We start from the raw sequence: 72,089 nt of genomic DNA on the forward strand, positions 1-72,089 counted from the left end.
ACTCACAACCCTGGGTTTAGCAGGCCAATGCTCAAACCACCGTCTTCGCCAGAAGCACTGCAGTGGCTTTATGTGTAGACAAGCCCTATGTTGGTGTAGCTGGTGAGTTACGTCAGCGAGAGCAAAATTTTAGTGTAGATACGTATGTAGTTAGGTCAATGTAAGCTGCCTTGCATCAACCTGAGTCTATAGTGTAGATCAGACCACTGGATTTATGGCTTATTACAACAATCTATAACCCACTAACAACCCCTCCCCTTCCTTAACACCCCTCTAGTCATAGGGAGGAAACAGGTCATTTCACCTCGAATGGTCCCTTGAAATATGTATTAACTACATCTGCCAAACAGTCTGTTCCATCTTGTGTTTAGCTGTGATACTCTGAGCCCTGGTCTACACTACAAAGTTATGTCAATATAACTGTCACTCGGGTGTGGAGCAATGTAGTTGTACTGACTTAACTCCGGTGTAGACAGTGCTAGGTCAACCCCAGGGCTTCTCCCCTAAACATAGCTACCGCCTCTGCAGGAGATGGAGTACTTACTACGCCAACGGAGAACCTCTCCCCTTTGCGTAGATAGCGTCTTCACTAAGCACTACAGCGGCAACGGTGAAGCTGCGTCGCTGCAGCACTCTAAGTATAGGCAACCCTTAGCAACTTTCCCAGACCAGAAGAGCTCTGTGGAGCTTGAAAGCTTGTCTGTCAGCAGCAGAAGTTGGTCCAATCAAAGATATTACCTCATACACCTTGTCTCTCTAGATCACTAAAACACAGAGTAACTCTTTAAAACTTTTAGTTGCAGACTTAGAGCTGCGAACTGCAGAGTGCCAAAAATTGGGTTTCTCTCCTCTTTTCCCTTTTTTGGTAAAGAAGGCCTGAAAGGTTGTGGGGCTTTGGTTTTCCCCCTCTCATTAGAAATTCAGTTTTTGTCTACCTGGGAAGACTTTATGAACCTGTCAAGATGAGGCCCTGGTCTACGCTACAAACATATGGAAAACTCACACCCCTGAGCAACGCAGTTTATATTGACCCAACTCCCAGTGTAGGTGGTCCTATGTTGACTGGAGGGCTTCTCCTGTCGACATAGCTACCGCCTCTCAGGGAAGTGGAGTACCTGTGTTGACAGGAGAAGCTGTCCCATCGGTGTACGTAGTGTCTTCACTAAGCGCTAGAGCAGTGCAGCACTGTAAGTGTAGACAAGCTCTAGGAAAAGAGGTGCTCTTTAAAAACAGATCAGGTAACTCAAGTGAGCTAACATAACTTGAAACCGTCTTTAACACCTAATGTAAATACTGTTTAGCATCTTTACCGCTATGTTGGTTGATGATATTTAGAGCCCTACCAAATTCACGGCCATGAAAAACACATTACAGGCCGTGAAATCAGGTCTTTTGTGTGCTTTTACTCTATACTATACAGATTTCACAGGGGAGACATTTCTCAAATTGAGGGTCCTGACCGAAAAGGGAGTTGCAGGAGGGTCACAAAGTTATTTTAGGAGGGTCACAGTATTGCCACCCTTGCTTCTGAGCTGCCTTCAGATCTGGGTGGCTGGAGAGCAGCGGCTGTTAGCCGGGCGCCCAGCTCTGAAGGCAGTGTCCTGCCAGCAGCAGCGCAGAAGTAAGGGTGACAGTACCATGCCATACTATCCTTCCTTTTGTGCTGCTGCTGGTGATGGCTCTGCCTTCAGAGCTGAGCTCCTGGCTAGCAGCCGCTGCTCTCCAGCTGCCCAACTCTGAAGGCAGTGCAGCCGCCAGCCGGAGCACAGAAGTAAGGGTAGCAGTACCACAACCTCCCCTACAATGACCTTGTGACCCCTCCCCCCCCCAAAAAACACCTCCTTTATGGGTCAGGACCCCTAAAATTACAACACCATGAAATAGCTGAAATAATGACATTTATGTTTTTAAAAATCCTATGATTGCGAAACTGACCAAAATGGACTTTGAACTAGTGAAACTGACATCAGCAAGAGGCAAGAGCTTTTGAGTCAAGCAATTGGGAAGGAAATGACTGTTACAAAAAAGAAAGTCTTAACACCCACTTAACGCCAAAGACTAATGAGCATTTGAGACAAAGGATATCTTTGTTAAAGTTTCAACATCCCTGCCATGTAAATTAAAACATGATCTCTCACAATAAACATCTGAAACCTCCAAGAAAGTGCTCCAGGAAAATTAGGGAAAGAGGCCAGATTTGACAATTCCAACATTTCAAAGGTTAAAAAATTGTTTTTTGGAATGGCAGGGCCTAAAACCTTTGAGGTCATCTCTATACATCATACAAAAAAATGCTTTGCAGGTTATCTTTATAAGCCCTTAAACCTCTTGAGGGCCTGATCCCAAGAGGTTGATCTCAATGGGAATTTTAGATGCTCTCAGGATCTCTGTTTATTGTGGTGTAAGTATGTTTCTTTGTAAATTTGTTAGAATATGTTAATTATGGAGACAATGACCATGACTTACTTGAAATGAACTATAGTAAAAGTATGCAGTACAAGAACTGCTTTTGTTTTTGGTCCAAACTTCAGTCACTTAGGCCTGGTCTACACACAGTTTTTGTACCAGTGTAACTATTTTGGTTAGGGATGTGATTGATTTTGGTAAACTGAAGTAACTATCCATAGAATTCCTAGTGTGGACACCGTTATACAAGTGCTGCTTGTTCCCCTTTCTGTATGGAAATTGATGTACCAGTGTAAAACAGCTTTGTACTGACTATACTGGTATAATTTTTGTGTGTAGACAGTCCCTTGGGCAAATGCTTAATTTTAACACGTAAGTAGTCCTAGAAACATGCTTAATTTTAGCTGGTTAGGGGAATAATTACTTGATGTCATTTAGGTCTGTAACCTAAATTATGTCAGAAAAATGATTTTTCAACATAAGAAAAACCCAGTTTTTGAGAAGAATAAATTGAGCCATAAATTGAGTTAAAGCCGTAAATTTTCACTATCAAGTCAATATTGTAATAGTAAATGTTATACTATGATAGACAAAGCTGCCTTATTTTAGAATTATTTTTAATAAAATATTTTCATAAGGTGACTGAATACACCATGATTAGTATTCATAGAATCATAGAATATCAGGGTTGGAAGGGACCTCAGGAGGTCATCTAGTCCAACCCCCTGCTCAAAGCAGGACCAATCCCCAACTAAATCATCCCAGTCAGGGCTTTGTCAAGTCTGACCTTAAAAACCTCTAAGGAAGGAGATTCCACTACCTCCCTAGGTAACCCATTCCAGTGCTTCACCACCCTCCTAGTGAAAAAGTTTTTCCTAATATCCAACCTAAACCTCCCCCACTGCAACTTGAGACCATTACTCCTTGTTCTGTCATCTGGCACCACTGAGAACAGTCTAGATCCATCCTCTTTGGAACCCCCTTTCAGGAAGTTGAAAGCAGCTATCAAATCCCCCCATATTCTTCTCTTCTGCAGACTAAACAATCCCAGTTCCCTCAGCCTCTCCTCATAAGTCATGTGCTCCAGCCCCCTAATAATTTTTGTTGCCCTCCACTGGACTCTTTCAAATTTTTCCACATCCTTCTTGTAGTGTGGGGCCCAAAACTGGACACAGTACTCCAGATGAGGCCTCACCAATGTCCAATAGAGGGGAATGATCATATCCCTTGATCTGCTGGCAATGCCCCTACTTATACAGCCCAAAATGCCGTTAGCTTTCTTGGCAACATGGGCACACTGTCGACTCATATCCAGCTTCTCGTCCACTGTAACCCCTAGGTCCTTTTCTGCAGAACTGCTGCCTAGCCACTCAATCCCTAGTCTGTAGCAGTGCATGGGATTCTTCCGTCCTAAGTGCAGGACTCTGCACTTGTCCTTGTTGAACCTCATCAGATTTCTTTTGGCCCAATCCTCTAATTTGTCTAGGTCCCTCTGTATCCTATCCTTACCCTCCAGCATATCTACCACTCCTCCCAGTTTAGTGTCATCTGCAAAGTTGCTGAGAGTGCAGTCCACGCCATCCTCCAGATCATTAATGAAGATATTGAACAAAACCGGCCCCAGGACTGACCCTTGGGACACTCCACTTGAAACCGGCTGCCAACTAGACATGGAACCATTGATCACTACCTATTGAGCTTGACGATCTAGCCAGCTTTCTATCCACCTTATAGTCCATCCATCCAGCCCATACTTCTTTAACTTGCTGGCAAGAATACTGTGGGAGACCGTATCAAAAGCTTTGCGAAAGTCAAGGAATAACACATCCACTGCTTTCCCCTCATCCACAGAGCCAGTTATCTCATCAAAGAAGGCAGTTAGGTTAGTCAGGCGTGACTTGCCCTTGGTGAATCCATGCTGACTGTTCCTGATCACTTTCCTCTCTAAGTGCTTCAGAACTGATTCCTTGAGGACCTACTCCATGATTTTTCCAGGGACAGAGGTGAGGCTGACTGGCCTGTAGTTAAACTCCAGAAATAGAACATAAAATGTTGTATATGAACTACCTTAGCAGTTGTAGCCAAAATGCTTAAATTTTCTTCTTTAAAAATCTTGTATAAATTGATTGGAAACCTGCAGTTCTTGTAATGCTTACTGTATTATCTGATTATTGTGGATTTTATTGCAATCTTTTAAGAAAAAGTAATTTAAAAATGTGTTTTCACAACACATGTAATGTAGGAGGACCTTTAATAAGGTCAGCAGCAGGATCTTATCATCCACCTCAGACATTCTAGATTTTATGATTTTTTTTTTTTTTTTTTTTTAGAACAAATAGTAAGTTACTTTAGGCCTGGAGTGTTGTCCTAATTATATTTAAAATTCTTTTGTCCGAGAGATTTATACTACTTTAAACTACCTTAACATTGAGCCTTGATGAGATACAAGATTGTTCAGTATAAAATTGGTCTCAAGACAGGTTTGTGAGCAGATGTAGCCTGTGTATTTATTTTTATTTGAAAGAATATTTATACACTGCATGTTCTTACCACTTGATGACTCAGTGGGAAGTGAGAGCACCAATTTGAACCACAATGCTAAGAAGAGGAAACTATATATGGTAAAATTATTTCTTATACACTGGATTCTTGCACGCACCAGGCAAACTTAGGCCTGGTCTACACTAGGCTTTTATGTCGACTTTAGCGCCGTTATATCGAATTAACCCTGCACCCGTCCACACCAGGAAGCCATTTAGTTCGACATAAAGCTCTCTTTAAATCGATTTCTGTAATCCTCCCCAACGAGAGGAGTAGCGCTAAATTCGACATGGCCATATCGAATTAGGCTAGGTATGGATGGAAATCGACGGTAATAGCTCCGGGAGCTATCCCACAGTGCACCACTCTGTTGACGCTCTGGACAGCAGTCCGAGCTCGGATGCTCTGACCAGCCACACCCCCGGGAAAATTTGAATTCATTTTCATTTTCCTGTCTGGGCAGTTTGAATCTCAGTTCCTCTTTGGACATCGAGGGGAGCTCAGCAGCAGTGGCAACTATGCAGAGCTCTCCAGCAGAGATGGCCGTGCAATCCAATAGAAAGAGGGCCCCAGCATGGACTGATCGGGAAGTCTTGGATCTCATCGCAGTGTGGGGCGATGAGTCCGTGCTTTCAGAGCTGCGCTCCAAAAGAAGGAATGCTAAGATCTACGAGAAGATCTCCAAAGCCATGGCAGAGAGAGGCTACAGCCGGGATGCAACGCAGTGCCGCGTGAAAATCAAGGAGCTGAGACAAGGCTACCAAAAAACCAAAGAGGCTAACGGACGCTCCGGATCCCAGCCCCACACATCCCGTTTCTACGAGGCACTGCATTCCATCCTGGGAGCGGCCGCCACCACTACCCCACCCCTGACCGTGGACTCCGAGGATGGGATCATGTCGGACATGACAGCGGACGGGGAAGATGAAGAAGGAGATGAGGAGGACGAGGCAGTCGACAGCGCTGGCACCGCTGATTTCCCCGACAGCCAGGAGCTCTTCATCACCCTTACCGAGATCCCCTACCAACCGTCCCCATCCCTTACCCCGGACACAGAATCAGGGGACGGATCAAGCAGTAAGTGCTGTAAACATGTAAACATTTATTTAAAACAGAACGGTAATATTTATACTATTAACAATGTATATTTATAAAAGTGCTGTAAACTAGTAAAAAAATAATCAGGTACAAAACAGGAATATTTACAAAGGTAACAAATGGGTTTTGCATGATTTCTCTGTCTTAGGCTCTTCTCAATTTAGTCCCAAGTATTTTAAAAAAATTTCACAATGTCCGTTACTACATGATTCCCAGGCCCAAGACGCTCCACTCCAAAGTCCCAGTGCACCTACGCGAAAATCCGGTCAATGTGGCCGGGGATCGACGAGAAATCCTCGTAGGAGAACTCCTCGTAGGTCTCGTGGAGGTAGAGCTCAAGCCTGTTGATCAGGTTCCGGGGTAGGGCGATCTTAGTGGGCCCTCCGTGGTAGCAGACATGTCCCCTCCATGCCACAATCAGGTACTCGGGGATCATGGCCCGACATAGCATGGCGGCATACGGCCCCGGTTTCTGCATGCTTTCCCGCAGCATGCGTTCTCTCTGGGTGTCCGGGATCCTCAGGAGGGTGATGTCGCTCATGACGCCCTGCTTTGAATTAGGGAGGGGACTGTTAGTATTGGGACTGCTTTACAGCCACGCGGTGGAGGGAGAGGGGCAGCATACAGGGATCTTTCCCTGGGACAGCCGCGAGGGGGTGGGACAGGGGCAGAGTTGATGCTGTCCTGATTGCTGGCAGCAGAGACTGGCATTGCTTTCAATGTGAAAGGAGGCCAGTGCTACTGCTGGAGTTTTAAGCAGCCACAAGTCTGCGGCTTACCATTATTGCCCGCTCCAGAAGTTCAGGTCTCCAGCCACAGTTCTCTGAACACTCCAAGACCTCCGCAAGTCCACAGGCACTGAAGGCGACGGCCGAAAATTCGACCTTGTCCTGAGTGCGCATGTGAGAGGTTCAGTGCATGGTCTTGTTCACAGAGAAAGACTAGGTTCTTTGTATACAATTTCATTTATCTGTCTCAGGAATTCACTCCCTTTTTAAAATTCACACAGACACATCTGCGACTGTCTCCCAACCCAGCCTGTCAGCACACTCCCAGAGGCTAGCGCAGATTAGGCGGAGGAAGAAGAAGACGCGTGAAGACATGTTCACAGAACTAATGGGCTGCTCCCGAGCCCAGGCAGCCCAGCAGACACAGTGGAGGGAGAACTTGTCACAAATGCACCGAGCAGTCATGGAACGGGAGGAGAGGTGGCGTCAGGAGGACCAACAGGCTACTGAAAAGCTGCTTGGACTAATGAGGGAGCAAACGGACACGCTCCGGCGCCTTGTGGATGTTCTGCAAGACCGGAGGCAGGAGGACAGAGCCCCGCTGCAGTCTATCTGTAACCGCCCTCACCCGCCACCAAGTCCCACACCACCCTCACCCAAAGTCCAAAGAAGGAGGGGCGGCAAGGGCCGTTAAAACTTTCAATCAACCCCTGCAGACTGCTCTAGCAGTAGAAGGCTGACATTCCCCAAAATTTCATAAGTCCTTTCCTACCCACCTCACACAAGCCCCCGTCCAAGTTTCACCCCCCACGTTTCATGTCTGGTTCGCAATAAAATGTTTGTTTCTGTTCATTACTGTTTCAGTCAGGTTCTTTTGAGGGAGAGTCTGTCTGGAGGGGGGGAAGGGGCTTGGTAATTGGACAGGACAGTGACCTTTAGCAGGGTACAGAGGCGGTGTCAGGTCCAGCATCAGGACACATACACAGTGCAGTCACTGGTTACCCTGGTCAGTCTGGGAGGTGTTTTTCATGTTCTCCATTGAAATAACCAGTCCACCAGTGCGGAGCCTGTCATTCCGGGAGTTTAGAAGCATCATTTGCATCAGAACACTGAACCCGCCCCCCGCCACAGTCTGCGTCCCCGGTTTAAAATATTCCCGCGAAAACAGCAACACAGACAACGGTGTTCATTAACAAAATCGAAATGATTTTATTTTTTGGGAAGGGGAAGGGGGTGAAGGGGGTATGTAACTGGAGAGGATAGTCAAAATGAACTGGGTAAAGAAACGGGGGCAGGTTCAGCTTTTCTGTCCACAAACTGAAAAGTCACTGGTTGCCCTGCTCACTCAGGAACCTAGCTTTCAAAGCCTCCCGGATGCACAGGGCGTCCCGCTGGGATCTTCTAATGGCCCGGCTGTCTGGCTGGACGTAATCAGCAGCCAGGCTATTTGCCTCTAGCTCCCACCCCGCCATAAAGGTCTCCCCCTTGCTCTCACACAGATTGTGGAGCACACAGCAAGCTGCAATAACGATGGGGATATTGGTTTCACTGAGATCACAGCGAGTGAGTAAGCTTCTCCATCTCCCTTTGAGACGGCCAAAGCACACTCCACCACCATTCTGCACTTGCTCAGCCGGTAGTTGAACAGTTCTTTTTCTGTGTCCAGGGCGCCAGTATAGGGCTTCATGAGCCAGGGCATTAGCGGGTAGGCTGGGTCCCCGAGGATGACTGTAGGCATCTCCACATCCCCAAGAGTTATTTTGTGGTCTGGGAAGTAAATACCTTCCTGCAGCCGTCTAAACAGACCAGAGTTCCTGAACACGCGAGCGTCATGAACCTTGCCCGGCCATCCGACGTAGATGTTTGTAAACCGTCCCCGATGGTCCACCAGTGCTTGCAGCACCATTGAAAAGTAGCCCTTTCTATTGATGTACTGGCTGGCCTGGTGGTCCGGTCCCAGGATAGGGATGTGAGTCCCATCTATAGCCCCACCGCAGTTTGGGAATCCCATCGCGGCAAAGCCATCTATGATGACCTGCGCGTTTCCCAGGGTCACTACCTTTGGGAGCAGTACCTTGACGATTGCCTTGGCTACTTGCATGACAACAACCCCCACGGTAGATTTGCCCACACCAAAGTGGTTCGCGACTGACCGGTAGCTGTCCGGCGTTGCAAGCTTCCAGAGGGCTATGGCCACTCGCTTCTGGACAGTGAGGGCTGCTCGCATGCGGGTGTCCTTGCGCTTCAGGGCAGGGGACAGCAACTCACAAAGTTCGAGGAAAGTCCCCTTCCGCATGCGAAAGTTTCGCAGCCACTGGGATTCATCCCAGACCTGAAGCACTATACGGTCCCACCAGTCCGTGCTTGTTTCCCGGGCCCAGAATCGCCGTTCAACAAAATCCACATGCCCCATTGCCAACGTCATGTCCTGGGCGCTGGGGCTCGTGGTTTCTGACAGCTCTGTGCCACTCTCCGACTTCAGGCTCTCACGGCGGTGCCGTAGCCTCCTCGCCCGATTTCTCTGCATCTGCCTCAGGGAAAGGTGTATGATAAGCTGCGAGGTGTTGAGAACGGCCACAAGTGCAGCGATGGTCGCAGCGTGATCCATGATCGCAGTGCTGTGGCGTCCGCGCTGTCACTGACCAGAAAAGTGCGCGAACTGATTTCCCGCCGGCGCTTTCATGGAGGGAGGGAGGGCGTTAGTGACGGACGGATGACGACAAATTTTTTTTACCCAGAAGGCATTGGCGGCTCGACCCAGAATTCCGATGGGCAGCGGGGACTGCGGGAACTGTGGGATAGCTGCCCACAGTGCACCGCTTCCAATATCGACGCTCGCCCCGTTAGTGTGGACTCACAAAGTCGAATTACTGTCCTTAGTGTGTCCTTAGTGTGGACACACACGTTCGACTTTGCAATATCGATTCCACATATTCGATTTAAGTAAAATCGAATTACCCTCGTAGTGTAGACATACCCTAAGTAACTATTCTTAAAACACCCTTGTAAATATATGTACAATAGACATTTGTTCTGTGTATTATAATATACAACATGTACTTCTTGCAAAGATGTTTTTCTATGAATAGTTCTTCACTATTTTGTAAGATGTGATGTTGCATTTAAATGTTGCTGCTGTTAAACATTTACAGTATGCTTAGTTGTGCTGAACTTGGAATTCGATAACTGCCCCAAGGAACATACACTTCAATTTTGGTTGCATTAGGGAGTTTGCCAGTGGAAAGAATGGCGAATATCTGGCGTCTTTGAGTTTTTTAGTAAAATGAAAAATGGATTATCCTTGACTAATTACAGATTTTTGAGTGTATTGGTTGTATAGTTTGAAGTTCTGGAAAGTTTGTAATAAGCTGCTGAAAAATCGGTGTGGTTGGGATTTTATTTTATTTTTTGCTGGCGAGTGTCTCACTTTTTGTTTTTACTCCTTTAGCAAGAAATCAAAAACACTCTGGGCCCTTGTCTTTGGCGCGACATTGTTACTCCTTGTGCTGACTCCTAGAATATCAGCTATTGTACATAAAGTGTTATAACTTTGTAGCCATAGTGTCAAATATGTTCAGTCGTCTGAAGCCGCTGAATTTTAATTTGATGATGAAAACTGTGCTGCGATATGAAACTCATCATTAACTTCTAGGAATCCTTTTAAAAAAAAAGGCTGACCTCCCTCATTCACCAGATCCTCCTGTAGCCTAGGGAAAGGTTCCCTGAGCTGGGAAAGAGGAGACCAGGAGTTCAGGTCTCATCTAGATGCTATTTAAATTCCTATGAGACTTGCTAAACTTATTATTAACCAAGGGGGCCTTGAACCCCAATCCAGAAGATGGGGGGACAAGCTGTTGAAAATTCCCTTCCCCCTGTTTTTAAATAGGTTAGCAGAAGGCTTGTGCAAAGGCACTGTGAACCCAGGTTTCTAATGTGACATTCCCTGCTCTTATCCACTGTACTACACTGCCTTTCAGAGTGACTAAACCAGTTTAGCTGTACTATTTCCACCCACTATAAACCCCACTCTTCTTCCGGAGCCAGGGATAGACCCCAGGATTCCTGATCACCAGGATTCTGCTGCTGACTAGTAAATAGTTGTGTAACCCTCTAGGATAGTGTACGTTAAGTCCTTCTCCAGGCTGATCTAGAAAGGGACTGGCAGTTACTCCTGTAGTTCAAATAGTAAGGACCTAAGCTGGAGCTCTCAAGGTGTAGCAGTTCAAACCTTGCTGCTGATCTATGTGGAGGTACGGTTGTGTGTGATTTGCTCTGTGAAAAGACCACTTTAAAACAGTATTGTAGAACTTAAACTATGATAATTTGTAGATTGTAAATGTGTGAATCACCAAAACACACATTTCACCTTTCACTCATTTATTGCACATTTAACTTCTGTCACGCTCCTGGCAGGTGTATCTGGGCTGTATATCATCCTCTGCCCAGTCTGCAGAGAATGAGTGTTTGTGACAGCTTGAGAATTTGGCCCTGTACCCCGCACAAGCTGTAAAGACTCATGCTTTCGATTTTGGAGATCATTGTTTCAATACATAGGCTTGGCCAACGTGGCATCCATCACGCTTGCAGGTCTCTCGTGTTGGTGGGTGTGAAGGTTGAGAGGTATGCTTAATACTGGCATGTGGGGCGGGGGGAAAGCAATAGGCAGATTTACTGGTATAGTGCTGCTGCAGCCGCTTGTGGCTGTGTGTAGTTTCTGGAGTCCATGAGAGCCTCTGATGGAGTGTTTTGGGAAGTGAGTATTTACATAGACTCCTTCATAGAAGTTCCCTACAGCTGACCACTGCAAAATCTGGAGGATTGCGAATAAGGTGTTGCAGGCACACAGTTTACTAAGGCATATCAGCCTTGAAGCTGCTTCTGAAGACTATGCACCTGTATAAAAAAACTAAGACATTAGTGAACAAAAATTACATTTAGTGGCATTTAACACTGCAGCAGGGCACACTCCAGCCATCCAAAACTTTAGAAGCATGGAAATAAGTTATGGGGAAAGCACTTCTTTCTACCTGCATGTTGCAGACAGCACTTCACTTCATTGCTCCATAAGGTTTCCATCTCCCAACAGATTCCCACAGTAATATATACCCCTACTTGATCAAGCTTGAGTGACCTCAGCTGTGTTAAGGCAAATTAACTTCCCCGATGCTTTAAATGTGACAGTTGTACTCCTCTGTTCATGTAATTGATATAAAAGCATATGAGGTCACATGCACTTTTGTATTAAAGTGCATGTTTGATCAAATTGGGGTAATAGGCTTGTGAGGCTCTATTCCCCCATTAATTAGACTGGCTTCATAGCTTTTCAGACTCTCTGATACTCGTGTGTGGAAATAAGTGCATTGGCAAAAAGATTTTGGGCTCCAACCTGTTCAGCCTGTTCAGAATACGGTTGGCCATTCATTGCTGTGATAAATAGGAGCAGCACTCTTGCATGTGTAGACAAGCTCTGTGTAAGTCCTAGATATTGATAGCCTCAGAATAAGCAGAAGGGTTGCCGAGCCCTTGCCTTGCCATTTCATACCATATTGCTGAAGGAGACCTTTCACCTTTGGAAAGGAGTCAGGACTTGTGGAGAGGAGTTGATAAGTTCAAGAACACTTTTCCTAACCCTCAAACATGTAAAGTTGGCTCCACCGGCAGAGAGAACACGTGGCCCTCATCATGTTTTTCCATTGATGCTGAATGCAAATTGATTTTGCTAATTAAAAGTGTAGCAGCTACTAGGTAAGGAGCCCTATTAAATGAATTGTAATTCTTGCCATTGTATTTAAGGTTCTTAACTTATATCCACATTTCCCAAACTTATGAAAGTTGAGCCTCCCTTTGTGGGGGAAAAAACCCCCAAACGTACCTCCTGCCCCAACCCCCCCGAGGATGTTAAAGGCCTACTGTTCCTTTTAATATATAGATCTTCATGCACCACCACTTCTCCTCTTCCCGCAGGGAAGTACTGGTGTATATCTTGACAATACATTTCCCCTCCTTTCTTGCATGCTTTGAGCAATGTTGATATTTAAAGTATTCGAACTGGTATTTGAGTTAATATCAGTTGAAATGAATAGGACAGTTCACACTTTAGAATTCAGGCAGAAATTACTGCATCAGTTAGCCTTCAAAAAGTGATCCAAGTGTTTCTCCACAACCGTAACAGCTAGAGACTTCTTGTTTTTATAGACACAGCAGAAATGCTAGAGAAAATTTGAAATCTGTCTGCGAACCACTCCCCCCACCCCAAAATAAAACAAAAAACACCCTTTCCCAGGGTAGCATGTCTCACATCTTAGAAAATGTAGACTTACATTAAGTTCTTTCAAGTGTTACATGGCTTTTTAAGTATAATTTTAATAGTGCCTTATTACTCTTAGGGCCTGTCTGCACTGCCCTGCAGTTCGGACTAAGGAGATGTGAATAGCAATGCACACTAAAGTGGTGTGTTATTGCTCCCTTATGTGGACACTGGGCGCAAACTGAAGAGTCCCGAGTTTGCAGCAGAACTTTTCAGTTTGTGCCTGCAGTATCCACACCTGGGAGTTACAGCACAGCATTTGTGCACTGCTATTCACACCCCATTAGCCCAAACTATGGGGCAGTACAGACAGGCTGCTTGAGAAGTAAGCTGCTTGCTGCCAGAGGACCACCCTGAAAGGTGATGGATGTAGAGTTGCAGAATGGTGGGGGAGGTGAGCCAAATACAGTATAGTTAAGGTCAGAAGTCTCGCGCATATCTCTATCAAATGAAACAGGAGGTATTAGTATCTCTTCAAAATTTCAGATATGTGCTTAAAAAAAGTTTCTAAAACTATCTAAAATGAGTATTGAAGATCTAGGCAGAGGCTTGTAAATGTACATTTGGGCCTACAAATTTACCCTAATTGTGAGCTCAATTGTAAAAAGTGAGTGTATGTTCATTAGATGTCACAATAACCTATGACAACAAATATTGGTGGGAAAAGGTGCAAAAGTGGGACAGACTGAATTACACCTCTACCTCGATATAACGCGACCCGATATAACACGAATTCGGATATAACACGGTAAAGCAGTGCTCTGGGGGGGCGGGGCTGCGCACTCCGGTGGATCAAAGCAAGTTCAATATAACACCGTTTCACCTATAAAGCGGTAAGATTTTTTTGGCTCCCAAGGACAGCGTTATATAGGGGTAGAGGTGTAGTTCAAGCAAAAAGGTCTACTGATATTACTCAAGGACTACGTTAAGATCATTCTTGGTAAACAAGAAAAGTGTGGAAGCAGAAATCAGTAAACCAAAATTGGTGTATTGGAAACTAGGCCTAATTGTTGGAGAAAATAATGAGGGGATGGTCCATTCCAGCCATCACTGCCTTTTGGTCCTTAAAGAAAGAGACTTTGGGGAGAACAATTGGCCACTGGAGTGAGCTTCACCATCATGGCTACCATCCCCACTGTCTCCTCAAAGCTCAGATCTTCTTTATCCTACTCCTGAAAGATGTCTTGACCAAACCGTGCCAGATGACATTACTACCTCCACCAGTCTCGCATCCCAAACACCATCTAGGATGTGAGATTCTTTTCTCCCACCTCCCCCAATATGTCTTTTTCCTTCCTTACCTTATTTCTTCTCTTTCATATCTCTCACTCCTTTTTCCTTCTGTCTAAGAAGAGTCTGGCTTAGCTGGCCAAGACTGCATGTTTTGCAGCATTGCTATGAACCTGTGACCAGAAAGAGGTAGCTAAAAGCAATGCCCTAAATAGGCCTCTGCTCGTATAAGTTTGCCAGGTCTCGGAGTGAGTAATAAGTCTGTGTGCTGTGTCTCTTTTTTCAGCAGTGAGGATGCATGTGAGAGTCAACACCAGAGACAGAAGCTGCATTTTCTCTCTTTGCTATTCTTTTCTTTCCCCCCTTGTGTGTGTTTTTTGTTTTGTCATCTTCAGAAATGGGATTGGGCTTTAACAACAACAGCAATAATAACTCCAGCCCATCTCAACTAATTTCTTCGTTTTTCCCCAAAAGGACAGTAGTTACCTTCTTTACCACCGAAGAGGCTTCTTTTCCCCCCCCCCCCTTCTAAAAACTCTCAAGCTATAGGGAAAGGGAACAAGCGACGTTGTTAAAATGAGAGCCCTATTTAATATTTTACATTTCAAATGCTTTTACTGTTTTTCCTTCTTCTCTGTATCTTTAATAAAAGGATTTTTAATGATCTGTTTGCCATGGAAAACAGCTGAGGTCACTGTATTCCAAACCTCAAACCTTGTTTAAAACTGTTTTAATGTTGGACAGTCAGGATCACGTTAACACCTTGAACTCTTTTGGCCCCTTTATTACATCTAAATTAATACAATATGACTTATTTTCTTAAATTCCTTACCTGCATTTGAAAATTTCCCCCTAAAGACTAAAATGTTTTTAATAGTAATAAACAAATGTGATGCATATATTAACTAATCAAATTATTCCACTTTTTTCTTTTCAGTTTGTGAAATGTGGGTATGCAGGCTCAAATTTTCCGGAACACATCTTTCCAGCTTTGGTTGGAAGACCAATTATAAGATCAACTGCCAAAGTGGGAAACATTGAAATCAAGGTAATGTTTTTTCCTATAACAGATTAAAGCATTCAGAGTAGTCTTTCAATTGTATACAGTAGAACCTCAGAGTTAAAAACACCAGAGTTACAAACTGATCAGTCAACCACACACCTCATTTGGAACTGGAAGTATGCAATCAGGCCGCAGAGACAAAGCAAACATTCTGCACCAGCGGTTCTCAAACTGTGGGTCAGGACCCCAAAGTAGGTTGCAACCCCATTTTAATGGGGTCGCTGGGGCTGGCTTAGATTTGCTGGGGCCCGAGGCAGAAGCCCGAGCCCGACCTCCTAGGGCCAAAGCCAAAGCCTGAGGACTTCAGCCCTGGGCAGCAGCTTTGGTCCTCCAACCCGGGGCAGTGGGGTTCGGGCTTTGGCCCACCCAGGGTAGCAGGGCTCAGGTGGGTTCAGGCTTTGCTCCCCTCTCCTGGGGTCATGTAGTAATTTTTATTGTCAGAAGGGGCTCACGGTGCAATGAAGTTTGAGAGCCCCTGCAAATGTAAACTACTTAAAAAAAAAAAAAAAAAAGGGTAAGGAAACAGTTTCTGTGCTTGTTTCGTTTAAATTAAGATGGGTAAAAGCAGCATTTTTCTCCTGCATATTAAAGTTTCAAAGCTGTATTAAGTCAATGTTCAGTTGTCAATTTTTGAAAGAACAACTGTAACGTTTTGTTCAGAGTTTCGAACATTTCAGAGTTATGAACAACCTCCATTAACAAGGTGCTTGTAACTCTGAGGTTCTACTGTAATACATAAAAGTACTTTCTCCTTCTTTTATCATGCCCCCTCTAGCAGTCTTTCCTGTGATTCACTGCTCAAGTAATGAGCTTTAGCAGCTGCACCCCTTCGGGGCATGTGGTGAGCAGAAGGGTAGTTGAATGTTACTGGAAGCTGACTGTCAGGGAGCCAGTGTGCATAGGGGGCTGGGGCTCTTAGATCTTGAAAAGGGATTTGGGGAAATGAGGCAGCAGCTGATCAGATGACTGATACTTGCTGTCCAGTCTTAGTGCAAGATCCTGAGACAATGATGAGTTAATGGCTATAGCCTATAATTTTTACTGTTCAGTATACAATTAGTTGTAAGCAAAACCATCTGTGAACTTGTATGAGATGCCTAACTTTGCTTGTATTTATTTTTCATTATGTTTTAAGTACTGATGGTAGACGTAGAGCTTTCCACAGAATAGAGAAACAATCCCTGCTCTGAGGAGCTTACAGTCTAAAAATATTGTAATATTCCAGGTTTGAAAAAAATCTAATCACTAGCATTAAGTTGAAAACCTTCCTTGAGGCATGTGGGGGCCTATGTTTCTAACCCTTCTGACTGCAAAGATACTATTTCAGATTTAAGTAGATGCAGGGCTGACTTCCTGAGTGTGCAGATAAAGTTTGTGTCTTTGCTGCTGCTGCCTCACAAAGCAGAGTGAAATCAACAGAACTCTGGTCAGTTTCACTCTTGATATGTGGAATCCTATAGGCAGCACTGAAACAGTTTCCTGCTGGTGCTTAGGGGAAAGTATGAGCATTAGTAGAAGGTGGCATTAGAATTATTCGAAGGGAAGAATGACAAAAAATGCAAAGTAAAAGTCTAGACCGGAAAGGTGTAAAGTAGCAGAGATCTTTCATTTCTTCCCCTACATCCCTCAGCAGCCAGGAGGTTGGGTAGTAGAGGACTTTTCACCTTCACAGTAGCTGGGAGGACATAGAGGGAGAAAGAGAGCGCTTCTCATTTCTAGAAGCTTGAAGGAGGCAATTGAAGGTTCACATTTTTCAGACATCTACTTGCCAGAAGCTGAAGTGAAAGCTAGATTCCCCAAGCAGAGTCCAAGTACAATCCTGGCAGAAATCCCCTCACCCTACACAGTGGTTAGAAATGTCTCACCAAGGAATTTCCCCTGGAGATTGCTGATATGGACCCATCTTCTTTCTCCTTTATTTCTACCTTAAGCTAGAAGCTTTAGTGTTATGAGTAATGGGTCTGATACATTTTTCAAGCCCTGACTTGGTCAGTGCTGCTAGCCCAGTTTAGGATGGCCTTTGATCATCTGAGTATTTGGTTTCGTATGAGTTGAGGCTCTGGAATGGGGTGGAGAGGAGTGTCATATCTGATGTATTGATGCTTTTTGCATCTAACCCCTTGTATCATGTCTCCCATTCTAAAGATGGAATCACTCAAGGATATTTTAATGAAGAATGGGACTTGGACTCCTGATTTATTTTGTAACTACTTTACAGCACCTGTCTACTTTATTGTAGTTGCTGTAAAACAAGGCCAAAAAAACCAAAAACAGGTCGGGAGAAGCAAACAACCATCCTACAGATCTGTCTTGGATCTTCTTTCCTGGTGCATATGTAGGATAAATTAGTAAGACAGCACAGTGAAACTGTCTGAAGACCATTTTTTTGCCTCTGGATATCATGACATTTTTGCTGCTTTCCTAAAAAGATATTTTTGGCAGATAAATTATACTAAAATGTGAATGGATCAATTCCAGCTACACATTAAAGAGCATTGTGGCTCATTCAGAAGACTCTTGAGCAAAGGAAATTGACAAGAACATCATCAGTTTAGCTCTTTAAAAATATTCAGAAAAACTAGCCAAATTCAGGAACTGAGTGAAATGAGCCCTAAAACAGGGTTTTATAAAAGCAGCCCTTGCCCATTATTCCTGTCAGGAGAGCAAATGAGGACATAAGGAGACACAGCCACATCACAGGTGTATGCATGCAAAGGTGTGGTTTTCACTGGAACAGTTTTCCCCCAAAATTCCAACCAGTTTTAAAACCGGTTGAGCTAAACTGATTTTAAAACTGCTTGAAGCTGTAGTGCAAACCAGGCTCCTGGCAGCTTGAACCAGTTTTACTGAACCAGCTTCTAAACTACCTTCAGCAGTTTTTGAAACTGGTTTGGTAATAATGGTTGGTTTAAGGAGCCTAAACTACGCTGCACTTCCAACTGGTTTTAAAAGAGATTTTGATGGATTCATTTGAAAACTAATTAGAATCTTTAGGGATACTTCCTTGGAGTAGAACAGGCTCAACTATGCACTTTACCCCATTTTTATTCCTAGTCCATGCCCCACAATTTTCTTCCTCAGTTTCTATCTCAGAAATCCATAGAGTGGGGTGTCTGTAGGTTTTGAGTGGGTGGAGAATATAGGCCTGGTCTGCATTGGGGTGGGGAATCGATCTAAGTTACGCAACTTCAGCTACGTGAATAACGTAGCTGAAGTCGACATACTTAGATCGACTTACCGTGGTGTCTTCACTGCGGTGAGTTGACTGCTGCCACTCCCCCATCAACTCTGCCTGCGCCTCTCGCGGCGGTGGAGTACAGGAGTCGACAGGAGAGCACTTGAGGGTCGATTATCACGTCTAGACTAGATGCGATAAATCGATCCCCACTGGATCGATTGCTGCCCGCTGATCCAGCAGGTAGTGTAGACATACCCATAGTCAGCATTCACCCTGTGTTCCTCCTGCTACTGGATGTGGATTTTCTGGCAGCTGCCTGTGCAGAGTACTTGCCCTGATGTTATTGTCATGTGTAAATAGAGCAAGTAAACACACCTTTCTGAAGCTGATATTTTTCTTATTAATATGCTATTGGAAGAGTTGGTGACTGAGGAGACCTGGGTTTTGATCTTGGATTGGGTCACAAGTGAAAATGGCATCCTAGTCCCTGCTTGTCCACAAAAGTACGTATCTTGCAGTGTAGCACAATGGCTGTTAATTCTCCTAGCCCCACTCCAGCACAGCAGGGTACTGCATGGCAGAACTGAGATGCTGAGCTGTGTAGGGAAGTGTGCACAAATCTGCCTGCACTGTACCCTTTTAAGGTCACTGCTATTGCTGTATCACTTCATGAGCACTTAATTCAGTTAGAATGAATAAATAAACAAACAACATTTCAGTTTATGCACTTTATCGATTTGATTCCATTTAGTTATGTAGCTATTCCATAATTCGGAACTACAAAGGAACTCACAAGTTTGTATTTTAGCTTAATATTTTTATAACTGTTATAAAAATTCAACTCTAAGGGTTCGAAGGATGAATATTTTATGGGAAAAAAGAGGTGGAGGAAAACCGGGATCGAGGTAGCAATATGCTGGCATTAGTTACTTCCAAATCCGCCACACAATTGGTCTACTCCAGATCTACCACTCGCATTGGATAAAATTCCATTTTAATGGGATATCAGCATATAAAAGATCTTGCTTCTCAGAAAAGATGCAAAGACACTAGTATATCAATAGCATATTGTGAATAAAAATGAGATGTCCACCACTAAACTAATGGAAACAAGTTAATCGAGACAGAAATGGCTTCTGAGAAGAACAGCAATGTCGTTGACAGTGTTAGCTTGGCCCTAACTACACTAATTCAGAACACTAGCAGCAATACATATAAAGCAGAAAAGAGATGCATGTATTGTGTACTTAAAATAATTTGAATGAGGATTTCCTTTAGGCCTTTTCTGACTCTCTTGCTTCTACCTTCTTTCTTCACCTTTCTTGACCTGTTGAAGTAGAATAACAAAAAGATGGTAAGTGAGGTGCCCCTGTACTGTTTGTTTTCCATTTTTTTGCTTTATGGGACGTAGTAGCTGTTGCATTATTTTGATGCTTTTTAATGTTTTGTCTTGTCCCACATTTTACATTTGATTACTTATTTTCAACTTTGTTCATTGCTTTGATTTAGTAGCAACTAATTCCATAAGAATCTTGTATATTGCTTCTGATTGTGACATGACCTGTAGTTATGTGCAGATGCAAGAATAATTCATTTTTCTATAAGATCAACATGAATTTAATGTTAACATTAGAAAATGCTTTATCTAACATAATAAAATAATGAAAATAGGAAAAGATCATGGCTTTTCCTTGACCTTGTCCTGTTCTGAGGTATACACCATCCACAGAACAGATTTCAGATGTTTCTTCTTTAACTAGCGATTTGTTAAATAAAATCAGAATTTTATGAATTTGTTGTGATAGTACTGATGTTGTCACATGGTTACTTAGTGGTATTTTTGTTGGAGTGAGTTTAGCAAATTATGATCTTCCTAAAGTTTAGGGATTTAGGTTTATAATTTTTACATAAATAGTCCATTCTATGAAAACTGTTTTATAAAACTAAGAAAACTGATTAGGGGACTCAAATTAAAAATCATGTAATAAAATTATTTCTTTACCAGTTACTAGTAACTTCTTAGATTATGAAAACTAAAAATAATTTAAAAGTTCCAGTTTGCTTTTCATTATGTCTTTTTCTTGTTTCTTAGCTTAAACAGAGAATCTGAGTCACCTTCACCTCTCAGTGGCACAGTGATTGGGTTGTAAACTCTGCAGTAGACTATTTGGTCAAAAGCAACCATTTCATTGTACTTAAATATTATAATAATGGAAACACTTATTATTTTGCTAGATTGTAGAAATCCAATCTTTAAAAAGAGGATATATTTTAATTCATTTATTTAAATATGGTGGTAAATCAGGCATTAAGGCTCCTCTGGAAGAAGATGGGCTGTAGTGGGAAGCAAAGGTAACATTTTATTGTACCCACTTGCCTCAGGAAATACCCGTGGAAAAGGAAAGGGTTTTCTTATATAACCAATTTAGAAATGGACTATATGAATCACAACTGGGTAATATGTGTATTTTGTATAAAATATCATACTGGGGTAGGTTTTTTTGTTTTGTTTTTTGATGCAGAATAAATGGGATTTATATCCGTTATCTGTCTACCCTCTTAAAACTTTACTGGCATAGGTTTAGTTAAACCACTTTTTATTTTAATGTTTAGTGTGGTACTTCCAGTCCCTTATTTTCTTTTGCTACTTGTTCTGTATGCTTATGCAGCTCTCATTTTCCTGTTTTGGGAATGTGCACAGAAACTTGCAGCATGCATGGAAAATTTTTCTGCCAACCCCACCTACTATCTTTTATGTGCTTTTTCACATCTCAACCTATTCAAGTGAGTATTTGATGAAGTAATTTTGGAGATTTCAATGAATAAAAGTTTATACATACACCTCTACCCCGATATAACACGACCCGATATAACACGAATTCGGATATAACGCGGTAATGCAGTGCTCCAGGGGGGGCGGATCAAAGCAAGTTCAATATAACGCAGTTTCACCTATAACGCGGTAAGATTTTTTGGCTCCCGAGGACAGCGTTATATCGGGGTAGAGGTGTACTAAGGTTTCTTTACTGTTCCACCGTGACAAAGTGCAGGGTAGCTTCTTACTAAGGTAAGTTTGGTTTAAGGTTATGAAGTCTTCCAAATATGGATTGTCTTAAAAGATCTAGTATGGGTCTCAGCCAGATTAAATATTTTGTGCAGTAAAGCCTACTTTTTATATATAAAAACTAATTTCAGGGCATGGGCCATTAAGTACATATAATCAGATGCAAGTTGGAATATCTTTTATTCTTAACATCAAAAACTGCTAAAGAATAATGAAAATTCTTGCAAACTGACATACAAACTTCATTACTGTAACTTTATAGGATCTTATGGTTGGTGATGAAGCAAGTGAATTACGCTCAATGCTGGAAGTTAACTACCCAATGGAGAATGGCATAGTCCGGAACTGGGATGATATGAAGCACCTCTGGGACTACACATTTGGACCAGAAAAACTTAACATCGACACGAAAAACTGTAAAATACTACTCACAGAGCCTCCCATGAATCCAACAAAAAACAGGGAGAAGATTGTAGAGGTATGTTTCTTGACTTGAATAAGGAAAACCTATTTGTGGGGAGCAGGAATTGATGATGGCAGGCACTAAATTTTGTCTAAGAGGTCACTGCTTTTTTAAAATGTAAGATAACCCCTCAAGGCAACATTCTTCCTCGCAGAGAATTGTTCACAGCCTAGAATAGTCACCTTCCTAGTTTATTCAAGGGCAAACAAGCCTACTTAGTCCTAAAGTCTAAACAGACTAGCAGTCCCATGCAAGCTTCTGTACCGGGAAACCACTGATTCAGGCACTGAAGTTCAAGTATTCCTGCATATCCCATCCCCATTGACACAATAAGATGAACTGATGGCCAATACATAGGAAAGGTCTTCCAAAACCCAATTAATCTTCCTTCACCTCCCTTTCTCAATGACTTAATCCTGCAGTATTCTGAGTAGACCAAATCAAGCAAAGCACTAAAGTTCATGCTTCTCTTTAAGCATGTGAACAGTCCCATTGACTACTGGATAGTGGATTAGAGCCAGCGTTCTCGGCACTTCTCAGGATCAAGCCCTAAATGAATTTGACTCCAACTGGGAGATTAGCAGAGTTTACAAGGGAAATTAAGTTGGTGGCTTGGAAGCAAGGAGTGGTTTACCAATCAGAGTGCATAGTGTTGCTGTAGGCATCTGGGACATACTAAGAAAGAGTTGATTTTTGCCAGCAAATCCCCCCTGCCCTCCAAATCTGTGATAGGTTCTGGGGACTATTTAGTGACAGCCTTTCTAGGATGGAGGTCCTGCAACTAGCTGTTGGGTGCTTACAGTGGGTGAGGTCTTAGAGGGTATGTCTGCACTGCAATTAAACACCATAGTTGGTCTGTACCAGCTGACTTGGGCTTGAGGTGTGCGGCCATTTAATTGTGGTATAGATGGTGTAGACGATCCAGCTCTCGCTGCAGCCTGAGGTCTGGGACCTCCCACCTCGCAGGATCCTAGAGCCTGGCCTCCAGCCTGAAGCCAGATGTCTACACAGTTTTGAAAAGGTAGTAATGTGAGAACAACATAAAATGTGTTGACTTTCTGTCACTTTATTACTCCAGCATCATAGACCTCTGTTAATTTAAATATTCAGTATAGTTTCAAATGTGGCAGAGAATACCTCGGTAATAACCTCTTCTTTCAGAGACTTTGCTGCAGGAATAAATTGATTATTAAAAAGGTGATATTTTAACTGAAAACTTTCAAAGACTCTGTAGAACATTAGTGTTAACGGATATGAAACTAGAGGTTTCGGTGGGGAGTGAGCTCATTAGCATTAGATGATGTCATCTCATAATGCTATGTAAAGCAACGTTAGCTAATAATGTCTGCCTTATCAGGTACATTCATGACTGACTGACTAATATGGTACAATAGACAGACTGAACAGTTCTAACAAATATATGGCTGCCTTCGTGGCATGAATGATTGAATTTCCCCATCAGGTTTCTCGGCCATTCAGAAATCTATCAAGGTGTGGTTGTTTTTTGTTTTTCTAACTTATCCAAAGACTCTCTTGTGATTATTCTAGTACAAAATTATCTTGTTCAAGCTCACCATAACTTCTGAAGTGTGTTTTCTATAGTCTATTGTTTCATAGAATTCATTGGAGGGGAAATTCCAGTACTTTATTACGCCAATTCAGAGAATGTAAACCTTAAATATGAGCAAGGGAATTAAGATTTTTTTTTTTTTTTATGATTCATTCCATCTTTTTTATATAAAAACCTTTATAGTTTTTTGAGTGAAGTAAAAACGTTAGTTCTTTTAATGCCTCCGCTTTTGTACTGGATCACAGTATGATAAAATTAAAACTTTCTAGTTTTAAAAGATAATGTTATAGAAAAGAATCAAAACTTTATCCAATTTTTTTCTATTTTTGAAGCTAGAATGAGAGGTCAATCCAAGATCAGATGAAAGACTTGAGTTAAGAGTTTCATAATATGTAACGAAGCTGTAATAATTCTGGTATATTTATCATGAAATCCTTGGTGCAATGCAACAAATTGCTTCTTAAAGAAATGATTAATTGAAATTAGTTTTTATGAAAAGTCATTTTGACCTTGTGTACTTAATTTATCCTGATAAATCCTAACAGTTATTTTAGTCTGCCTGGCTTTTGTTAGGGCTAGTCTACACTGGCAACGCTAAAGCGCTGCTGCGGTTTGTTTCAGAACATACCTAAAGAGAGACAATTTCAGCTTCGCTCTTCAGTGTAACTAGTTTTATAAGTGTCTTGGTGTAACTTTTGTCTCAACCTCTGCGTATCCATTAAATTCTCACACCTGTAACATCCCCCCTCAGGAACAGCCCAATTGTCTACCTTTCTGTGGTGGTCGTAGAAGCATTCTCTGGCATTGTCACCCCATACAACTCCATTGTTTAGTATTCTGGATCATTCTCTTTTTCTAGCTTCCAATGCTTTATTGTTGGGCTCCTGCCATTCTTGGAGAAAGACATTGGACTGGCAACAAAACAATAACTTTAATAGAAGCAAAGATTTATTTTGAGAAGAATATTCTTGTCGCTATTTGGCCATCAGATTTGTCAAATGTGGTGTGTGCCATTCATGTGGCGAGACTGCAATTATAGATGTCAAACAAAATAAGTTTAAAATGTCTGAAATAAGCATAGCTAAAAACAGAAACCTTATGTGTTTAATGCAAAAAGTATATCTTTCCAGTAATATCAGGAATATAGTGGAACGTGCGAACGCAGTAACTAATCCTGTATGCATATTCTGGTTATGGGCAGATAGAAGTTGTTACATACCTTTCTTGCATTACAATTTTGGTTCATTTTATGAGCAATAGAATTCATACAGATTGGGAACAGCAGTAATTCTATGTCAGTTGAGGTCTAGAAGCTCAGATAGTTTCTTGTTTTGCTTGCTGTTCTTTCCCACGCTCCCTTTTGAGGTAGAACACTATTTCTGCCTTGTAACTTACTAAACTGCTGTGTTTGTGCACATTAGATCATGGCAACTACAGAACCTTACCCCTAATTTGTAGTATCTTGCACATACCTGAATGTGCAAGGTGAGTAGGTATTCTACCAAACTGTCTTCCATGTCACTTAGTCAGTTTTTTTAAGAACCCTACAGCAAGGTGCTCCACAGCCTGATCTTTGTACATTTCGTACTCGTTGACTTCTGTCTTCCTATCTATCACGCTCACGCAAGTGTTTTGGAAAAATGTATGCTGGTCTTTCCAGTATTTTTTGCAGTGTGCTTGGGTTAGCAGGCTTTGGATAGTCAATTTTTAATCTGTCAAGATCTCTGCAGCCATTCCTAAATATGCTGGTATTAATTTATTTTTAAAATCCAACTAAGTGTCACAGCGTTATCACATTGCAGAATTAGCCTAGTTACTGTAAAAAAAAAAAAAAAAATGAGGCCAGTAAAAGTAAATTTTCCTCAGTTCCTTTCTTTGTAGTGTTGACCCTGTGAGGGATGTGTGTTGAGTTGTTCTGGGGGGTTTTTGAGTGGTTTTTTGTTGTTGTTGTTAAATGGGGTCTGTAACTCATGGAATCTTTTACTCTCATATACAATAGAACAGCAGTAGTATGGTCTGGGGGGAGATTTTCAAAAGCACAAATGGCAGTTAAGCACCTAGCTGCCATTTATGCCTTTTGAAAATTGAGAAAGTAAAATCTGGGAAGAGAGGTCAAATGGGAGTTCAGTAGAGTCTGTAGAGGGGTTGTTAATGTTAGAGACTTAATAGAAGGAGGAGAAAACATGGTACAGTACTTTATACAGGAGAAATCTGAAGGCTTATAGAGTAGAACCTCAGAGTTACGAACACCTCGAGAATGGAGGTTGTTCGTAACTCTGAACAAAACATTACGGTTGTTCTTTCAAAAGTTTACAACTGAACATTGACTTAATACAGCTTTGAAACATTCCACTATGCAGAAGAAAAATGCTGCTTTTTATTTTTTTAGTAGTTTACGTTTAATACAGTACTGTACTGTGTCTGCTTCCTCCGCCCTCCCCCCTTGTCTCTGCTGCTTCCTGATTGTGTGCTTCTGGTTCCACTTGAGGTGTGCGGTTCATTGGCCAGTTCGTAACTCTGGTATTCATAACTCTGAGGTTCTACTGTATGCCAGAGAGTGGTGGGGGCAGGGGAAAGAAAATACACTTTCAAAAAGAAGGCCCCCTTAATTTCAAACTTGTTTTAAAACATTTAGACATATTTTGCAGATCACTAAAAGTATGCCCAATTCTTCAGCAAAAAAGCTGTGAAATATGATTGTAGGTCTTAACCTGCCAAGGAACAAATTTGTGAAACTGGCCAGTGTTTTAAATCGAGCAATGTTAACAGCAGACTTTTTGAAACAGTGCCAAGGAGAAGTTGGAAAAAGTCAGTGCTTGATTCATTTAGATATTTTAAGAGAAGTGAAATGTCATCTTTTCTTGGAGCTGTTTGTTTTAAATAGTCAGCTGTCAGAGCATTTCTGGTTTAACCAGTCTGTAATGCTAAAAGCTACTGAATTCTTATCAGTTTTTTCTGCTCTGGTAAAAGCATATTGAGACAAGGGGAAGTGGTCAATCACTTGTGACTCATGGCTGTAATAAACTGCGTGTTTTGTTCACTCAGCCTTTCTTGCCTTCGCTGTAAACTTGTCAAAGAACTACTCTGTGAAGCACTGTCCTACAGTCTGTGGAGTCTGTTTCTTTAAATAGTCAAATTGTATTTAAAATTATAAGCTAAAGGCAAATTAGCAATAAACTATGTAATTGTATTTTAATGGTTAAGGAGAGCTAGAGCACAGGATAAGAACTCTTTCTGATATTTAACTTGTGTAAGTTTTGATGAGTGCTGTTTCTTAGAACGATACACGTTTGCAAGGTATAATTAAATATTGTGGTTATTTAGCCGTACCATTTCAACTGTGGCTGACTTTAACAAATTGCTTTTTTAAATCCAGGAAGTCTGTGTCATTTATACTTGCCTATAGCAGCCGGATGTTAATGTGTTTTGAAAGAAAAGTTACCTTTACTTTGTATTATATGCAGTATACATTTTTCTTAAAATGTTATAATTTAAGAATTCTTAGCAAGGCCTCAGAAATTTACATTATTATTTTTAAATAGTAATTTTGGGGTTCTTTTTATTTGCTATCTGGTTTCTCAGGCTTTAGGATACATTTGCTTACATTTTCAAAATTTTCTTCACAACCATACACTTTTTTTTTTTTTTTTTTTTTTTTTTTTTTTTTTTTTTTATAATGAAACTTGAGAATCTTATGCAATCTCTTCATTCCAGCAGCTGGTGCTTTAAGAAAAACACCAAATATTGAGAGACTGATGATAAAATCATGAGTTGGGCACACTGTAGTCCATTCTATCTTCACCAAGAACAGGGAACAGGAAGGCAGAGCTGTATAAAATAGCTTGTGATACTGACTCCGATGCCCACAATTGGTGCTGTGTATAGATTTATTGTAAGGGGCTGGCCCTATTCCTTACATTTCAGCCCTATGTTTTATTTCTGTGTATTGCACAATAGAACAGTTGAAGGAATGAGTCAAATAGACCTTGGCAACAGAAAAAAAGTTAGTCGAGCTTCAGAAAGTGACAGGAATGTACACCTTTAACAAACAGTACGTTCCATGCCCTGAAGAAGAGTTCCATGTAAGCTCAAAAGCTTATCTTTTACCAACAGAAGTTGGTCTAATTAAAGATATTACCTCACCCACCTTGTCTCTCTAACTTCATTCTAAAGTCAAATTGCAGTTATGAAGTACATCTCTAGCCTGATATAACGTGACCTGATATAACACGAATTCGGATATAACGCGGTAAAGCAGTGCTCCGGGGGGGGCTGCACACTCCAGTGGATCAAAGCAAGTTTGATATAATGCGGTTTCACCTATAATACGGTAAGATTTTTTTGGCTCCCGAGGACAGCGTTATATCAGGGTAGAGGTGTACATGGCTGCCTCCCACTCCTCAATTAGGTGTAGTTGTTTTTTGTTTGTTTTGAAAAACAGTGCAGTTTACGGAAAAAGTGGTGTGTGGGTTTTATTTACAAGCATTAAACCCTCCTCTTTCTCCCTCCCCTCCCCCACCCCATTAAATTAATGTGGAATGTCTTTATTAACTTAGGGCATGGCTACACTTGCGAGTTAGAGCGCACTGGGCTGCTTTAATGCGCTCTAACTCACGACCGTCCACACTGGCAAGGCACGTAGAGCGCTCTGACTCCGCGGCTAGAGCGCTCCTGGTACTCCACCTCGGCGAGTGGAATAACGTTTGATGCTCCCCCGCTGGAGCGCCGCGGTGCCAGTGTGGACACCCTGGTTTGTTAATGCACTCTGATCGGCCTCCAGAAGTGTCCCACAATGCCTGTTCTAGCCACTCTGTCATCAGTTTGAACTCTACTGCCCTGCCCTCAGGTGAGTGCTTGCTCATGTCCATTCCACGTTGGGTGCTCCCAGTCCCTCTGACCCCATTAGGTCAGCCACCAGCTTCGTCGTCCTCTAGCAAAAGAGAGCATGGTGCTCCAAACTCCTTCCTTGCACTAGGCCCTCCGGCTCCTTCTAGAGGCAAACCCACTCTTCTGTCCTCTGTGAGGTCATCCTCAGCCCACCACCAGTCACCGGATCCTCAGTACCGATTGGAGGCAGCGAGAGGTACCGTTTCCCATGGACGCCTAGAGAGGATTCTTAATCTGAGTCCGATGCGGAGCCCTGTGTTCAACCTAAGGGCCCCCCGTTGTACATGCTGCCAGACCTCGGTATGGGCCTCCTCCCCCCGCTGGTATCTGCGAGAACAGTGGCCATTCTGGAATCCTTGGTGTTTTCCCCCAGTACCAGGTCCACCTTCCCACCGTTTCTACTCAGTTACTTCTGAGAGGCGGACTCCCACTCCTCCACAACCAGCACCAGACCACAATTCCAGTACCAACCCCAGTACTGATTTACAGCACGTGGCTCTTATGGAGGTTATTCAGGCTGAAGAATAGGAAGAAATCTCTCCTCCAGTACAGGCCTCTTCCTTTTCCTCCCCAGATGAGGCCATCTCCGGGCCGAGCAGCTCACTTCCCCAAGATGACTTTAAGCTTCATCAGGAGCTTCTGAAGCGGATAGCAGCTAACTTGGGGCTTGAGATTGAGGAGCTCAAAGAATCACCTCACAGCCTTATTGACATTCTGGCTGCCGCAGCTTCATCTAAAGTGACCTTACCCATTAATGAGGCAGTGATGGGTCCAGTCAGAGTCTTGTGGCAGACTTCATCTTCTCTGCCCCCCCCCCCACTCCCCCACTTTGAAGAGGGCAGAGAACAAATATTATGTGCCAGCCATGGGTATGAGTATCTGTACTCTGACCCCACTCTGGGCCACTTGTTATATTGATGGCTAACGAAAGGGACAGATGGCAGTTGAGTGCTACCCTGAAACAGAAGGACACACAGAAACTTGATCTGTTTGGGAGGAAAGTTTAGTCGACAGGTGGTCTACAACTACATATCTCAAACCAGCAAGCCTTACTACAATTTGTGGGACTCCCTGTCCAAATTTAAGGACTTCAGGCCCCAAGACTGAAGGCAGGAATTCTCAGCCCTCTTAGAAGAGAGAGAGAATGTTGCCAGAGCACCTCTCCAAGCGGCACTGGACACAGCAGATGAGGTGGCCAGGACAAAGGCCTCCTCTGTCACCATGAGATGATGCTCTTGGCTTCAGTCTTCGGGACTCCCTCAGGAGGTCCAGTCTATCCAATGGACCTCCATTTTGAAGGCTCCTCACTATTTTCAGAGCAGATGGACACAAGACTATGTAGCCTGAAGGATTCAAAGTCTACCCTCAGGATCCTAGGCCTCTATGCTTCATCTACTTCAAGAAAGCACTTAAAGCCTCAACAGCTGCCATGCTTCTTGGCTCCGCCTCCGAGACAGGATCCCTATAAGAGAAAAAGGAGAGGTTATAAGCACCGTCAGCTGCTTCCGTTCACCTCAACCTTCCTGTTGGGGTCTCATAGGTACTTTGGTGGGCCCAAGCAGGCCTTCTCATTAGCAACTCCTTGCCCAGGAGGTGCAGACCCTCCTACGGATGGGGGCCGTGGAGGAGGTACCTTGAAACTTGAGAGGGAGGGGGTTTTACTCCCATTATTTCCTAACCTCAAAGGGGGTCTTTGTCTGATCTTGGACCTGCGTCGTCTCAACAGATGTCTCAAGAAACTGAGGTTATGCATGGTCTCCCTGGCCTCCATCATTCTCTCTCTGGCTCCAGGGGACTGTACACCGCCCTCGACTTGAACACTTACTTTCACATTTCTGTCTTCCGTGGCCACAGAAGAATTCTCAGGTTTATTGTAAACCAGGCTCATTATCAATTCACCGCTCTTCCCTTGTGCCTGTTCACTGTCCCTTGGGTTTTCATGAAGTGCATGGCGGTGGTAGCTGCCTTCCTCAGACAGCAAAGCATTCAGATCTACCTGTACCGTGATGACTGAGTAATCCAGGGTCATACAGAGGCTCGAGTAAATAACAGCATCAGCCCCGTTCCAAGCCACCTTTCGAGTGCTGGGCCTAGTTGTAAATGAGCAAAAATTGACTCTTATTCCAGTTCAGAGAACAGAATTTGTTGGGGCAGTGCTCGACTCGACCCAAGCCAGAGCCTTTCTTCCGGAGGCCCGATTACAGACTATGTTGGACCTGATATGCAAGGTCATCGTCCACCCAATCAGGACAGCCTGGGTTTGCCACAAGCTACTGGGACACATGGCTGCGTGCAAATACATGGTCTGGCATGCAACATTACACTGCAGGCTCCTGCAGACATGGCTAGTTTTAGTTTATTCTCCGAACAGATACTACTTGGGCTACTCGGTGCTTACTGTTCAAACCCTGGTCCTCACCTCCCTCGACTGGTGGAAGGATCCAAGGTTTGTGACGATGGGAGTCCCCTTTGTTGCACCCCAACCATCAGTGTCCCTAGCCTTGGACATGCCAGACCTAGGTTGGGGAGCCCACCGTGACAGCCTCAGGACTCAAGGCCTGTGGTCCCAGGAAGAACTCTCCCTGCACATAAACATCAGGGAGCTCAGAGCGATCCACTTAGCTTGCCAAGTGTTCTTTTCCCAGATCACAGGCAAGGTCATGCAAGTTCTGATGGACAACACTGTGGCCATGTTCTACATCAACAAGTAGGGAGGAGCTCGTTCCTCCTCCCTGTGTCAGGAGGCCGTCCGTCTATGGGACTTCTGCATGAAGCACTCCATCCACCTTGAGGCTTCCCATCTTCCGGGACCCTGGAATGCACTGGTGGATCACCTCAGCAGATCCTTCTCCTCTCACCACGAGTGGTCCCTTCACCCAGAGGTCACCAGGTTTATCTTCCAAAGGTGGGTGTCTCCCCAGGTGGACCTCCTTTGCAACCAAGCAGAACAGGAAATGCCAGCAGTTTTGCTCACTGAGAGGGCACAGCCCAGGCTCCCTCTCAGATGTCATCCTGTTTCCTTGAACAGAACTTCTATTCTATGCATTCCCCCGGTTCATCTGGTTCACAAGATCCTTCTGAAAATCAAACTGGACAAGGCAAGAGTTATTCTTATATGCTCTGTGTGGCTAAACCGACACTGATTCGGCATGCTGCTAGATCTGTCAGTAGCAACCTCACTTCTGCTCCCACTCTGCCCGGACCTGATCTCTCAAGCCCACGAAAGTAAAATAAAAGTAAAGTAAGTTACTCCACCCGAACCTCAGCTCCCTTCACCTAATTGCATGAATGTTACGTGGCTGAACCTGGAGGAGCAGACCTGTTTGGAACAAGTTCGACAGGTCTTGCTGGGTAGTAGGAAGCCACCCACTAGGGTTACCTGCCTCGCCAAATGGAAGTGTTTCTCAATATGGGTGTCTCAACGAGACCTCTTTCTGACTCAGTCTTCCCTTCAGTCTATTCTGGATTATTTGTTCCATCTTAAGCAATAGGGTCTAGCCCTCGTGTCTATCAGGGTACATTTAGCAGCAATTTTGGCCTTCCCACCCAGAGGTGAACTGCAGATCAGTGTTCTCTCATGAAATGTCAGTCCACTTTCTTAAAGGGCTGTCATTTATTCTCAGGTCCGCAAGCTGATTCTCACCTCCTTGGATACTGCTTGTGAGTCATCTGACGTGGAATGGACATAAGCAAGCACTCGAAGAAGAAAAAACGTTTACTAACCTTTCCATAACTGTTGTTCTTCAAGATGTGTTGCTCATGTCCATTCCACAACACACACTCCTGTCCCACTGTTGGAGCTGGTTGGCAAGAAAGAACTGAGATGGTGCGGGGCCAGCAGCACCCTTATGCCAGAGCATAAGCACATGACACCAGAAGGTGCTAGAGCCGGCCTGACGGATACCACTGAGGGGGAAAATCTCCAGCAACAGTGCACGTGGTGCGCGCACACCTGTTGTAGAATGGACATGAGCAACACATCTCGAACAACAGTTATGGAAAAATTAGTAACCATTTTTTCAAGATCTGTGGGACCTACACATGCCTATCACTACATGTGGTATACCTCATCCAGTGCACTAAATGCCACAATAGCAACTATGTGGGTGAAACCAGACAATCATTATGCTTTTGAATGATCTCACACAGGAAAATGATAAAAGACAAAAATACCGTCACCTGTGAATGAATCACTTTTCACAAAGCGATCACTCTGTCTGACCCATCAGTCCTCCTCGTCAAAGGAAACCTGCACAACACTGTCAAAAGGCGAGCCTGGGAGCTTAGGGGTAACTTTGCTAGACACTAAAAATCATGGACTGAATAGAGATACTGGATTTCTGGCTTATTACAATCTGTAACCCACTAACAATGCCCTGCCCAGTCGCCTCTCTCCCCTTTCTTTCCCCCCTCTTACTGGAGGTGTGTTAACAGGCCATCTCACCTTGACTGGTCCTTTGAAATATGTTAACTACTTATGCTAAATAATCTCTTCCACCTTGTATTTAGCTGTGACAATTGAGTACGTTTCCCAGACCTGAAGAAGAGCTCTGTTTTAGCTCGAAAAATTGTGTTTCCCCAACAGAAGTTGGTCCAATAAAAGATATTACCTCCCCCACCTTTTCTCTCTAATGTCCTGGGACTGATGTGGCTACAGCAACTCTGCGTACTGATAGTTCCTCTCATTTGCATGAATGGGCAACTGCTTTGTAAGAATTTAAGTGTTGCTTATTGGAGTGAAATAAATCACTTTCTGAAGTGTATAAAAAAACGGAATGGTTGTGTAAAATCCAGTTATTACAAGAAGCTACTGATGGGTACAAAGAATCAAAGCATGTAGTTGTTGCCCCACCATGCAACATAATGCTGCTAAATATTTGTCCAATAAAGGTAGCAAAGATGTATTATTTCGATCACCTAATAATCACAGTAGATGTAAACTTTTCTTTTAAGCTGCTATAAATCTTTAAAGAATTTCCTCCTTATTTGGACACTAATTTTTGTTGTTTTCCCCCCCCCCCCAGGTAATGTTTGAGACATACCAGTTTTCTGGAGTATATGTAGCCATTCAAGCTGTTCTTACTTTGTATGCCCAAGGTAGGTAAAGGTTATAACTTAGCACATTTAATATCTAAATGCATTACTTTGCTAAAGTCTTAATATGGTATTAATAGGGCTGCCGATTAATTGCAGTTAACTCACGCGATTAACTCAAAAAATTGACAGCCCCAGCTATTAATAAAGAAAAGATCTTGGTCCCAATTCACCAGTAGCATAACTGAGCCAGCTGACTGGATCTTCATCAAGAGTTTTGGGTTGATGAGCATCGGCATGAGTAGTACTTCTGATGGTCCATAGCTTATTCCTCCTTTCCCCATAAAAATAACACTGTGGATTCTTCTTTGTAAATGCTAAAACCTGGTAATATAGAACGAGACTGTCCTTGTATCTCAGACGTTTAAAATGTTATTTTCAGAAAGTCTTTAGCTTGTTTTCAGTTTTCAAGAAAAGGTTCCAACAAGTCCTTTAAACTTTGATTTCATTTTATGGAAGCAAAATTACATTGCCTTAAGTCGATGCCTAAAAGTTGTGAAAGCATTAAGATGACTGTGCTTTATTTCTTGGGCAAGAGAAGGAAGTAGATTTCTCTGACAAGTTGGAATAAATCATAATTTGAGTTTGAGCGTTAAGAGACTGGAGGTGAAATCCTGGCCCTGTTGAAACCAATGAGTGTTTGCTATTGACTGCAGTGGGGCTTGGATTTCACCCTAGGACTTGAAAGAGAGTTAATTCCAAGCATATGTGTATGATAACATGACTCCTTACACCTTTTATTAGAAGCATGGTGAAATTACATTTAAATGGTAGAATGTGCATAGCCTTTTTGCAATAACATCTGTTATCACCACTTTTATGTCAAGAATGGTATAAATTTGCTCTGCCACACTACATGTTAAGCGCAAGATATTAACAATTGAACATGGTTATATTTACAAACCGAAGTGCTAGCTGAAAAACCGTTGAAACAATTTTATTCAGTACCAGCGGTGGGGGGTAGGGGGGTGGGTTCTTAGAAAAGGGAAAAACAAACCATCTGCAACAATTCAGAACTTATAGAAGATGACACTAAAATTTAGCTGACACATTTATGACACTTGAGTTAAGATATTGCCCAAACTTCTCTTAAATCCCCTCTTTTATTGGGTTCATAGCTGGACAATAAAAATTCTTTCCAGGCTGAAATTTGGCGTGCACATATTCTCACTGGGAGGGATTTTTCTTTTGGTAATTTATATTCCTTCTAGGCATGAGGGAAGTGTCATCATTCCCACTGCAGGGTAGGTGATAAGCCTCTCTATTCCCGATCAAGGGCCTGCATCCCAAATTGCTGTCCTAACTTCAGGCTCTTGGACAGGACTCCAGAGGGCAGGATGGGCTGCAGACTTCCTTCCCACTCTCAACTTCAAGGACTGCCTGAGAGTCTCTATTGGCACTGCCTAAAGTCACACTCCTATGTCATGGCCTGATTTCTTTCTCAGTGGTGCTGAGCATTTGCAATGCTCACTGATGTCAAAGAGTTTGGAAATTTAGCCTATAATTCTATATGTGCCTGCATTTCATGGCATGTGATTTTTGAGACAATTCCTATGTAAATAGTAAGTTAAAAAATAATTTTAACCTTTAGAACGCTTTGATGTATAGATTGTCAGCAAAATGAATGCTTAGGACAGGATGTGTGAGACTTCTAAGTATTTAATGTATCCAGTTTCCAAAGGGTTAATTCTGGGTGACACATACCCATGAACACTATTAGCAGAAGTGAAAATACTCGTATATCTTTAATATGTCATGTGTTCCTAGGAATTGCAGTGCACATGATATGCAACTTCAGTCATTGCTTTAGAGATCTTTGTAATACCCAATCAGACTGGATGTTTGCCTTCAAATTCAAAATGAATAAGTGTTATTGACCACATTATGTATGTAGCTACTGTTAAAACTATGTCCCCAGAAACTAGCTACTGCTTTTACCTGGTATTTTGCATATCTATTTACGCCTGAGGGAATTCTGCGCCAAAAAATTAAACATTCTGCGCATGATATTTTAAAATTCTGCAAATTTTATTTGTCAGTAAATAAATGTGGAGGCTCCAGCATGGCAGTGGGGAGCACAGGCCTCTGGCTGCACAGAGGTGGGTGATCACCCTGCTACCTCTTCTCCCCCTCCCCCCCAGGACATGGACTCAGCGGTGAGGCAGCACCCAACCCTGACACAGCGCAAGGGCTGGGCCTGCCCCAGAAACACCCCCGGGCCCTGCCCCTCTGCGCCAGGTGCACCAGGGGTGGCTGGGCAGGCTCAGCCCAGCAGGCTCCAAGTGTGGAGGGGCTTAGTGTGGGGTGAGAGGGTTCTCTGTGGGGCATTCTGGGCGTGGGCGGCTCAGTGAAGGGTCCAGGGGGATCTGGATGCACAGGGACTCATTGGGGGGTGCAAGGCTGCAGGGGGGTCCAGGTGGTTGGGACTCAGCATGTGGGTCTGGGTGTGGGGGAATGGGGCTCCGCGGGGGGAGAGGGGGTGTCTGGGTGTCGGAGGGGTTCAGCTGGGGGTGGGTCTAAGTGCTGGGGAGTGGGGCTTGGTGGGGTGGGGGTCCAGGTGCAGCCATTTCCCTCTGCCCCTGCCCCATCCCCTACTGTCTCCTCCTCCTCCTCCTCCTCCTCCTCCATCTCGTTCACCTCACTCCCACATACCCCTACCCCATTCCCCTATCCCCTTCTCTTCCCCCGCCCTATCCCATCACCCTTCCTTCTCCACCCTGTCTCCCCCTTGCCCTGCCCTACCATGGGCATTTACCGTTGTACGGAAAACAGGATGGTGACCATGCATAGCGTCCAGCACACATAGAAAGGGAAGATGACTGGCAGCGTCCGACTTCAGAGTCAGCGAGCCGGAGCAGCCACCCTCCCGCACCTGGCAGGAGAGAAGCTGCTCCATCCCACCTGCTTCACTCCCCACCCAGGCCTCGCTTGTGGGGAGAGGGGCTGAGCAAGCCGGAAACGTGCCAGGGGCGGGGAGGCACAGCATGGGAATGACTGAGACTCCCCTCCCCCTGGCAGTCCGAGCAGAACAAGCCCTGGGCAGCTCGGCACTCACAGAAATGGGGGGGGGAGGGTGTGAATGGCACATGACCCTGCATGCTCCCCCATGCCTTGCCTCTGAGGGGGTAATGTCTGCTCCACTTCTCCCACCTCCCCCCAACTACACGCATGGGCGTCCCTCCCTCCCAGTGATTTACCTTTCTGCCAGCTGCTCTGGGCACCGGAAATGATGAGCCTGCACTGCTGGGAAGGAGCACCTGACCGCTGTTGCAGCTTCCCTTTGCTTCCCCATCAGAGAGTCATTTTTTCTGAAGGGAAGCAAAGAAATAATCAGGGGACATGAATTCTGCGTGCACACAGTGGCACAGAATTCCTCCAGGAGTAATCTATTGTATTTTTTAAAGGATGATCCTTATCCATCAAAATTAAACATTCCACAACAGTCTTTTTACAGTTAGTCTCCTGTGATTGACTAGTTCTTTCCTTGCTGTGGTGATAACATTGTTCTGCCTTATATTACTCTGCAGGAATGTTCCATTTATAAACTAGTTGGCAGATACTCCAATTCACTAATATACATGAGGCTCTGTTATGACAATTGTATGTGTCCATAAGTAACCAAATCAGTATAATATCTTCAGCCTCATTCCTGATGAAGAATTCATAGTTTGAAAACTCACTATTTAAAGTGAATTATGAAATTCAACCTCTAGTCATAAATTCCAAAACCCAGAATCCCGTTTAAAACCTCATTAAAGGGGTATTGTCAGATTAAAAATCTTGTATTTATTTGCTTGTTGTAACACATCAGAAACGAAAGTTAAAGCTAAAGATTCTACTTAAGCTCTGTAGCGCAGACATAGCCTATGCTAGCATAGCCCCCTACTGTAGTTGCAGTCTACACCGACAGAGTTTTTCTGCCAGGTAGGAACACCATCTCCCCAAATGACATTAGCTGTGTTGACAGAAGCACTCCTCTGTTGAGTTAGCAGTGTCTACGCTGGAGAGTTTGTCGGCATAATATGTCAGTCAGGGTGTAGGTTTTTTCACATCCCTGACCTACTTAGCTATGTTGATATAGGTTTTAAGTATAGACCGAGCCTTACTTTTCATCGCAGGGGGAGGGATAGCTCAGGGGTTTGAGCATTGGCCTGCTAAACCTAGGGTTGTGAGTTCAATCCTTGAGGGGGTCACTTAGGGATCTGGGGCAAAAATCAGTACTTGGTCCTGCTAGTGAAGGCAGGGGGCTGGACTCGATGACCTTTCAAGGTCCCTTCCAGTTCTAGGAGATAGGATATCTCCATTTATTTATTTATTATTTATAACTCTAACTAGTTGCTTTCTGCATTTTGCTTACGTGACCAATTCAAGGCCGTTTCACTTTCTGGATATTATAAATTACCACAATAATGTGTTTCTCATAACTTGACTAAACCAAAAAAACCCCAACTTCTCACTGGAATTAGACTTCCTAAGGGTTTGGCAAACCCCTTTCAAAACCCAAATTAATCTCAGACTGTCCTGGGAAAAACAAACTTAGAATGGCCAGTTTGTCCGCTCTGCTGTAATTTTAACTGGCTTTTGTTTACGTCCTACAAAATATGAAATTACAGAAGCCTCAAGTCATGCACTCCAGCACCAACCAACCCAAAATTACACAATTCTGCTCAGTTATTCAAATAAAGTAAATTACGTGTGGCATGAATGAGATCTCCAGGTGTTCAGCATCTTTGAAAATGAGGCTAATCTGTTTGCACATTAATACAGAAAACAGGAGTTTATGCCCCAACCAGCATTTAACCAGTTTAAATATTCTCTATTTAATTGGAACATGATTTATTGGGATGTCAGGATATGAGAGAAAATTCCATATGATGGGGCTGCAGTCAGTTAAGAAGGGTTAGTAGCATTTTTTTTTTAAAAGATTAGGGTGGAGGAGTTCATCTCTGTTCATACAGAATTTTCCAAGTAAAGTTTAAAACAAATAGTTGAAATGAAGTGGAGCACTTAATTTTACTACAATATTTTATTTTAAAATGTGATCAGACTTTCCTCAGAAGGGGAAAGGTCTCTCTTAATTAGGACAGTTACTTCATCAAGGCAGTAGTCTGGCCACCCGGTTGGTCCAGTTAGGAGGACCCTAATGTACTGTGATATATCATTCTCTGTATCTGCCTTTAGATGTAATATTACTGTTCTTACTTAGGCTTATTGACTGGTGTTGTTGTGGACTCTGGAGATGGTGTAACTCACATTTGCCCAGTCTATGAAGGTTTCTCTCTTCCTCATCTTACCAGACGACTAGACATTGCTGGGAGGGATATTACCAGATACCTCATCAAGGTAAGCTGAAAAAAAATTTCTTGGCGCTACAGTCCCTATCCTAGTGATAGGCTGCTATGTGGCCTCTATCCAAGTTCAAATCAGTTGAAGCCTAGAAAGTGGAAAGCTTGCTAGTAGTGGAGAAATCTGTCCTCTTTCCTCTCAGTCTGGGGGGGAAATTGTTCTTGTATGCTTTCCCCCAGGATGCCTTAAAGCAGGGCCCTGTACGTGGTATGGAATTTGCTGTGGGATCCATTCCTTACTGCAGAATGGTGCTTCAGAATCCATTTTTAAAAATACATTTCTAGTCCTTATGGGTTGCAAGAAGAACCTTCCAACTAGAAACCGTGTACGTCAGTGCACTGATGGTACTAGTCTCTCCAAACAGCCTTAAACAGCTGCTCTGCGGTGTGTGAACTGGCCCATTTATCTCGGTGCCGTGATACCTGTGAAACCGAAGAGCAGTACTATTTAAATTGTCTGTCTATTGCACTGCTCATTATTTAGGCTGAGACGTCCCAGCTGAAGTGATTATTTCACAATTACAAACTGCCTCCCATATTCCAAAAGCCCCAGCCACCAGCCCACCCCTAAACACAAGCTCCTCTGATTATCCGGTGTATATTAAAAATGGCAAATGTGGGAATGAGTTGAATTTAATATCAAAACACACCACCAGGGCTACTGTATTCCTGCATAAACGTTCATATTTCATTTGTTAAATCCCCCTTTTTAAAATTTAAATTCAGCTGCTTGCAGCATGCATGGGAATTTCCCTTTAAAACCCAGGATTTCTGTGCTGAGGAGCCCAGAGCCTTGCCCAGTGGTGTTCTGGAAAGAGTGGATGGGGGGGGCCTCAGCAGTTCTAATATTTTGCATTCTTGGGGCTTGCTTTGCAGTGTGGATAGTGGGTGGTGCTTCCTGTCCTCTGATCCTTCCCTGCCTAACCAATGCCAATCAGAAACCAAAGATTTGGAGGACCCCTTTAGACAAGGCCCTCCTGGTCATTGCTTCCATTTCCAAAATGCTGGGCTTGGGATGTGCTGCCCCAAATTCTGCCTCATCTCCCTCTAAAAACATTCACACTAGACTGAGTTATACTGTAAGGGTATGTCTTCACTACCAGCTGGATCGGCGGGCAGCAATCGATCTATTGCGTCTAGTCTAGACGCGATAAATCGATCCCCGAGCGCTCTCCAGTCGACTCCTGTACTCCAGCTCAGGGAGAGGCGCAGGCAGAGTCGAAGGGGGAGCGTCAGAGTCTAAGGGGGAGCGACTCACTGTAGTGAAGACACCGCAGTAAGTAGATCTAAGTAACGGAGCTGAAGTTGCGTAACTTAGATCGATTTTCTCCCCCTCCTCCCCAAGTGTAGACCAGGTCTAAGAGTCAGACTTCAAAAGGGAGCTGTGAGTAAGTGTGACTTGCGTACCGATGAACCAGAAGGTATAAGTATATACCTGCACAGGAGTCTAAGTTGGTAAGTAACTTGCACTCCGTAATACGTTATTTCTGAATTTGGTCCCACCTGATGTGGGGGAAATCCATTTGGAGAGGTTCCCATAGTGAGTTTCAGTTAATGGCTACAGTGACTACATACCTGAAAGGATTTCACATACTATGTTTGGTAAAACTGTTAATCAATTTCACGACATCTTTGACTGGCATATCAAAAACTAACGTAGCCTGGGATTTAGCCACTCAAATTGATGAAGAATACATTCTGTGCATGTGAATCTTCAGAGCTAGATTTCAGAGTGATAGCCATGTTAGTCTGTATCAGCAAAAAAAACATATGCCCAAACAAATTTGTTAGTCTCTAAGTTGCCACAAGGACTCCTCGTTTTTTCAGAGCTAGAGTAATTCTTTTAAAGATTTTCAAGTATGTGGGAAAATCTTTCCCAATATTCATATGACAATGAGGACTGTATGTGTTTTCTACAGTAAGAGTGACTCTGTTCAGTCAATAAAGTGGTCAAATTAAAATCAATTGTATTGTTGCTACAACCTATAAAGACCTAAAAGAAATCAGCTGGATTGAGAAATCACAATGAAGCTCCAAATTTTGAAATGAAATCCCAAGAAAAAGAACAATTTGTTAGATCTTTCTTTCACTTTTTCCTTTGTAAAGATCATAGTGAAAACTGTAGTGCAGAACGTATCTTCCACTTTTCAGAGTTATAGTGTCATATTCACGCTGATAGAAATAAATGCAATTTGACCCCTCCCCTTATTTTCTTAAACTTGATTCTTGTCACATTTTTCATTCAATTTGTCTTTAGAGAAGTCTCCGTTTCTTCTGAGAAATACAAAAGAAGGGGAGAAATCAATTAAATGTGCATGCATATACACTTAATCACGGACAGTGAGAACTGAGCCACTCTTCAAATTTATTGCTAACCCAACATTCTTTTCCCATAGCTGCTCTTGCTGCGAGGATATGCCTTCAACCATTCTGCTGACTTTGAAACTGTTCGTATGATCAAGGAAAAGTTATGCTATGTGGGATACAACATTGAACAGGAGCAGAAACTGGCCTTAGAGACCACAGTACTAGTTGAGTCCTATACGGTGAGTGTATATGAGAGATGTACATCAGTTTTGAAGTTGAAAACTCATATGATGAAGACTCTCTTCCAGTATAAGTTAACACCATTCCAGTACAAGTTATAAAATGACTGCAAGACTTGGAACTTTCTTTCAACAATACTAAACAATGTTTTTTGTAATGGCTTGAAACTATAGTAAGTTTTTTGGACAAATATTTTTTTTTCTATTATGTACTGTTTCATAGTGAAAGATCCTGCTTTTTTGGTCTACTAAGTATTAGTATCTAAGTAATATCAGAATAAGCTTTAATTTGTGCTTTCTATTCTATAGCTCCCTGACGGCAGGATTATCAAAGTTGGTGGAGAGCGATTTGAGGCACCAGAAGCTCTGTTTCAGCCTCACTTAATCAATGTAGAGGGGGTTGGTGTTGCTGAACTGCTGTTTAATACAATCCAGGCTGCTGACATTGACACCAGGTAAGAGCAGGACATCCTAGAATGCTATGGATCTTCTTCTCTAAAACTTCTATCAGGGCACAAGTGTGAACAAGGAAAAATCAATTCATCCACAAAAATGGACCTTTCATAGCAATAGGCGAAAGACATTTTCTAAATACAGGTGTAATGATAAGTGTGAGTGAGGTGTTTCCTTGTCAGGTTAGTATTCACAAGTTAATGTAATCTTCTTTGAAATGGAGTTTTAGTGCTTAGAACTCAACAATAACAAACATACATTTAGGACATGCAGCGTTATTCTACTCCTAAAATCTCTGCTCTCCAAAGCATATTGCATGGAGAGTTTACATTGAGCAAGAGAATATGTATCTATTTCAGAGTTCATTGTAAAGGCATTGTGTCTGTTCAGTGACAGCTGTCTGCATTTCTTGGATTTTCACTTACCTGCTTACCTGTATATTGGGGTTTCTGTATTCGTTGTACAGAGGAGAAACTGTTGCCACTAGAAAAAATGGGTTTTTTTGTTTTTTCCCCCACCTCTATTAGGTCTGAATTCTATAAGCACATTGTATTGTCTGGAGGTTCCACTATGTACCCTGGGCTGCCTTCACGACTGGAACGTGAACTTAAACAGCTATACCTGGAACGGGTTCTGAAAGGAGATGTGGAAAAACTCTCTGTAAGTAGTGATTGATTAGTTGCTTCATTTGTAGATAGATCAGATATCCTGAACTACCACTAGAGGGAGCCAGATGGTCAGCAATAGGATGGAAAAAGCAATATGTGAAGTATTAACATCCCATCCTCTCTAACTGAAACATCAGTGTTTCAGAATGACCAATACAGACTTTGTATAGCCATCCTGGTGAAATGTTTAAATACACTTGAAACAAGGCCACAGTACTAGGTTACTTCAGAAGGTTAAGCAGAGTTTCAATGTAAATATATGCTGTTAAACTTTGGTGAGCAGTCCTGCTCTCAGACCTAACTTGGCACCTTAGGAAATCAGCTACTATTAGCAAGAAAATTAGTTGCCTTTTCTAAACAGTGGCAGTGCCTGCTCCGTGTGAGTTTTGAATTTCAGCTCTTAGAGCTTGGATGGCTTACCTGCCTCGTTCTCCTTGAATTTTTTATTTTTAATACCGCATTCCACAATTACTCTGTGTGGCTCAGTCTTTTCCTTCCCTTTAATTCATTGGTAATTGTAGTGGGCAGACGTACCACTCACGAGAATTGCAGAACTAAGATTGCATTGTATTGCTGTCTGCCTTGTAGAAGGAAGGTCTCTCTTTAGAGAGGAAATGCTTTTTGGAATGAAGGGGTTTGTTTTTCCCCTTCAGTCTTGAATTGCATCCAGATTTTTTTCAAAATGCCTTTTAACAAAATACATTTTAATAAAACATTTGCTCTCTAAATCCCCAAAGAGGACTTACTTAAAGAATGTTTTCTGGATCATAATTGGACTGAGCTCATCATATAGGTAGCCAGAATACTTAAACTATACTAATTAGTCACGAAAACACTTAACATTCTTTTATCGTTTTTAAATATTCCAAGTTTGGTGGCTTATATATTTAATAATCACATTTAAAATGCAAAATAGTGCAGTGTGTAGGATTCAATCAACTACTCTGTAAGGGAACATGGAATAGTTAAAGTAGAAACCCAGGTGTGGAATCCTTTCCATTCCCCCACCCACCTGAGACTTAGTATAACTCTGGTCATATAAACTGTACAATATTTTGTGAATTGATGAACTGGTAACTTCCCTGATAATCTTAGCTATCAAAGCTGAACAAATAATTTAGAATGTGATTCTAACCCCTGGACTTCTCTATAGGTACACTCAAGATGCAGTTTTGGAGAGCAAGTTAATTGTTTCTGATTTCCAATGCAAAGTAGCTATTTTATTGATTGTATTTTAGATTGCACAAGCAGAAAGCTCACGTGCAGCATGCCCTCTCCTAGCATTTCATTCACTTTCTTCCCACTAAACACAATTTCAGTTTCACTGTTACGGTGATTTTTTTTGGTCCCAGGAATCCAAACAATACCGTGTCCTTTTTCCTTCTTAGAAATTTAAGATCCGTATTGAAGATCCACCTCGTCGAAAGCACATGGTGTTTCTGGGTGGTGCAGTTCTAGCCGACATCATGAAAGACAAAGACAACTTCTGGATGACTCGACAAGAATACCAAGAAAAGGGAGTGCGTGTGCTGGAGAAGCTTGGTGTGACTGTTCGATAAACTCCCGACCTTGTTCCCGTCACATGTCTAAAGCTTTTATTCCTTCATTGCCAGTCTTTGAACTCATTCAGCTACATGACATGGAAAGGCCTGTCTGTGCCCTTTGACCCAAAGGTCAGGTTTTGTTCTGGCTTCTTGGGGTAGCTTTTGTTAAATGTTTGTTAATATGGCTAAATTTGACCACTTCCCTGCAAACAAAACAGAGCAAGAGCAGCCTGTCTACTGCATTGTTCCTTCTCAGGAAGGCAATTCTGGTAGGCTTTTTTCTTCTGGGTTTATTGCTGTAGTGCTGCTGGCGTTTGTCTCTAGCTCACTGGGGGTGGTGCCTTTCTTAGCATAAGAAAACCTGTCAGCAGCAGCTTTTACCCTCACGCTATTGTGGTGTTTACCTTTGCATCTTTGGCCTCCATCTCCATTGGCATTTTTTACCACAATTAGGAATTCTGATTAAAACCACAGTTAGAAACTGGTTTAACCAACCAAAATGGCTTTCCACACGGTTCCAACATAACTGGACTCCAAATGTACTGTCCACTTAAACTGTGTTAAAAGGCAGTTTATCTGCAGCTGTCTGACAGAATTCCTAAACAAAATGACAGTCAGTGGGGCTTTTCGTGGTGCGTTTCTTCAGAATGGCTGTCTAAGCAGTTATTGCCACAAACCAACAAATATCAGAAACCTCCAGTATTCTGACAAATTTAAATTCTTAGCCTTATAGTTTCTTGGTGTTGTATAGCTTCACTGCTAGGGGACACTGGGGGTCAACTTTATTTAGAAATACTCTTCTTTTTATAGTTAAATTTTGGTACCATGATGTGTCTATGTAATAGAGAGCAAGAGCTGTTATATTATCGATTCCATTTAATTGGGTTTGAGGCTTTGGCTAAGAAATTTTAGAGCAGTTGGGTCTGGAGTCTAAATCTTAATCTATTGAAAAATAACATTTTAAAAAAATGCTTGTAATAATTCTAATTCGATACAATAAAATACCCCAACAAACCGAGTTGTAAATGCTTGTTGTAAGCGCTTTTGTGTACCTCAGAAGCGCTTCTATTAAAAATTTGCAAGTACGTGAATCCAGTGCCAAGTAGTTATTGCAAATGAATCTTTCATCTTAACTGACCAATGTTTGTTTAAATAAAGCAAGTAGATATTTATAACAACCACTGGCAGTAGGTTATGAAGAATGACCTATATTTGTTGCAGTTAAAAATAACATTGACGTGAGACTTGTTGCTAGTTGGTAAATATCCACAATTCACTCTGTCTAGTCTTGATTTTTGATACTTATGGGGGGGAAGGAAGTAAAACCAGCGTTGAGAATGTTGTTTCCAAAAAACACATTAAAAGCTGAGATTCATTGAAAAATAGATATTACTGGTAATTATCAGACAGCTTTTTTTTTTAGTCTAGTTGCCAGCATGATTTTCTTGTTGACAGGAAATACAGGTACTATCCTCAGAATAAAATCTGCTGCCTTGCTGCAAAGTGTAGCAAAAATTGCTCACATACGCATTTCCATCGAACTATTCATTGTGTCACTTCCCCATTCATTGAAAATATCAAATTATATCATTTCTGACCTAATTTTTCTAAAACTTTACTACTGCATTTAACAACAGCAGAGCCAGGATCTGTTGTGGGAGGAGGGACAGACTTTCCAAGTTTGGTGTGCATGACGTTGCATTCATTCGTGTATATGCGAAGACCTGACAATTACACACATCTCTCTTTGAGCAGTTAGCCCTCACAGAACACTGCAATATGTAAATCTTGCTTCGATTCCAGAAACGTTTTTTTTTCATTCCTGAATTGATGGAGAGAGACCTTCCTTTTGGCTGAAAGCATAACAATGTCTACATGTCTTTAATACTAAAACAGTCACCGAAGCACTGTTAATAGTGACCATTTAATTACAGGAGAGTGTTTTTTGCAGCTGTGATTACCCTGAACTTGAACAATATGAATTTATAGGCATGCCGGTCATGCCTCAATGCATGCACTTACAATGGTTACTAGATTTTGGGGATATGGTTGTAAGGGGTACTCTGAACTCCTGTAGTTTTCTGTAAGTTTAAATACCTGATATGCTTTAGAAATGCCGTACAGCCGTCAGCAGTAGAAGACTTGCTTTTAGAACAAGTAGCAGTTGTAGCTTCTCACATGGTGCATGTCTCTTCGTTCTCAGTGTGTCCAAAAGCCATGGAAGTAAACCAAAGAATGACATTTTTAGAATAACAATCTGCCATTTGAACATTCGAATTTAGGGACTGACCTTGCACAACCCTTTGCTCAAGTTTATTTCTCATACTGGCCTCAGGTAGGTGTGTCCGGGAGTAAGGATCGCAAGATCAGACCCTTAGGTTTGAGTATTTCACAGCACCATGAGCAACAGATGTCGCTCAGTTTCGCAGTAACTGGAGTTTCTATGGAGACTCTGTATTTATATTAAACCTGAGCGTTTAAAATTATTGCTATCCTGGGTTTGAGAGAGCGCATTTAGACATAATCCAAATGGCATGTTTGTGTGTTGAATGGGTGTTCCTGTGCTCAGTGCGGTTCCCTCTCGTGTGTGATTTTCCCACTTCAGAACTTCTGTGTTGCTGGGAAAGCGATCTGGTTTGAACTTTTTAAAAACCAAATACCAAGTTAAATTTACAATTTAACTTTAACGGGAGTCTGAGCATAAATACAGGATGCCTCAGCAATTGTAAGAGTTCTTGTGAACAACCTATTTTTAAACGTACCTGCTTTGAAAACACAATGTGTTTTTAGGATGTTAATGTCTGTAGCTATTAACGTGAATGGCTTTTTTTATACTGTTCTGAGCAATGTTAAAACAGTGACGTTTGAGACTACGACTGGAAAGAGAAACATCCACTTAAATAAATTGACAGGTCTTTTCAATTTAAAAAATAAAATCGGATTTTTGGAAGTAGCTCGTGTGTGTTGTCTCCTTTGGGAAGTCACAATTCTGTCGTTTATTATATTTTCTCCTATAATCAGCCACTTACATTGGAAATGTTGTGAACGGTTAACTAGAGAATCTGAGACATCAACATAACAAGCTCCTTATTGATCACTAGCACGTTTAGAAATGCACCAGCACCCCTTGCTGGAGCTAGGATTAAGTACCTATGTAGAGGAGAAACACATCAATGAAAAAGAACCTTGTCAAGACTCTTAATCTCAGTTCAGAATTCAGGCTGGCAAGTGCTCGGTACTGTGACGGGCTCTCAGCTCCCATTGGCTTTAGAATACACAGGACAGTACTGGCCCAGGGACATAGAGTAAAGCCTTCAAAAGTAATGTTTTCATATTGAAAAAAATAACACTTGGCATTAAGTGGCAGGGTGCTAAATACTCTTTCTGACTTAATCGATAAAGTGAAGAATTGTGCTAGCTGTAAGGGGCTAGGTAGGTCTGTTTTAAAAGCTGCACTTAATTTGAAGCAGCTTTGTATAGCACAGTGTTCGTGTCTTTTTAGCACTGGGTCCTGTCTACCCCAGAGATTTCAATAGGTTTGGTAACTGGCTAGTGACATGGTTGGCTTTAACCATGGCTTGTGTCTATGCACGCTAAAGCTAATACTAGATAAACTGTGCCAGCTAATTGTTTCACACTGGCCATCAACATTGGGTGGCGCACACAGTTCTTTTTTACCCCTTTTGGCGTGTAGAATACTGCCCCCGATGGAACCAAGTTTGGCAAGTTTCGCTGGGCACTGCCATGTCTGTATGTCCTCCGGGCACTCTGTCCCCTGCTGAGCAACTTGGGGTAATTGCCCAGGTTTTCCTAGGATGAACTAATACACCATTCGGCACCATGTGGATGTAGATCTATGTGGTTGTGTTGTGAAAAATGCTGCCGTGGATACAACTGTCTTTGTAGTTGGGTCAGATGAGTTTTGTGCTGTGTGCAGATGATTGTAGCTAGGACCTAATGGAGGAAGGGGAAAAAATTCTAATGTCCCATCACCATACGGAACGCTCTACCTCTGCGCAGTAACCATTTTCAAGGCTTCTTTTCTTTAATGTGGCCATGTTTCTGCCCATGACGTTGGATTGTGACAAAAGCACGTCTTCCTTGTGTTTACAGCCCTTTCCATACTGCTCTGTTATGGCAATGTATGCCAAGCAGCTTGAACGCTACAAAGAGTTAACCTTACACTACGCTCATTTGCCTGCATTCTGGCAAACATGAAAACTGCAGAAAAATTTGTCAAATTGTCTTTGATGTTACTCTGTAGCCGCCGTTAAAAATGTACACTGAGTAATTGTTTTGTCCAAGGCCACCTCTTAGGAGTGAAATGGGTGACTAAGAATGTTTTCACTGGCAGCTCACCAGTGTTGGTTTCTGGAGCAAAGTCACCCTGTATTGGGGAAATTTCAGCATTCTAGGCCCAACAGGCCTGAGGAAAACAGATATGACTCCCAACTTGTGTTCTCCCTTATGGGGGGGAAAGGGATGGAAGGGGGGAGTGAATTTTGCTTGTCTTCAGAAGACCAGGCACAAGCAAAGAAGGTAGGACAAAGCTGTGATGCAGACAGTAGTACATAGCTCTGCATGTTCCGAGTTACATTTTCAACAAATTTCTAGCAAAATACCATCCACGGGAATAACCCACCTTCCAGATACCTGTATTTACATCTATTCCCCGAAGCAGGACTGCCAAGACTACTAATCATAGGCAAAGGCTACATTTTTAAAACATGTCTTTCACGGTTGTAGAAATGCTCCCTGAACTTAGCTGTCTCTATTCTGAGCCTATGAATAGGTTGGGCAGGAAGGGAATTTTAGGGAAAGAGGAAACTTTCGGCTCAGCCTGTCTATTTTTTCCTTCCTTCAGAGAAATTAGACACAAACATGAGAAGGTTAAGCCAGAATAGGAACTAAGCTTCCTTAGGAGGAGACAGAGCTAGGAACCTTTTAATGGAACTTGGCTCTGACTCATCTTGCCAACCCAACTGGTGCATCCCAGCTACAAAACTGGGAAGGGAAATGGAGCCCTGGCCTTTCCCGCAGGCTACCTATAACCCCAAATCCAGGAGTGTTTGTTGGAAACCTATCAATTGCCAACAGCAACCACAGTAGGAGAGGTGGAACCAACCCCTGTGAGAGGTGCATCCACCCCCCTGTAAAGCTGTCCCCAATTCACCTTTTCCCCAGCCGATCTCTTTATTTGCCCCTGAAGCTTAGATGTTTCAGGGATCTTTCTCCTGCACCAATTTTCTCCTATAATCTGCCCAACCTCGAGAGAAACAAAGCATTTTAAATCTCTTCAGGCATTTTTAAATTGGTACTTGCTAACATCAAAGCAGAGCTTACAGCACATGTTTTGCATGCGTCAGGCACGCGCTGACTTTCTAAAAGCAGTGACACTAGTGTGGGGGTGTCCAGTCCAAATCTGCACCTTTGCTGCACTTCCCTTTCCCATACCAATCCATCCCCCGCACCTCTGCCGCCACCTTTCTTGGCCCCCGTAGAAAAGTTGAGGTGGGAAGGTTCTAAAGACTTGAAAGGCAGGATCTGAGGGAAACTGTCCAGCCTCCTCTTGGTGTCTGTCACACCTACCTCCAGCCGCAAAATGCTAAAGGAAAGAGCTGTCCCCGCGGGCACTAGTCAGTGTCCCTTTGGAATAGCTTAGGGTTTTCTCCTGGTTTGGATAATTGATCCTCCTTTTACCATGCATCTTCAATAAGCAGCATGGCAACTTAAGTAAAAGCTGGATGGATTTGCTAATTCTCATAATGCTGTAGGTTTCTCCCAGTAGGAAAGAGTAGTTGTAAATAGGATGTTAGAACTTTAAATGTTAACATCGCTGTAACTAGAACCTCTAAAACAGGGGTGGGCAAACTTTTTGGGCCGAGGGCCACATCTGGGTGGGGAAATTGTATGCAGGGCTGGGGCAGGGGGTTGGGGTGCGGTGTGCAGGAAGGGGCTCAGGGCAAGGGATTGGGGCAGAGGAAGGGTGTGGGGTATATGAGGGAGCTCAGGGAAGGGGTTTGGGGTGCAGAGTACAGGAGGGGGCTCAGGGAGCTCATGGCAAGGGGTTGGGGTGTAGGCAAGGGGCTTAGGGCAGGGAGTTGGGGGGCAGGGTGCAGGAGGGGTTCAGGCTCTGGGGTGGCAGCGGCGCGCACTGGGGCCGGGGCAGGCTCCCTGTATGCCTGCCCTGTCCCCGGCCCTGTGCCGCTTCAGGAAGCGCTGCGGCCCCTGGGGGAGGGAGGGCGGAGGGCTCAGGGCTCTGCATGTGCTGTCCTTGCTGCGCCTCCAGCTACCTCCCCCGAAGCTCCCATTAGCTGTGGTTCCCCGTACTCACCCAATGGGAGCTGCGGGGGGCGGTGCCTGGAGGCAAGGGCAACGAACGGAGTCCTCTGCCCTCCCCCCCCCCCAACCGGAGAGCGGCGCGGGGCCCGCAGCGCCACGGAGGGCAAGCCCACAGGTTGGATCCAGCCCGCAGTTTGCCCAACCTTGCTCTAAAACATGGTCAGCCCTAGAGGCTAAATGGCACATGAATCCACGTAGCATGCGAGACCAAACTACCATGTAATTTAATAGATAATTACCCAAGTGCCTAAAATACTGGTGGGTGACCAAGTGAACCGAACAACTGACTAGATTATTTCTAAATACTCTAATTTCTTTTATATTTTAGCATATTCTATTCATACTTGCACTATTCATTCTTGGCCAAGATCCGGTGTAGCATCATTGAGGCATGCGTGGAAGGGATAATACTTGGTCATTGGCAGGATATTGTGCGGGCGACCCATCCGGTATTTTTCTCTGTCTCAGTACTGCGAACGCATTAGTTTTGATCATTCACATGATCATTAGCATGATTTGTAAAAGATGATTCCTGTTTGCTTACACTGGAATAAGGATGACCTAACCTGTGGGTCTCCCTTGTGACAAGATACAACGCAAACTGAAAACAACGACTAACCGCACAGAGGAAGTGCCCAGAGCGGGGCACCACGTGACCATGAGTTTGAGTCTCCTCTTCTGTTTGTGTTTGAAATGCAGCAATTAGAAAGAACAATCTGTGGTGACAGACGCAGGAATCGTTGGGGAAATCTATAGCCTCTGTTGTTGAGGAGGCCAGACAGCTGATCATAATGGTTCCGTTTACCTTAGAATCTGTTCACTAGACAGGTTAGATTGTCAAATGAGCGACTGGATTATCCCTCGCCCATTCATCTATTTACTCATACAGAAGGAATTTAATTTCGAAAGGAATAATTTTAGGGCGAGTGTTCCTCTGATACGACAATGCCGTAGGATATGAAAATGGAAGGTGTAAATACAGTGCCTTTCCCCACCAGTGTCAATTCTACACCCCTCCCCCGCTGTTCTGCCGGTGTCCCTAAGAACAATCGTACAAATGGAAAAAGCCAAAGGGCACCTTTGGATTTGAGAAAAGAGCCCTGAGGCACCTCCACCAATCTCCAGCAGAAACATTAGGAATAAAAAGTTGGACTCCTGAAAGATCCTGCTATGCGCTTCAGCGACGTCTCCTTTATGTTGTATCTAAATGGCTTTCCCATGTGCAGGTAGAGATTAGCTGCAAAATCTGCATTTTTTGAGAGGTGGGCTGCTCCCTTATATAACAGAATTCATTCTATTCTTGGAACTTTTTGTTAGGTGGAGAAGTCAGAAGGGAGTGACACCCCCCCCATTTTAGTACAGTTGTTGCTTGTCAAGAATATGCATGGTCTGTTTTCTTCAGCCTCTTGGCTTGTCTGATAAAATGATTAGCTGTTAGACAGGCAGAGGGAAAGGATCACATCTGCATCAGACAGGAAGACTGGGACAGTAGAAAGGGGGGAAAAAATCCCTACTTGAATCACAGCTGCCCCCCATGCATAGTAATAGAGCTTGCCAAGAATATTCACATTGATTTAGGGAGAAAAGCTGAGGAAAGCATTTAAACCCCAGCTAGCTTGGACCAGTGACAAACTCTCTCAAAGACTATTCCCACTTAGGCCAAAAGGTTTTCAAGCCATGTTTCTCTCTCTCTCTCTCTCTCTCTCACACACACACACTCTCTCTCACACACACACACACGACAAAAGTGCATTTGGAAAGCAGCTTTAAGAACTGAGCAATAGCTGAAGGTAGAAACACTTATTCTACCTTGATGACATTACCATTGTTACTTGATCTTGTGATTAAAAACAAGCTGGGCAAATAATTCTTGACTAATTTAAGGCAATGGAAGACTTGGCATGCACTTTGGATCACGTCATTTCACTAATTTTGTCTCTATTTGTGCATTGTCTACAATCAGAGCAGGGTTGTTGGGTTTTTTTCCAAATATGTTAATCCAAAACTATTTGCTAAATAATTTCTGAGAATAATTATTGGGCTGTAGATTGTTCCTGGGCAGTTAGAGTATTTTTTTTATTTGCAGCATTGTTGTAGCCATGTTAGATCCAGAATATGATAGAGACAAGGTGGGCGAGGCAATATCTTTTATTGGACCAGCTTCTGTTGGTGAAAAAGAAAAGCTTTTGAGCTTCACCGAGCTCTTCAAATCTAATTACTTTTCTCAGACCTGAAGAAGAGCTCTGTGGAGCTGGAAAGCTTGTCTCTCTCACCAGCAGAAGTTGGTCCAAGAAAAGATATTGCCTCACCCACCTTGCATCTCAGTATTTTTTTTATAAAAGTTTGAGCTGTAGTTAGCTGTTCCTGGAAACATACCGGTAAGTCACATGATACAATCCTGTTCCATAGCTGGATGAACACATCTTCTAGAGTCAGGTTTCCAATGGGGATATTCCCATTCCATCCTTAAAAATGTGCTTCTTGTGACTATCCTACATATTTACTTAAGATCTGCTGTTTCTGGGAATACCTTTGTGAGCAGCAGGAGATTCGAGTTCAATTCCCAGCTCAGTCACAAACTTCCAGAAAGATCTTGAGCTAGTCCTGTAATCTACCCTGTGCCTTAGTTCCCCACCTGTAAAATGGAGCTAAAACCCCTTCCATCCTGTTGAGATGATAAAATCCATGAATGATTGCGAGGCACTTGGATTCTCCAGTGATGGAGCCTGTAATGCGTAGACAGATGGATTATATATTAGCAGACATGTTTGTGATCTCTGTGGGAAAACTAACCAAAAAGGGGCATGCAAAGATATAAACAAATAAGCATCCCTTATGGTTGGGTGGGTGAGAGAGATCAGCCGTGCTCTACCCGAACCGCCTGAAATGACGCCCATAATGAGGGAAGGATCAAATAAGCCAGTCAGCCAAGTTGCAAGGTATCCAAGTCAGGCACCTAGTCCCGACTTGGATATTGAAGAGGGGAAGTCACCTCTCAGGGAAGGGCAGAGATACAAAGCCCCTGACTTACAATGGTTGAGAACATGGTATCATCCTGAGCTGAGACCATGGGATAAGACGTACACAGCTCACAACAGGAAAAAAAAGATGCTGCCACTGTGGTCTGATGATTAGAGCAGAGAACCAGGATTCAGGACGCTTGACTCCCACTGGCAGTTCCGCCAGTGACTCACTGTGTGACAGTGGCCATGTCGCTTAATGTATCTGCACTCAGTTTAAAAGGGGGATAGTGGTTCTTCTCTGCCACACCAAATAGTTGTGAGAATTAACTAATTGCTTGGGTCTGATCCAGCTCCTATTGAAATCAACAAGAGCTGGATTGGACCCTTAGGGCTGGTCTACACTGGGGGGGAGGGGTCGTTGTAAGATGCGCAATACGGGAATAGCATAGCTGAGGTCGACGTATCTTATTTCGACTTACCTCCCGTCTTCACAGCGCGGGATCGACAGCCGCGGCTCCCCCGTCGACTCCGCTACCGCCGCTCGCCCTGGTGGAGTTACGGAGTCGACGGGAACGCATTCGGGGATCAATATATCGCGTCTAGACGAGACGCGATATATCGATCCCCAATAGATCGATCGCTACCCGCTGATCCGGCGGCTAGTCTGGACGTACCCTTAGAGACGGTTGGGTGCATGGAGCTAGCAGTATAAAACTGTCAGCTTTTGGGGTTTTTTGTTGTTGGTGGGGTTTTTTTTAAACATACTTTATAGATAAATATCACCCAATAAGGCCAGCTTAATGCAATGAGCGTGGACACTATAGGATCTTCAGGGCAAATGCATAGATTCTGGGCATCCTTTAAGGCAATGTCTCCATACCGAGGGGTAAGTCCTCTCCCCTGTGCAAAGCCTGGATAAACGGTCTGTGTGGTCGGGAGGCTGCAGAGAGAGAATCTCTTCTCTCACATACACAGGGTGCTGCGCAGACACTAATGCAGCCTCAAGAGCCTCCATGCTTGCTGGTGAGGTTGGTCAGAGGATCTACAGCTCTGCCCCAAAGAGGTAACGTAGAACTACCAGCTATGCCCCAAAAAGCAACCTCCTTCTTAGAGATCCTGTTGACAAGGCTTCATCACAGGATGCTAAGTATTTGCAGGAGCTTGACTTACCTTCCCTATCCCAGTACACCCAATACTTTCTGCCAACGCTCAAAGTGGGAGGGGAACAGGGCTTCGTCCATGGCATTTATTACTTACTTTCAAAGTATGCACTTAAAACTGTGAGGATGGCACACTGAAGGGTGGGGGAGTATCCTGCCAGCAGTGAGTCCCACCAAAGCCAATGGAGACGCTCACATATGTTAACTGGTTGCAGGATCAGGCCCTAAAGCTGCTCACAGTTCCACTTTTAAGGGGCTAGAAGTGCTATTTTAACCTTAAAAAGTGTCGGCTCCTGCTGGAGCCTGCCTTCTGGAGCACTCCGGCATCTTTGCTCCATCTGAATAACTGAAAATCCCTGTCTTCTAATGCTTTTTCCAGAGTTGTTGGGTTATTTATTTGGGGGCGGGTGGTGGTAAATGAAGTACAAACGAAAATGTTTCTGTGTATGCATTCATGGCAACAGAGCCACACAGAGACATAACCTAATGGAAGGCCCATATGTTGAAAAAATATTGTATGTAATGAGAATTGCTGCATTTTTTGTAAAACGTAATGGGACAGATAGGCAGCAGCTGTGGGTTACTCGAGGAGCAGCTAATTCAGCAAGCTGAATTTAAAGATATTTCCCAGATCTCCAAAACAATGAATAGCAGTGTTGTTTAAGATTACCATTACGGCTTACATCCTCCTTGGACTGGAAGCGTTGGGAGGAAGCCTTTATCTATGCTTCTGGGGCAGAAGTACATGATTAGTGGCTAGCCTATCATAAGAAGCCCCAGGGGAGCAAAGAGGACTGGACGTGAAGGAAGGAAGGAAATTGTGTTGGATAAACAAAAAAGAGCCTCAGGAAAGCATTTGAGATGGGCAAGACTTGGTAAAAAGTCAAATGCTCAAGGGACCTATTTGAGTCCTAGCTAATATTTAAAGCTTTTAAAAAAGGAATAAAAGGCTTAAGCAGATGAGGCTTGAGCTAAAACTGAATTAATAACATAGCAGGTTCATGTTTCTGTATATTTAGTTACATTCTAATCCAACATATTAATAGTTTTAAATATAAATAGCAAGTTTGAGAGCACGTGTGTCCATTTGACTTTAATTTCCCAGGGCTGAATTTGAATGAAACAAACAAACAAAAGTGACAATACAAATCGCTTGCAATTCGAGTTGAAAGATTAATATTAATTATTTGGTTGATGGTGGCACTTAGAGGCTCCCACTGAGCTCTGGGCCCCGCTGTGGTAGGTACTGTACAGACATACACAGGAGCCAGTCCCGTCCTCTGAAAGGAACGGCTACACTTCAGGCTGGAGGTGTAAATTCCAGCCCAAGGAGACATAGCCGGGCTCGGTCGCATCGAGTCAGCGCACTAAAAACAGAGTGTCTCCACAGCAGCGTGAGGAGCTAGCCACCCCGAGTACATTCCCATCAGAGGCCCTAGGGGCGTACTCGGCCACTCTCATTGTTATTTTTAGCATGCTCACTCGATTGGAGCTGAGGCAAGTATGTCTGCTCGAGCTGGAATTTACAGCTCCAGTGTAGACATACCAACAGTCTACACCAGAGGTGGGGAAACTACTGCCCACAGGCCACATCCGTCTGTGGGACTGTCCTGCCCGGCCCCTGAGCTCCCGGACGGGGAGGCTAGCCCCCAGCCCCTCCCCTGCTGTCTCCCCTCCCCCGCAGCCTCAGTTCGCCGTGCCGCCAGCGCTCTGGCCCTCCACCCCTGCCGGGCAACGCGGCGGGGCTGTGAGCTCCTGCTGCTCTGAGTGGCATGGTAAGGAGGTGGGGGGGCGGTGGATAAGGGGCAGGGGGTCCTGGGGGGCAGTCAGGGGATAGGGGGCGGTTGGATGCGGCAGAGGTTCTGGGGGGGCAGTCAGGGGATGGGGAACAGGGGCGATTGGATAGGTGTGGGAGTCCCGGGGGGCTTGTCAGGGGGTGGGGGGGTGGATAGGGGTCAGGGGACAAGGAGCAGGGGGGTTGGATGGGGGTGGGGTCCTGGAGGGGAGGTTAGGGACGGGAGGTCCCAGGAGGGGGCGGTCAGGGGACAAGGAGCAGGTGGGGTTGGACGGGTTGGGGGTTCTGAGGGGGCAGTCAGGGGTGAGGGGGCGGATAGGGGGCAGGGGCCAGGCTATTTGGGGAGGCACAGCCTTCCCTACCCAGCCCTCCATACAGTTTCGCAACCCCAATGTGGCCCTCGGGCCAAAAAGTTTGCCCACCCCTGGTCTACACAGATGAGAAAGACAAAGAGCGGAGCGGAAATAGAGGTGACCTGACTTGTCCAAGGTCACACAGTGGCAGATCCAAAAGTATAACTCAGATCTACCGGCTGCCAGTGCAGTGGCCTAGCTACTAGACTGCACTGTGTCTAACTACAATTATAACTGGATTAAAAGGACCTACTAATGGAAAAGTGGGAATGGAAATCAGACGGACTCATTCTATAGCTATTCCTCTGTTTTTAGTTTACAGGGGGGACACAAATCAGAAGCTACTTACCCATGTACTGAAACAATTCACCATATGCTCCCCCTATCGCCAAGGAAAAGGTGCTAGTTCAAACGCAAATTCGCCCTCCAAAAACCCCAACATGTAATTTTCAATGGAGAAGGCATTTATAGGACAAATATTACAACATTATCAAGTTATCCCACCATCAAGTTTGCCAAGAGCTAATAATCAAAATGGCACGTTGCAGTTTTAAGTCGTCTTTATGCAGCTGTTCGTGTCAGGGGGATAGGGGACTGGCTAGTGTTGTGTCTAAATTTGTTGCAGGTTTCATACATGTAAACAAAAGAGGTTGGGCAGACAATCTGGGGCCTCGTTAAATTAGCTCTAGGGAGATCTGTCAAATGTAACTCAGTGTTAAAAAAAAAAAACAAATTAAAAGAAAGAGGCTATCCAAGCTACAAGTGTGTTCAATGATTTTCAGTTATTGGCAATTAAGCACAGATTTGAAAGCAACATTGTTGCACATGCTGAATTACAATTGTAAAAATGGATCACATTATTTTATTGTGTTGGATTCCCAGGCCATGATGTTACAGTTTTCTATTACTGTGCAGTTCTGATAACTGAAAGATTTAATTGCCCGTAAAACCACCCGATTGCCACACAGACAGGAGCATTTACATAAAAATAAACAAGGAAAATCCCTCCTTGGGGGCAAATTCTGTTCTCAGTGTCACCAGAGTACAGCAGAAATAACTGCACTGAAGTCAACAGAGTTACTATGGATTTACTGTGTACCAGGTGACAACTTGGTCCTTTTGCAAACATGAGCACCATGTTACAAACCTGGCTTTAGAAAGAAATGACAACTGCAGCCGTGTTTGTGGGGGTGGGAGAGAGATTTGCCCAGTCACATCTTATTTGCAAATTGACAGAAACTGCATGACCACGCACAGAGGGGGATTGATCATGCTCCCACTCAGATGAGTATTAAAACACCCATTGACTGACATGATGCAGGATCAGGCCCCGAGGGGCATAATGACAGAGCTCAACTCGAAACGGCAGAAAGGCTCTTACGTGACCAGAGACCTTGCTTTCTTCTCCATGTGTGTTCTGTAAAATATACACATCTGGGATGTGATTCTACTATAAAAGTCACAGCAAACGCTCTCCCACTTGGACCACTGTGGAGCTGCTGGAGCTGCTCAGTATTTGGGGAGAGGAGGCCGTGCAGTCCCAGCTGTGCTTGAGCCATAGGAATTTTGATACCTATGGGCAGATTTCTCGAGGCGTGTGTGAAAGGGCTATGATTGAGACACGCTGTGGTGCAGAGCAAAGCTAAAGGAGCTGAGGCAGGTGTACCATAAGGCGAGGGAGGCAAACCGTCACTCAGGTGCTTCACCTAAGACCTGCTGGTTCTATAAGGAGCTGGACGCTATCTTCCACTACCTCCACCACCAAAAGCCCCGTAGATACTTTGGCGGGCCTGGAGGCGATAGAAAGAGGACCTAACCCAGAGGACTTAGTCATTGACGAAGAGGTAGAGTTAGATGACCATGTGGAGCTCCTGGTGAGGTTGCCCGGTTGGGCAGGCAGCCAGGAACTGTTCACCACTCCGGAGGTGTCTAGCCAGTCTCAGCAGTTGCTCTCCGATGAGCAAGAAGCAGGAGAGGAGACACCTGGTAAGCAGTGGCGTTGCCAGGTTCTAAGTGCAGGGCCCCGCCTGCTGGCGCCATGGTAACCCCTAACTAAGGCGCCGCTTTTGGAAAATGTGCTGAGGGGAAGCTGCTGCTTCCCCTGCACCCCCCCCCAGCTATGCTACTGCTGGTAAGTGGCTGTGGTTTGTGTAGTGCGGAGGTGGGTTCAGGGTATAGAAATGTGGAAGGCTGGCTGTGTTTCTGTGAGCTGGACATTTCCCTGTGTAGCTAATCAGTACGAGGGAACAGGGTGTTGATGCACAGTGAGATCTCATGGGAATCCTCCAGAGAGATCTCCAGGAAAATTTCCTGGAGGTACTCAGCAATTCTCTGCTGAAGGTTCCTTGGCAGAGCTGCTTTGTTCCTTCCCCCATTGTAGGAAACTTTCCCGTGGCATTCGGCAATCACTTGTGCAGGGACCAAAGCGGCACACAGGCAGCAGCATAGGGACCAGGGCAGAAGCCACAAGCATGGAGTAGATGTACCCTCACTTCCCTGCTTACCCTCAGCAGTGAGATGTCTTCTACAATGACCCCCACCTGTGGAAAAGTGTGGGAGAATTCTAGAATTTTTTCCCTAGTCAGCTGCACCGCAACCGTTGCAGCGTGCTCTTTTCCCCATGTAGACTGCCCCGCCACCAGCCAACACTCACTATGCTTTGGGCGTTCGCAGAGATGTGTGCTTGCCAAGAGTCAGTGAGAAGGTGATTGTTATGTTGCACAAGGTGTATTTAACTGAAATGTTTCAATGCTGTGAGTGAATTTAACAATCATGCTTCTGTACATTGTTCCTTGTACTTTGGCAGATGTGGTCTTCAGGAACACCCCCCACACACACCAGCCAGATAAGAAAGCGCCCAAGATCCAGCAAAGAAGACATGTTCCAGCCGGTGCTGCACTGCTCCAGTGCAGAGAAAAGGGAACGTAAGGCATGGAGGGAAGCTGAAAGGCAGGACAGAAAAGAAAACCAGCAGTTTGTTAAGGATGCTACTGAGCAGATGATTAAAATAATGGCGGAGCAAATGCAGATGATGAAGTCCTTAATAATGCTGCAGACTGAGCAGATGTGTGCATGCGTGCCCACCCTCCCCTGCAGCACGTTCAGAACTCTTCTCCATGCCCCCACCCTTCCCAACTCCACCCGCACAGTCCTTTCCACTTTCCGGGACTTCTCAGCTTCCCCTTCACTCCACCTCCTCGGACAACTTTCAAAATGATAGCTGGACCTTCACACAGCTCTAAAAATCTGCCCTTCCCTGGTACCTCCTTTCCGTGTGTGTGTGGGGGGGGTGGGTTTCTTGTGCAATAAAAGCAAAGTTTTTGAATGGTAACATCTTTATTTGTTTACTACAAATTGAGATAGCAGGCACTACCAATACATACACAGGCAGTTTAATCAAGTGCTTGCTGGAATGTAAGGCCTCAAATGTCACCATTGCTTCCTAGGAAAACTACAAGTAATGTAACATTGCATCACCAATTTCAGTGATATACATTACTGGTTTTCATTTTCCAAGTGTTACCTCAAAGCCTCCCTGATTCGACTTGCCCCCCGCCCCTGGGCCTCTCTGATAGGCCTGGTATCTGGCTGCTCAAAATCAGCAGCCAAGCAGTCTGCCTCAACACTCCACCCATGAGCAAATATTTTACCCTTAGCTTCACAAAGATTATGCAATGTACAACACGCAGCTATGACCATGGGAATATTATCCTCATTGAGGTCTAACCTGCCATAAAGGCATCACCAGCGCATCTTTAATCTGCCAAAGGCACATTCCACTGTCATCCAGCACCTACTCAAACTGTTTTTGAACTGCTCCTTACTGCTGTCCAGGTTTCCCGTGTAAGGTTTCATGAGCCATGGCTGTAAGGGGTACGCCGGGTCTCCCAGGATCACTACGGGCATTTCAACATCCCCCTCTGTAATCTTCTGGTCTGGAAAGAAAATCCCCGCTCGTAGCTTTCTATACAGGCTGGTGTTCCTGAAGATACGTGCGTCATGTACCTTCCCGGACCATCCCATGTTGTCGTCAGTGAAACACCATGGTGATCCACAAGTGCCTTCAACACCATGGAGAAGTACCACTTCCTATTGATGTACTCCATTGCAAGGTGCTCTGGTGCCAAAATTGGAATATGTGCCATCTATCGCCCCTCCACAGTTAGGGAAACCCATTTCTGCAAAGCCATCCACTATTTCACGCACATTTCCCAGAATCATGGTCCTTCGTAACAGGATGCGATTAATTGCCCTGCACACTTGCATTAATGCAGCCCCAACGGTTGACTTCCCAACTATAAACTGATTTGTGACCGACTGGTAGCAGTCTGGAGTCACCAGCTTCCACACAGCGATTGCCACATGCTTCTCTACCGATAGGACAACTCTCATTCTGGTGTCCTTGCACTGCAGTGCTGGGGCGAGCTCCGCGCACAGTTCCAAGAAGGTGGCTTTCCACATCCGAAAGTTCTATAGCCACTGTTCGTCATCCCAGAACTACATGACGATATGATCCCACCACTCAGTGCTTGTTTCCCGAGCCCAAAAGCAATGGTCCACCCTCTGCAGCTATTCTCTGAATGCCAAAAGCAATATAAAGTTGCTCCTATCCATATCCCACAGCATGTCAGGCAACTGGGAGTCTTCTTCAGTTAGGAATTTTTCAATTAACTGCACTGTCATCTGTGATGTCTTCATGACAGTTATCAGAGCATAGGAGAGCAGTGCGGGATCCATCCCTTCGCACAAAGATGCCGTGCACAGCAAAGAAGGGCTGTTGAAAAATGCTGCGAAAGAAAGCCAGAAGCCCATGGAATGCTGGGACAGAAAGCAATGCATCACAGGACATTGAGCCCAGTCCCAAGATGCGCCATGATCCGCTCCGCCTTCCCACAAGACTTAGCAGCAGCAGGTGTCAAGCTGGACTGTGGGATAGCGACCCACAGTGCACAGCTCACACTGTCAATGCTAGTGCCCCAAGTGTGGATGTGCTCTGCTGATAGAGGGAGTGAGTGTGAACATGCAATACCGATTTTTATTATAGTGCTTTTTGAGTGTTGGCATAACTTTTGTCAACAAAACTCTGTAGTGTAGACAAGGCCGGTTACATAAACAATAAGGCCTTGGTACTTCTGGGCATGTGTGGGCCCTGTGCTTGTAGTCAATAGAGCTCTACGCAGCACAGTCTTCTTCCTATAAGTCTCAGCTTGTATAGCACAAGGCAAGAGGCAGGTGTGAAAACCTGGCCTTACTGGAGCTAATGGGAGTTTTGCCATTAACTTCTCTGGGGCCAGGATTCCTCCCCATCTTCCCTCCCCCCAGGTCTTTGTAAGGGGTGCAACACACTTAAACGCAAATGTGATAAGTAGAATAGGAACAAGACCTTAGGGGGAAATGCTGAGTTTTCCGTTAATAACATAAGACACTTCTTTTGCACTTGGCAGGGGGTTTATTTTCCCTGAGCAGTATATAATTTATCAAATTATGCCCAAACCATACAAGAAATACTCCAGATGGCACCACAGCATGTAGAAGAGGCCCAGAGTCCAACCAGTCTGGGGAATTTTTGTACAGAGAACTAGCAAAAGGTGCAAATTACTTCACAAATGGTCATCCCATTAAGTGTGTGCTGGGAATGACGACAGCTGCAAGAGTAGGAAAACAGAGTAGGAATGACTAGTCATTAGCAGGAAAATGGAAGGCAGGGCCGGTGGGTCTGCCTTTGACTGGGCATGTTGCTTCATTTATTTGTGTCTCAGTTTATCTAGCTGTAACCTAGTTATCATTGTTCAGAAATATTGTGAGGCTTTGCCAGAGCGCAGAGAGAAGGCAGAACAGAGTCAGCAGTGGCAAAATAATGAAATTAATAGGCAAAAGGTTTAAAACAAACACAAGAAAGTACATCTTCACACAACCTGTGGAACTCATTGCCAGGGGAGGTTGTGAAGGCCAAGAGTAAAACTGGGTTCAAAAATAATTAGATAAGCTCATGGAGAATAGGTCCATCAATGGCTATTAGCCAACAGGTCAGGGATGCAACCCCATGCTGTGTGTGTCTGTAAGCCTTGGACTGTCTGAAGTTGGGACTAGATGAGAGGGGATGGATCATTCAATAATTGCCCTGTTCTGTCCATTCCCTCTGAAGCATATGGCACCAATCCCTGTCGGAAGACAGGATACTGGGCTAGATGGACCATTGATCTGATCCAATATGGCCGTTCTTATGTAAAACGGCACATTTGAAATACGTGAAGGTCAGGCTTTAGTCCAACCTGGAGTGTCTAGTTAAGCTTGATAAAATTTCCCAAGGGGACAGGAGTAAAACTTCTCCTCTTTCCTTGCATGAAAGCTTGTTGAGTTTCAAATATCTAAACCACAAACACATCACTGCCCCTCCCCCTCCAAACACAGGCCACATGGGAAAGGGGTAGAAAGGCAGCTAAGGAGTGCAGCACTGAAGGAGAAAGAGGGCTGGGGAATACATGCATACAAAGCAGACCTGTAGAACTGCATGCAGAAGAGCAGATGATAGCATTACTTATTTTCACAGACAGCTACTTAACTGTCAACATAAGGAACAGCCATGAATAGAGAACGGCAGACAAGGCATAAATTACAAGGCCAACTAAAAAGAGAATATGGATCACGTACTACTTTAAAAGGGAGACCAGATGTCTTCAGATGCATTCAACTGTTCGCTCGGCAAGAAGAAATGCTTTCCAGATTGGCTAACTACGGTTACAGTACATGCTAGCTCTGTTCAGCTGAATGGAGCTCCTCCACTGTGAGGTGAGTCTTTCAGCAACCAGGGCTGTTTGCAGTTAAAAAAATATATTAAGGAGTGAGCGAATCCATCCAAGTACGTATTGGAACAAAGATGACAAAGAACTGTGGGTCTGTTTGCCTCCTTCTAACTTCAGGCTCAGTTTTTCAGAGATCTAAGAAAGCCTCTCTTGACTGCGCATGTCTGATTTGGCCTGTAAATTGCCAATTCTATATTTGGTCCCAAGTGCCTAGAGATATGTAGTATCCCCAGCTGGCCTGCACACACCTCTGGGCTAAGTCATCTGGGCACAGAGGTGCACCTATCTTGGGAAATTCAGGCCCCAGAGTTTACGTGGCCAGTCGTCCCCACACATCCCCTTTGCAGTCCAACTATCTGGCACGAACCCCAGTTCTCTGCATGTCAGCATGAGTCTAGTCAATCTGAACGAGGATTACTGCTTTTGCTGGATCACGTTCACCATTCCATTTAAGTGGATTAATGGAGGTTAGCTCCAATTTAGCCCCGCACAGCACTAGCCAAGGCACATTAAGTTCTCTACTACTGGCAGTATTTTTGCTTTTCCCTTGTCATGATGCATTCTTAATAGACTTGTGTGCAAAAGCAGCTTTGTAAAGTCTTAGGCTCCTGGTTTCCAACGTAGATTTGGCATGTCAAGAACGCTATGCATATTTAAATCTATAGTTTGCTTTAACTCACACAGAACTGACATTAACCCTTTCTGGACTCTGTTACCACCAGTCCTGGGAGAATGGCATAACTACACCATCCCTATATGGATACTCCCCTGCCCCCACAATAGGCCTGTCTGTACCCCACTAGCTAGATCAACACAAAACCACCATTATCTTTGGATTCTTTACGTTAACCTCAGGATTAGACTGCGTTGAGGAATTAAAAGCTGGTGAAGATGTGGTGTTTTCAACAGAGGACTTTAAACTTACTCCTCCTGCTCTATGTTATGAAATAGTTGTAATGCACTGAAATGAAGACACCTATTATTATTATTTATTATTATTTTTATTAGAATACTGCCTAAAGTCACCAATCGAGATCAGGGCCCCATTGTGCTAGGGGTTGTACATACACCGACTAAGAGACAATCTCTGCCCTGAAGAGTTTACAATCTAAATAACGGGCACCCGAGACACTGAGAGACTAAGGCCTGGGCTACACTGGTGGGGGTGGGGGTTCGAACTAAGATACGCAACTTCAGCTACGCTATTCACGTAGCTGAAGTCGAAGTATTTTAGTTTGACTTACCTGGCCAACCTCATGGCGGTAAGTCGACCGCTGCGGCTCCCCCATCGACTCCGCTTACTTCTCCTGCCGAGGTGGAGTACAGGCGTCGATTCGGGGATTGATTTATTGCATCTAGACGAGACGCGATAAATCGATCCCCGATACATCGAACACTACCCGCCGATCTGGCGGGTAGTATATACATACCCTCAGTGACTAGCCCAGGGTCACATGAGAAGTCTATAGCAGAGCTGGAAATTGAACCCAGCTCTCCTGAGTCCCAGTCCAGTGCCTTAACCACAGATTATCCTTCCTCATGAGAAATTTGCTCTTTAAAACAGCTAGTTATATTTTTAAAAACACTTCTTACTCCATCATGCTACATAGTAGCCTTTACTGAGTAGCCAAGTAATCTTATTAGTGTTTGTGACGGGTTGGATCACAGAAACCCCCTTGGGAGCTGCCACCCGATGTGCCAAGACTACCCCTGCTTCTGTTTTCCTTGCCAGCTCAGGACTCCAGCACCCCGTCTTGCTGAGCCAGACACTCCCGTCTGCTCCAACACAGACCCAGGGTCTGAATCACTTGCCCCAAAGCTGCAAGTTTACCTGAAAACAGCTCCCAGTAGTGTGCTTGTCTTTAGCACTCAGATGCCCAACTCCCAATGGGGTCTAAACCCAGATAAATCCGTTTTACCCTACATAAAGCTTATGCAGGGCAAACTCATAAATTGTTCGCCCTCTATAACACTGATAGAGAGATATGCACAGTTGCTTGCTCCCCCAGGTATTAATACATACTCTGAGTAAATTGCTAAATAAAAAGTGATTTTATTAAATACAGACAGTAGGATTTAAGTGGTTCCAAGTAGTAACAGACAGAACAAAGTAAGTCACAAGCAAAATAAAATAAAATGCGCAAATCTATGCCTAATCAAACTAAATACAGATAATCTCACCCTCAGAGATGCTTCAGTAAGTTTTTCTCAGACTGGACACCTTCCAGGCCTGGGCACAATTCTTTTCCCTGGTACAGCTCTTGTTCCAGCTTAGGTGTTATCTAGGGGATTCTCCATGATGGCTCCTCTCCTCCTCTCTTCTCTTCCAACCCTTTATATATCTTTTGCATAAGGCAGGAACCCTTTGTCCCTCTGGGTTTCCACCCCCCCTCACTGGAAAAGCACCAGGTTAAAGATGGATTCCAGTTCAGGTGACATGATCACATGTCACTGCAAGACTTCATTACTCACTTGCCCGCACACATATATACAGGGAGACTCACAGGTAAACAGCCATCTGCAGACAATGGGAGTCATCAAGATTCCAAACCATCATTAATGGCCCACACTTTACATAATTACAATAGACCCTCAGAGTTACATTTTATATTTCTAGTTTTAGATACAAGAGTGGTACATTTATACAAATGAGATGATCGTACTCAGTAGATTATAAGCTTTGCAATGATACCTTACAAGAGACCTTTTGCATGAAGCATATCCAAATACGTTATATTCACTTATTACCATATTTTCTCTAAAATTATCCCAGTTACATTATATTCACTTATTATCATGTTTTTATAAAACCATATAGACTGCACAACGTCACAGTGTTTTCCTGTCATTCCTTCCCCAACCCCTCTCCTACTTCAGTGAGTCACACTGGGATTGGTTTGCAAGATCTGAGAGAAAGGGATCACGTAATCCAATCTGTACAGTGAGAAACCCAGCGCACTCTTGGGTGCTGCAAACTAGTAGGAACAGCTGTATGGGGCTAGGTTTTAAACACCCAATCCAGACCTATTCCAGCATCATCTTCTAGTAGGGTTGCCAACTCTGACTAAAGCTATTCTGAGAGATTTTTCCCCCCAACATGACAATGTCATTTTCTTAAAATATCCTATTAAAATCTCCCGGATTGCTTTCAATAGTCACCGGGAGACCGATGCCGATTCTGGGAGACTCCAGGCAAAACCTGGAGGGTTGGCAACCCTGTCTTCTAGTGTGAGGCCTGCCTTTGGACCTACATATAATACAAATGCAAACGTGGTGTGGTGGGGGCGGGAGGGAGTCTCTTGCAACAGGTACATGTTGTACTGGATGTTGTACAACATGTTGTGCCGCAGTTTGCCTAATTCCTGGTTTCGTTTTATAGTACAGACAGGAGCTAAGCCAGCTTTGTAAGAAGCGTAGTAAAGCCTTGCCATGCTCCTGACATTGATGCAAAGCTTGTGTCAATAGGATCTTGGAGCGCATCACTTGTGGTATAGTGTCTTCCACAGCTTCACAGGAGGTTGTGTGGGTATCGTCCTCCTTCTCAAACACATCTGAGAAATAGCAAAGAGTCCTGTGGCACCTTATAGACTAACAGACGTATTGGAGCATGAGCTTTCGTGGGTGAATACCCACTTCTTCGGATGCATGTAGTGGAAATTTCCAGAGGCAGGTATAAATATGCAAGCAAGAGTGAATCAGGCTAGAGATAACGAGATTAGTTCAATCAGGGAGGATGAGGCCCTCTTCTAGCAGTTGAGGTGTGAATTGAGAATATCTGAGAAGTATTTACATTTAAAGGAAATACATTTAAAATGTGTAAGCTTGGGAGGAAACCATGTTATTTTAAATAAAATTTTATACAGATATATTACCTTTCAACCTAAAGCACTTTTCAAATTATGTATAATAACTTTACTCACCATGGATATGCAGCTACCTCTGGGGTGCATAGCAAGAGTACATATCAGTGTAGGATAGGAAACAAGAAAAATACTATTCTCCCTTTGAAAACATAAGCATACAAATTAGACTTTGGCCAAAACAGAAAGAGGGCACTGAAATTTGGAGGCTCACATCTGAAAAAGTGCACATGCAAAAGTCCAACCTGCATAAGCACAAACAACGCAAACGTATGTGCAAACTCAGCTTGCAAGTCAGGCAACTTTTTCAAATGTAGGCCACAATTCTGCAAAGACACAGGCCTGGGCTTAACTTTATACCCCATGAAGAGTTCTATTGACACCAGGGGGTTTACTCATAGTGCATTAAGTTAAGCATGTTTGGCACCTTCAGCCATAAATGACCTCATGTAGTGAGGACCTCAATTTTACATCTCCTCTGAGAAACATCAATCTCCAGTAGCAGTGTCCCCCTAGACCACGTTAGGATATTGCTCCAGATGGCAGCTCAAAGGGAAGCTTCTCTCTTCCCAAACCCTGACACTGCTCGACTTAGTTGGCGATCACCCATCCAAGGTACTACGTGGACTTACTTGTGAAATCAGAAGTGATCAAAGCCTGCAGGTGTAAAGCCAAAGGCCATATTTTATGTGAGAACATATTTCTGAGGCTTCCTACGCTAAACTGCAGCTAACCCTACCTACTCAAATGTGTCACTGTGCTAATGTTTGGACCAGACAGATTCAGTGGAGCGCTCTTGTTTGAGTTGTTACTAAGGGCTTGTCTATACTTACACGCTGGTTCGGCAGCAGGCAATCGAACTTCTGGGTTCGATTTATCGCGTCTTGTCTGGACGCGATAAATCGAACCCGGAAGTGCTCGCCGTCGACGCCGGTAATCCTGCTTGGCGCGAGGAGTACGCGGAGTCGACGGGGGAGCCTGCCTGCCGCGTCTGGACCGCGGTAAGTTCGAACTAAGGTATGTTGACTTCAGCTACGTTATTCACGTAGCTGAAGTTGCGTACCTTAGTTCGACTTGGGGGGTTAGTGTAGACCAGGCCTAAGAGCAAGACCCAACTATCTTAAGCTTGCTGTAGCCTAGGTATAATTCTCATTACTGATGTGAAAGCCGAAGGAAATCTCAATATCACTGACTTTCAAACTTCTCCCAGTTAATGGAAAGAAGAGGTACGGGATGGAAAAATGTAGGAGTAGACTGTTCATCTTGGCAACAAACAAAAGCAAATCATCCACCTACAACACTTCAAGTGATACATCCTATACTCTGAGGCTGAATTATCCAATCATGTGGCTAACCCTGAAGCAGCCAGAGCTAGACTGAAAAGCAGAGGGCATTACTTGATATGTACCTCTCTCCAGACTGGGAAAACTTTCCACATTCCATCACGCAGTCTGCATCACACTACATGATTTAAAAAAAAAAAACCCCAACTTGCATATGGCCTTTCATCCATGAGTCTGAAAGTGCTTCACACAACATAGCTCAGCATCACTAGCACTATTATACCATGAGCTACACTAAGGCACAGAGGATAGGGCCCACATTTTCAAAATGTCACTAAGTTTAGGTGCTCAGCTTGATACATCTAGGCCTGATTTCCAGAGGTGCTGAGCTCCTGTTGCTCATGTTAATGTCAGAGAGAAAATCAGGATCTAGCTCTCAAACTGGGCTCCAAATTTAGTGGATATATTTGGGACGTTTAGACTTAGCCTTTTCCAAAGTCATGCATTCAGTCAGTGGTAGAATAGCAAATAGAGCTTGAGTCGTATTGAATCTATCAGGTTCTATTACCTCAACTGACCTACTTTCAGGAGTTAGTCAAGCAAGAATAATCATCTACTCCTGCTTTCATCAAAACCAATGGCAGATCGTCTGCTGATGTCATTTGGAAGCAGGATCACAACTTTGGCCCTTATACAGGGACTGTGATGGTCACTCAGGCTGCAGAGGTTATGAACAAGTTGTCCTTTCATATTTGTTTATAGGGGAGGAGAAAGTGTACAGAATAGCTTTCCACAAATCTAAAATAAACACAAAGAGGCATTTTTGTATTGTTCTATATTGTATGTATTGGCCAGGATTTTAGAAAAATAAATATTTAGATACGTTTCCAAATACCAGGCCTAGAGTGAAACCCTGACTCCACTCAATGAGAGATTTGCCACTGATTTCAATCCGACTAAGACTGCAGCCCTGATTTTAAAAAGCGCTGAGCACCTAGCAGTTCTTCTTGACATCAATGGGAGGTGCAAATGCTCAGCATCACTCAAAATCAGGCCACTTTTATTTAGGATCCTAAATGTAGCCCTGATAGTTTGGCCCTGATAGTGATACATGTCTATGGTACAATTATTTCTGAAATTAAGGGATGTGTGAGGCCCAGAAAAGGAGTACCTTAAATCTAGTCGAATCATACCCATTTAAAATGTTCAATAAACAAACATGCTCCTCCATCCTCATTGTCTGCCTCATATTCCCACCTAGGATTATTTTGTGTCCTTTTTGGCAGCCAAGAGCACATAGGGAAACTATACAAGAATAAGAATGTGCCAGTCTCTTAGCAATAGGACAGGGAAAACTGGAAGATACATAACAGAACTTCAGAACACTTATTAGCTGAGAGAGAAACAGCCGCAACCAGTTGCAAAATGGCAGCTTTAGGGCTGCCGCTGTTTAGCGCTGCCAAATTTATAGGGCTAGCTGTCGCAAAGCATGCTGGGAAAAAAACGGTTACTAACCCTTCCGCAACTGTTGTTCTTCGAGATGAGTTGCACACGTCCACTCCAACGTAGGTGTGTGCACGTCCCAAGCACAGTCACCAGAAATTTTTTCCTCAGTGATATCTGTTAGTTGGCTCTCGTGCCCTCTCATGCCATGTGGTCATAGTGCCAGTATAAAGGGCCCCACCGACCCCTCACCCCAAGTTCCTTCTTTCTGGCCAACTCTGCTAAGAGGGGTAGGAGGGCAGGTCTTGGAATGGACATGTGCAACACAACTCGAAGAACTACAGTTACGGAAAGGTTAGTAACGGTTTTTTCCTCGTTGAGTGCTTGCACATGTCCACTCCAAGGTAGGTGACTCCCAAGCAGTTGTATCGGTAGTGAGCTTGGAGTTCATGGACATGGTGACTGCAACACAGCTTGACTAAATCTGTCATCTTCCCTAGCCTGCTGAGTGATGGCATAATGAGAAGAAAATCTGTGCACCAACGACCAAGTTGCTGCTCCGCAAATGCTCTGAATAGGGACCTGTGCCAGAAACGCCGCTGAAGATGCTTGTGCCCTTGTGGAGTGGGCAGTTAGGACAGTTAGGACACCAGCTCGTAGTACATGTGGATACATGATGAGATTCTCTGAGCTGAGATGGGGAGACCCTTCATCCTATCTGGAACTCCTACAAACAGCTGGGTGGATTTCCAGAACAATTTGTTCGTTTCTGTGTAGAAGGCTAGTGCACGCCTAATGTTTAATGAGTGGAGTCTCTGCTTCTCCCTGTTTGCATTTGGCTTTGGAGAGAAAACCAGCAGGATGATTGCTTGTTAGCTATGAAACTGGGAGACCACATTTGGAAGAAAAGCAGGGCGTGGATGCACCTGCACCTAATCCTTAAAGAAAACAGTGTAGGGTGGCTCCAAAGCAAGGGCACAGATCTCTGAAATTCATCTGGCCAAAGTAATAGCCACTAAGAAGGCCACCTTCCAGGAGAGGTATAGCAGAGAGCATGTTGCCACTGGCTCAAACAGGAGGCCTGTAAGCTTTGATACGACCAGGTTGAGATCCCAGGGGGGACTGGCGGTCACACCTGGAGGTACAACCTCTTAAGACCTCTAAGGAAATAGTTAGAAATATTGTTTGAAAAAATAGACCGGCCATTCACCCAAGTGTGAAAAGCCAAGATCTCTGCTAGGTGGACTCTAACTGATGAAACAGTTTAACTCTGCAGTTTTACATGCAGTAGGTACTCTATAATGAACGGCAACAACCATCGTCTAGGAAGGTTGTTCCCTCTGGGAAGACCAGATAGAGAACCGCTCTCATTTCAACTGGTAAGTGGCCCTGGTGGAGGGCTTTCTGCTTCCTCGGAGAACCTCACGGACCTGCTCTGAGCAGGCTAGTTCTGCAGGGTTTAGCCATGGAGCTTCCAGGCTGTGGAGGGACCCGAGGTTTGGTTGGAGCAGACAACTGTGGTCCTGAGAGATCAGGTCTGGATGAAGGGGTAGTGGGATCGGTGACGCCACTGAGAGGTCCAGCAGAGTGGCAAACCAATGCTGGCGGGGCCAAGCCAGAGCTATCGGGATGATCTTCAGAAGAACCTTGTATATGAGCGGAATAGGAGGGAACGCATAGAACATGGAAGAAGGAAAGTGTTTGAGGGGGACCTAGGGCTGTGACTCAGAAGGGAACAGAACTGGTGACACATCCTGTTGTGCCTTGTCATGAACAGATTCACCTGGGGAGTCCCCCTCTGCTAGAAAACAATCTTTGTGATATCTGGGCGAAGGGATCACTCAGGGTGATTGGAGAAAGATCTGCTGAGGTGATCTGCCAGCTCGTTTTGTGCTCCTGGTA

At 44.0% G+C, this 72,089-nt stretch overlaps 1 protein-coding gene across 1 annotated transcript; it reads left to right on the forward strand.

Moving 5' to 3' along the window:
* The first annotated feature begins 15,252 nt into the window (after positions 1-15,252).
* On the forward strand, positions 15,253-45,495 carry ACTR2 (actin related protein 2). Its single transcript, XM_024205781.3, has 8 exons — positions 15,253-15,358; positions 21,878-22,093; positions 33,560-33,632; positions 38,836-38,972; positions 41,371-41,520; positions 41,830-41,975; positions 42,501-42,633; positions 44,030-45,495. The coding sequence occupies exons 2-8, from the start codon at positions 21,884-21,886 to the stop codon at positions 44,198-44,200; spliced, it is 1,020 nt and encodes a 339-aa protein (XP_024061549.1). The 5' UTR covers positions 15,253-15,358; positions 21,878-21,883; the 3' UTR covers positions 44,201-45,495.
* Positions 45,496-72,089: the final 26,594 nt, after the last annotated feature.

The sequence above is a fragment of the Terrapene carolina genome, unplaced genomic scaffold, assembly GCF_002925995.2.
Source record: "Terrapene carolina triunguis isolate 2854851 unplaced genomic scaffold, T_m_triunguis-2.0 Scaffold132, whole genome shotgun sequence".
In the NCBI taxonomy this organism is placed as follows: Eukaryota; Metazoa; Chordata; order Testudines; family Emydidae; genus Terrapene; species Terrapene triunguis.

Coding starts and splice junctions, on each gene's coding strand:
- ACTR2 (XM_024205781.3), top strand. CDS start 21,884: ATGGTTGGTGATGAAGCAAGTGAATTACGCTCAATGCTGGAAGTTAAC. Junction 41,521..41,829: donor TACTAGTTGAGTCCTATACG/GTGAGTGTATAT, acceptor TCTATTCTATAG/CTCCCTGACGGCAGGATTAT. Junction 42,634..44,029: donor GAGATGTGGAAAAACTCTCT/GTAAGTAGTGAT, acceptor TTTCCTTCTTAG/AAATTTAAGATCCGTATTGA.